The 72089-nt window shown below is 44.9% G+C and overlaps 1 protein-coding gene across 4 annotated transcripts; it reads right to left on the bottom strand.

Moving 5' to 3' along the window:
• Window positions 1-23104: 23104 nt before the first annotated feature.
• On the bottom strand, window positions 23105-69801 carry ccnh (cyclin H). Of its 4 annotated transcripts, XM_070885358.1 has the most exons (11): window positions 69647-69801; window positions 64805-64930; window positions 61221-61363; window positions 54849-54974; window positions 54434-54507; window positions 51509-51719; window positions 44016-44179; window positions 42946-43016; window positions 32822-32933; window positions 25958-26018; window positions 23105-23569 (listed from the first exon to the last, which is right to left on the bottom strand). In XM_070885358.1, exons 3-11 carry the CDS (start codon window positions 61335-61337, stop codon window positions 23531-23533), a joined length of 975 nt encoding a protein of 324 aa, XP_070741459.1. In that variant the 5' UTR covers window positions 61338-61363; window positions 64805-64930; window positions 69647-69801; the 3' UTR covers window positions 23105-23530. The 4 variants fall into 4 exon arrangements, with proteins under 4 accessions (XP_070741459.1, XP_070741439.1, XP_070741449.1 ...); XM_070885338.1 differs by lacking the exon at window positions 64805-64930 and having other exon boundaries at window positions 69647-69767; XM_070885348.1 differs by lacking the exons at window positions 64805-64930; window positions 69647-69801 and adding an exon at window positions 69292-69640.
• Between the last annotated feature and the right edge of the window lie 2288 nt (window positions 69802-72089).

Here is a 72089-nt window from a genome sequence, read left to right as displayed (position 1 = left end):
GGAGCTGGTCCAGTGTCTCAGTGGAAATGCAGGAAGAGATAAAGCCATTCCAACCACGCAAAGATGAAATGTCTATACAGGCAGACTGCCTTCTGTGGGGCAATCGAGTAGTGGTCCCCAAGAAGGGCAGAGACACCTTCATCAATGACCTCCACAGTACTCACCTAGGCATCGTAATAATGAAAGCGATAGCCAGATCCCACGTGTGGTCGCCCGGTATCGATGCGGACTTGGAGTCCTGGATTCACAGATGTAATACATGCTCGCAGTTAAGCAATGTACCCAGGGAGGCGCCACTAAGTTTATGGTCTTGGCCCTCGAAACCGTGGTCTAGGGTACACATCGACTATGCAGGCTCGTTCCTTGGTAAAATGTTCCTTATGGTTGTAGACGCGTACTCCAAATGGATTGACTGTGAGATACTGTCGGCTAACACGTCCGCTGCCACTACTGAAAGCCTGCGGGCCATGTTTGCCACACACGGCTTACCCGATGTCCTGGTGAGCGACAACAGGCCATGTTTTACCAGTGCTGAGTTCAAAGAATTCATGACCCGTAACGGGATTAAACATGTCACATCTGCCCCATTTAAACCAGCGTCCAATGGTCAGGCAGAGAGAGCAGTGCAAACCATCAAGCAAGGCTTGAAGAGGGTAACTGCAGACTCACCTATCCCGAGTCCTGCTTAGCTACCAAGAGATCCCACTCACTCACTGGGATCCCACCTGCTGAACTGCTCATGAAAAGAAAAGAGCACTTAATACAAGGCTCTCGTTAGTTCACCCTAATCTACATGAACAGGTAGAGAGCAGACGGCTTCAACAAAGTGCATACCATGATGGCGCAAATGTGTCACGCGAGATTGAAGTCAATACCCTGTATTTGTATTAACTTATGGACAAGGTCGCAACTGGCTTCCCGCCATTGTCGTGGCTAAAGAGGGAAGCCGGGTGTTTCGGGTCAAACTTTCACATGGACTCATTCACCGGAAACACTTGAACCAAATCAAACTCAGATTCACGGACTATTCTGAGCAACCCACCTTGGACCCTACCTTTTTTGATCCCCCAACATACACACCAGTGGCAACTGGCACCACGGTTGACCACGAAGCAGAACCCATCATCCACAGCAGCCCTGCAGGACCCAACACACCAAGCAACCCAGCAAGGCCAGCTGCACAGCAGCCCAGCGAGGGCCCAACAAATGATTCAACAACACCAGCTTTCACAGAGATGATCAACCAGGGCAAGAAGGGCCCCAGATCAACACGCATTGTAAATCGTTACACTACTGCCTTTGCGGGGGGAGTGTTGTTATATTTGTGGACTTGTATTTACTCTGTACAGCCACCAGAGGGCTCATCCCCTGGAGTCCCAAGGGATCCCATAATCCCTTGGGAGCGCAGGTATTTAAGGGGGCTTCACAGGTTGGAGAGGCACTCTGGAGACCTGCAATAAAAGACTACGGTCACACTTTACTTTGAGCTCACAGTGTTCCGTCTGATTCTTTCTCCATACACAACAGTTAGTATGCAGGTACAGCAACTGATTAGGAAGGCCAATGGAATCTTGGCTTTTATTGCAAAGGGGATGGAGTATAAAAGCAGGGAAGTCTTGCTACAGTTATACAGGGTATTGGTGAGGCCACACCTGGAATACTGCGTGCAGTTTTGGTTTCCATATTTACAAAAGGATATACTTGCTTTGGAGGCAATTCAGAGAAGGTTCACTAGGTTGCTTCCGGAGATGAGGGGGTTGACTTATGAGAAAAGGTTGAGGAGGTTGGGCCTCTACTCATTGGGATTCAGAAGAATGAGAGGTGATCTTATCAAAACGTATAAGATTATGAGGGGGCTTGACAAGGTGGATGCAGAGGATGTTTCCACTGATGGGGGAGACTAGAACTAGGGGGCATAATCTTAGAATAAGGGGCCGCCCATTTAAAACTGAGATGAGGAGGAATTTTTTCTCTGAGGGTTGTAAATCTGTGGAATTCGCTGCCTCAGAGAGCTGTGGAAGCTGGGACATTGAATAAATTTAAGACCGAGATAGACAGTTTCTTAACCGATAAGGGAATAAGGGGTTATGGGGAACGGGCAGGGAAGTGGACCTGAGTCCATGATCGGATCAGCCATGATCGTATTAGATGGCAGAGCAGGCTCGACGGGCCTTGTGGCCTACTCCCGCTCCTATTTCTTATGTTCTTATCTTTCATTTATATCGTGCCTTTAATGTGGTAAAATGTCCCAAGGCACTTTACAGGAGCGCTATCAAACATAATTAGACAAAGAGCCACATAAGGTGATATTAGGCAAGATGAGGTAAAGAGGTGTTTAGGCAGGGAATTCCAGACCTTGGGACCTCGGAAGCTGAAGGGATGACTGCCAATGCTGGAACAATTAAAATAGAGGATCCACAAGAGGGTCGAATTGGAGCAGCGCAGAGATCGGAGGTTTGTAGGGCTGCAGGAGGTTAGAGATAGGGAGAGATTTGAAAAGAGGCATCAGACTAAGCTCAGTAAACAGGACTCGATTTTGACGACCCTGCTTTATGCCTGTGAAACTTATTCATGCCGCATTACAAAATTGAATGACTTTCACCTAAGCTGCCTGTGATAACTAATGATCAGGTGGCAAGACAAGATCCAAGAATAACTGGACCACGTCACATAGCTATAGTTCAATTGCCATTTTAAAGTCATATATTCTACCCATAATTTTATATTGGAAACTGCCTATGTAAACTTGATCAGTAATGAAGCAGGTGCGCACCACTACTGGTGGAGTGTAATTACAACAGGACAAGTTTACATTTACTTTCTATTGTGAACATAAGAAAAAGTTGAGCTGCATGTAGGTGCAAGATTTTTATTAGTGGATCACCTGTGCATTTGCCCAAGAAAAATCAATTCTTAATGCATTGGTGATGCTCTATGTAGAGATATGGGGATTGTTATATATAATTCGGCCCCATTTATGATGCTGCTGACTGCAATGGGGGTGCCAATTCCCTTCCCCTTGGGTACTCACTATTCCTGAATTTCAGACTTGTCTGAATTTTAAGTGCAAGTGTTAAAAAATTTAGACCACAGATCTCTAGCAGCTTGCTGAGGGACTGCTGCACACTCTGAGGTGCTGTATTGCAGATGAGCTACTAAACTGCCCTCAAGTGGATGTAAAAAGTTCCATGGCATTATTGAAAGAGCAGGGAGTTCTCCCAGGTGTCCTGGCCAATATTTATCCTTCATTACAAACAATCTGATTATTACTGTTTGCAAGACCTTGCTGTGTGCAAATAAGTTTCCTACATTAAAATAGTGACTGCACTTAAAGTACTTTATTGGCTGCAAAGCACTTTGGGATTTCCAGCTAAGAATAGGTACTATATAAATGCAAGTTCTTATTCGTATTCACATGGTGTTTACATGTGTACTTTAACCTTTTTGTACATTTGGTAAAATGGAAAAATAAAAAGCAAACAGTGGAAATGTTTTTTGATCGTTGCGAGTGCTTTACTTCAGTACTGAATGGTGGTAGATGTTTGCTGAGTAAATATACAAAAGTACATTTACCTGAATTGTGATTTCTACTAGAAAACACTGGCTTAAAGCTAACTAGAGGATTGGCTAACTAACAGAAAACAGAAAGTTGGAATAAATGGGTCATTTTCTGGTTGGCAGTGACTAGTGGGGGGCCGGTCCTCAACAATTTACAATCTATATTAATGACTTGGATGAAGGGACCAAGTTTGCTGATGATATAAAGATGGGTGGGAAAGCAAATTGTGAGAACACAAAAAATCTGCAAAGGGATTATAGACAGGCTAAGTGAGTGGGCAAAATTTGGCAGATGGAGTATAATGTGAGGTTATCCACTTTGGCAGAAAAAATAGAAAAGCAAATTATAATTTAAATGGAGAAAAATTGCAAAGTGCTGCAGTACAGAGGGACCTGGGGGGGTCTTGAGCACGAAACACAAAGTTAGTATGCAGGTACAGCAAGTAATCAGGAAGGCAAATGGAATGTTGGCCTTTATTGCAAGGGGGATAGAGTATAAAAGCAGAGAAGTCCTGCAACAACCGCACAGGGTATTGGTGAAGCCACTCCTGGAGTACTGCATACAGTTTTGGTCTCCGTATTTAAGGAAGGATATACTTGCATTGGAGGCAGTTCAGAGAAGGTTCACTAGGTTGATTCCGGAGATGAGTTGGTTGACTTATGAAGATAAGTTCAGTAGGTTGGTCCTATACACACTGGGAGTTCAGAAGAATGAGGTGATCTTATCGAAACATAAGATAATCAGGGGTTATTTCCACTCATAGGGGAAACTAAAACTAGGGAACATAGTCTCAGAATAAGGGGGTGCCCATTTAAAACTGAGATGAGGAGGAATTTCTTCTCGGGGTAGTAAATCTATGGAATTCTCTGTCCGAGAGCTGTGGAGGCTGGGTCATTGAATATATTTAAGGTGGAGATACAGATTTTTGAGCGATAAGGGAATAAAAGGTTATGGGGAGTGGGCAGGGGAGTGGAACTGAGTCCATGATCAGATCAGCCATGATCTTATAAAATGGCGGAGCAGGCTCGAGGGGCCAGGTGCTCCTATTTCCTTATGTTCAAGATAAAAATCTGTGGAAAAATAGATGGTAGCTCAGTTGCCATTAGCAGCTCAAAGGTGCTGCACAGTCACCTGAAAATTGAGCAAAGTGTGTGATGTATGCAATTTCCATTATAAATGTGGATGTAGGAATTTACAGGAAAAGTTAAAGGTATGACTAGTCAAGTGATGCAGCCAGAAAATGTACAGACATAAGATTTTTATTATCTATACACACTGTATAACTTGAAGCCAGTCCCTAGCATTTCTAGTTCACTGAAACTGATGCTACTATTTGGAGTATCTTCCGTCCCCGAGGGGTCTGCACAGACAGCCCAGAGTCTGCAAAGAGCGGGAGAGTCAGAGGTCGGGATCCAGAGCGGGAGAATCGGAGGCCCTGCTGGCCGATTCGGGAGGTCGGCGAGGTGGGAGTTCAGAGGTCCTGTGAGGTCGGCGAGGCGGGAGTTCAGAGATTGGGAGTTCGGAGGCCCTGTGAGGTCGGTGAGGTGAGTTGGTAAGCAGCTCCTTTTCTCTTTTTAAGTAAATTTTAAACTAGATAAGGCTAACGAGAGGGATGGCAGCGCAGCTCAGTCCCGTGGAGTGCACATCCTGCGGCATGTGGGAAGTCCTGGACGCTTCGCGCAGCCTAGACAACCATGTTAAGGCCAATTCACTAAATATATTCAAAAAGGAGTTAGATGTAATCCTTACTACTAGGGGGATCAAGGGGTATGGCGAGAAAGCAGGAATGGGGTACTGAAGTTGCATGTTCAGCCATGAACTCATTGAATGGCGGTGCAGGTTCAAAGGGCCGAATGGCCTACTGCACCTATTTTCTATGTTTCTATGTGTGCAGGAGGTGTCTCCAGCTTCAACTGCTCGAGCTCCGCGTTTCAGAGCTGGAGCAGCGGGTGGAGTCAATAAGGTGCATCCGCAAGGCTGAGAGCTACATGGATAGCACGTTTCAGGAGATGGTCACCCTGCAGCTTAAAGGCATGCAGGTAGAGGGGAAGTGGGTGACCAACAGACGTCGTAACCATGCTAGGCAGGTAGCGCAGTAGATTCCCTGTGAGTCCATCTCGCTTTCAAACCAATATTCACTACTGAGTATCGGTAAGGACGATGGTGCCTCTGGGGAGTGCAGCCAGAGCCAATTCCAAGGTACCATGGGTGGCCCAGCTGCACAGGGGGGAGGGACGAAGAACAAAAGAGCCCAAGTGATAGGGGATTCTATAGTTAGGGGAACAGACAGGCATTTCTGCGGCTGCAGACGTGACTCCCGAATGGGTTAGTGCCTCCCTGATGCCAGGGTCAAGGATGTCACAGAGCGGATGCAGGGCATCCTGGGGGGAGGGTAAACAGCTAGAGGTCATGGTCCATATCAGGACCAACAATGTAGGTAAAATGAGGGATGAGGTCCTACAGGAAGAATTCAGGGAGCTAGGAAGAAAATTAAAGGGTAGGACCTCAAAGGTAGTAATCTCCGGGTTATGCAGAAGTTAAGTCTCGAGCATTTTAACGCTTCAAAAGATGGAAATACATGTATCTTTTGCAAGTTCGTGTTTTTCTCTCTTTTTCCTGTTTTTTTTTTCCCCTTTCCTGAAGGTGATGGTTCTTGTTGGGTATGTTTACACAGATGCAGCCAGCCATTCTTCAAATGCTAACCTAGACTAGCCTAGTGAGTACAGAAATAGGAGGATAGAGCAGATGAATGTGTGGTTGGAGAGATGGTGCAGGAGGGAAGGCTTTAGATTCCTGAGGCATTGGGACCGCTTCTGGGGGAGGTGGGACCTGTACAAGCTGGACGGGTTGCACCTCAACCGAGCTGGGACCAATATCCTTGTGGGGGAGGGGGGGGGGGGTTTGCTAGTGCTGTTGGGGAGGGTTTAAACTAGCTTGACATGGGGGATGGGAACCTGAGAATAGATTCAGTAGGGAGGGGAGTAAGACTGGAATTGGAAAGCAAAAATGTAGAAAATGAATTTGAAGAAATGAGGAAACAAGGGCTAGAGAGTAGTCAACAAGGAGGTCTGGCTGTATTAAATGGTATATACTTCAATGCACGGAGTATAGCAAATAAGGCAGATGAGCTGAGAGCACATGTAGCCACTTGCGAGTATGATATAGCTATTACACAGACATGGTTAAAAGAGGGGCAGGTATGGCAGATCAACATTCCTGGTTACAGGATCTTCATACGGGATAAGGGAGGGGGGGGTCGGGGTATTGATTAAAGAAACTATTACATCTGTGAGGAGAGATGATATGTTAGAGGGATCATCAGACGAGACCATATGGGTCGAATTGAAAAACAAGGGGTGATCACACTGCTGGGAGTGTACTATAGATCCCCAAATAGTGAGGGAGATAGAAGAGCAAAGATGCAGGCAAATTTCTGCAGTGCAAAAACTATAGGGCAGTAATAGTACGTGATTTCAACTATCCAAATATTAACTGGGATGACATTAATGTGAAGGGTATAGAGGGTGCAGGATTCCTAAAATGCATTCAAGAGAACTTTTTTAGCCAGTATGTAGCATGCCCAACATGGGAAGAGGCGGTTCTGGATTTTGTTTTAGGGAATGAAGCTGGGCAGGTGGAAGGGGTATCAGTGGGAGTGCATCATCATCATCATAGGCGGTCCCTCAAAATTGAGGAAGACTTGCTTCCACTCTAAAAATGAGTTCTCAGATGACTCTACAGTCCAATACAGGAATTACAGTCTAAGTCACAGGTGGGACAGACAGTCGTTGAAGAAAAGGGTGGGTGGGGAGTCTGGTTTGCCACACGCTCCTTCCGCTGCTTGCATTTGTTTTTTTGCATGCTCTCGACGACGAGACTCAAGGTGCTCAGCGCCCTCCCGGATGCTCTTCCTCCACTTAGGGCGGTCTTTGACCAGGGATTCCCAGGTGTCGGTTGGGATGTTGCATTTTATCGAGGAGCCTTTGAGGGTGTCTTGAAACATTTCCTCTGCCTACCTGGGGATCGCTTGCCGTGTCGAAGTTCTGAGTAGAGTGCTTGCTTTGGGAGTCTTGTCGGGCATGTGGACGATGTGGCCCGCCCAGCTGGTCGAGTGTGGTCAGTGCTTTGATGCTGGGGATGTTGGCCTGATCAAGAATACTGATGTTGGTGCGTCTATCCTCCCAGGGGATTTTCAGGATCTTGTGGAGATATTGTTGGTGGTATTTCTCCAGGGATTTGAGGTGTCTACTGTGCATGGTCCATGTCCCTGAGCCATACAGGAGGGCGGGTATCACTACAGCCCTGTAGACTCTAAGCTTGGTGCCAGATTTGAGGTCCTGGTCTTCGAACATTCTCTTCCTCAGGCAACTGAAGGCTGTGTTGGTGCACTGGAGGCAGTGTTGGACCTTGTTGTCGATGTTTGCCCTTGCTGATAGTAGGCTCCCAAGGTATGGAAAGTGATTCACGTTGTCTAAGGCCGCACCGTGGATTTCGATGGCCAGGGCGGCAGTGCTGTGTGGCGGGGTCAGGTTGGTGGAGGACCTTTGTCTTATGGATGTTTAGTATAAGACCCGTCTTTCGTACGCCTTGGTGAAGATGTTGACGATGGCTTGGAGTTCAGCCTCTGAATGTGAGCAGATGCAAGCATCATCCGCATACTGTAGTTTGATGACAAGAGGATGGGACGGTCTTGGATCTCGTCTGGAGGCGACGAAGGTTGAACAGGTTCCCACGGTTCTATAGCTTAGTTCCACTCCAGTGGGGAGCCTGTTGAGTGTGAGATGGAGCATTGCAGCAAGGAAGATCGAGAAGAGCGATGACGCAGCCCTGCTTGACCCCGGTCCGGATGTGGATTGGGTCTCTGGTGGATCCACTGGTCAGGATCACAGCTTGCATGTCGTATTGGAGCAGGCGGAGGATGGCGACAAACTTTTGGGGGCAGCCGAAATGGTGGAGGACGCTTCATAGTCCCCCTCAGTTAACGGTGTCAAAGGCTTTTGTAAGGTCAAAGAAGGCCATGTACAAGTGTTGGTGCAGTTCCCTGCATTTCTGGTGCAGTTCCCTGCATTTCTCTTGCAGTTGTCGCACCGTAAAGATCATGCTCTCCCCGAACAAACCTTCCTCTGGCCAACTGCTGCCATCCTTCACCTCTCTCTCCTTCAATCTTGCACCCCCCACCCCCCCCCCAACTGCTTAAGCCCCCTCTGGCCCTAACAGTGGGTGCACTTCGACCATCAAAGTATTTTCTTACCTCCTAAAACCCGTGTTGCAAGGGCTCACTGCCCATCTCAGATCCCCCAAACAAGACATACCTTCCAGATCAACCTCCCTGCTGCCAAGGCCCTCCAACTGGACTCTCACTTCTCGCTCCCCACTGGCCGACTCAGCTGCTCCAACTGATCCCCGGCGATCTCGACGGCAATGAGCCTCCAACCACAGGAGTGCATTTAGGTGCTAGTGATCATAATTCAGTTAGATTTAAGGTAGTAATGGGAAATGACAAGGATAAAGCAGGACTAAAAACTCTGAATTGAGGAAAAGCCAATTTTGCTAAGCTGAGAGGTGATTTAGCCACAGTGAACTGGAAACAGCTACTTGAAGGTAAATCAGTGTCCGGGCTGTGGGAAGCATTCAAGGAGGAGATCCATCGGGTTCAGGCCAAATATATGCCCTTAAAGAAAAAGGGTGGGACTAACAAATCTAGAGCCCCCTGGATGTCGAGGGACATGCAGGGTAGGATTAAAAAAAAAAGGGAGGCTTATGACAGATCGACCGAGGGCTAAATACTGCAGAATCTCTAGAGGGGTATAGACAGTCCAGGGGTGAAATTAAAAAGGATATTAGGAAAGCAAAGAGAGTATGAAAAATTCTAGTCAAGTAAAACCAGGGAAAACCTAAAGATGTTTTATAAATGGGGGATAACTAAAGAAAGGTAGGGCCTATTAGAGACCATGAGGGTAATCTGTGTGTGGAAGTGGACGATGTTGGTATGATTCATAATGAACACTTTGCTTCTGTTTTCACAAAAAAGAGAGGTGATGCAACACTACTATCGAGGAGGAGAAGTATGAAATATTAGATGAAATAAACATAGTGAGAGAGGAGGTATTGGGCTAGAACCTCCACTTTTTTTGCATGCTTAACGCCCACTTAACGCCCATTTTACCGCTGAAATGACGTATAACGCCCATATAGTACCCATTCTGGCACAAAATAGAAACTGACGGGCTTTTTCAAGAGACTTATCACTAAGTGTTATTTTCCTAATGAGCTTAACGTTGAGAAAAAATATTACCGCCTGCCCACTTTTTTTGGGCGGAATCAGCAGAATGGGCGAGTTCAACACCCATAATATTGCCCAACATTATTTTCCGCACGGAATTAATGCCGAGATTCAATATTAACGCCTGCCCACTGTTTTTTGTTGTAAAGAACATATTTACTCAAACTAGCGACACTGGAGATCGCCCATCTTCAATTTCACCACCTCGCACACATACCGCTCGCTCAAAAAAACTGCCCACAAAAAGTGGAACTAACTGGAACGAACACCAGCAGTGTGGCTGGTATTTGTTAAATCCCATTCTTACGAGAGGAGCTGATATCGGAAAGATTTGACTAAAAGAGCGCTGATGTGAGTGACAACGCTGACACACTGTTGTGTGTGTGTACAGCTCAGACATCAATGGTGCCCATCACCTTGGTGCCAGTTAAAGTTTACATTGATTGATAAGTTGTATTTAACCCTTTCATGGTAAGCAATCACCAGTGTTGTAATGATCCTGCTATCTGAGACAATGCACAACAAGGTTATGTTCAATAACAAAAGTTTAATACCAACATTGGTTTGAAATCATAAGTATCACAGCCAATAACACACCCCACTTTTTCCACCATTGACGTAAATCACATGTTCAACATGTCCAGCAACACACAATACAAAAGCAAAGCAGGAGCGTGGTCCCCAGCCCCCATACATTGCAACAAATTGCATACAGCCATCACCTGTGTACATGCACCTCACTTTCCTCCCCCCATCTCCTTCTACCCACCTCTACCTCTTCCCCTCTTGCTCCACGGCACCTGGCTGAGGAGCTCCTTAGGCGGGAATGAAGGCAGATGTGTTGGGGGGACGAGTACGGGAGCGGAGGGTGACAAGGGGGCAACATTCTCTGATGCAGAAGCAGGATCTTGGTCCTTCCTCTCGTGTTGTTGGCACCAGTAGTGCAGAACCTAAGGGTGGAGTGCCACGGTCTGGGACCACTGGGAGGCCTGTGGCAGCAGTGTGCCTGGCTATCGCATCCAGGGACTCCGCCATGTGCGGAATATACTCGGTCATGGTGGCCAGGTGTCGGGATATGCCCCCCAAAGCTTCAATGAGCTGGTTACCATTGTCTGCAGTCCTCCTGGCCAACTGTACCATCTCTCCGCTGTCATGTCGCACTCGTGGAACAGACCTGCCGCGTCCACGAGGCCTCCACGAGGTCAGTGCCGTCCTGGGGACAAATGGGGTGCCCTATAGAAAGGTGCTTGGGGCCAGTACCTCTAGAGTGGAGGCGGGAATGACCGGACTAAATTGCCTTGGGGTGGAATGTGTTCTGGAGCATGGCGATGCAGGTTCTTCGAAGTTCACACTCTCATCCGTCGAGAACAGAACCAGCGGATTGACAGGCGACAATCGGAGTTCCTCAGCACCAGATGTAGTAGGATCGTCCGCCAATTCCTGCCCCGCTTCTGGCCTCTGTGGCCTTGCCTGGGGCCGTGCTGCTGGCTGAGCTGCAAGACACAAATGAGTTTGTTCGATGAGAAGGGGGTGCAAGGGTGACAGGTCAGTCCAGCACTACACACAGCATATGCACGACAAAAGCACCATCGCTCTCAAAATCATCGCAGACATCACATTTCATGACCATCAACACATTGTGCATTGCGATGATTTTCATTAGGCCAGCATTATTTCTATGACACTTTTAGAAATCATCTATCATATATGATCGGATATGAGTTGGTGTGGCATCTATTGACTTTACATCATGCAATGGTGTAAGCTTTACTCACATAACATCACTTCAGGGTCTGCAGATGCATCCATGACTGTCCAGGGGTGCTTCTCCACAAGTGCTAGCACTCTCTCCTCCATCTTTCTTTGTAATGTCGCTGGGGACTGGTGGCCCCCCACCCGTTCGCCTCTGCATGGACCTCATTGTCGATAGCTTCTTCTGTAAAAGGTGACAGGATGACATGGCATGAGATCATTGTGTGATATCATTGCTAGGTACTGTCACAGAGACTGATACAACACATAACCGACAGATGTGATCATGATTAATATGATTATTATCATTCTTTACCTAAAGACGTACACCGTGATCGCAGGCTTTGAGTACAACATTCCCAGTAAAAGCGCAAGACCTCACATCTGCTGCTAGTCACTCATGACTGTTACAAATCAAATTATATAAATATATAAATACATGTAAATCAATGTAAGACTTACCCTTGCAGATCCCACAAGGTTGTTCTATCGTTTGCGGCATTGGTTGCCCTCACGCTCGTCATTGGTCGCCGACGAGACCACCTCTGCTATCTCGGTCCATATCCTCTGGTAGGCCTTTGGGGTGGGCTTCCCACGCCCTCCCTGTGTCAAATCACCCCAGCGTGATTCGACCTTCTGCAGGAGGGAGGCATTTGCCTTGTCCGAGAACCTCCTGGCTCTTTTGCAGCCTCCAATGTGCTCCTCTCCCACCTCACTGCTCTCTCCACAGCGTGCTATGATGCCTCATCTTCTCCCTCCATTATAGGGCAAATTCGGTCAAATATGTGGCTGGTAACAGCTACTTTTTGTTTGCCTACTTGCTGTGAAGCTCAAGTCTTCCTCCTTCCTCCCAAAGTAGCAACACCACACCCAACCACGTCTTCAGTCCCTCTGAGCTCCCTCTCTCTCTGTCTCTTCTGCGCATGTCATGGTAACCCTTGACCTCCAGAATCGCGGGAATCGAGCGTTACCATGCTGTTTCTAAGGACGGCCACACTTTATGGCAGAAGGTCAAAAAAATTTAACGCTACTGCACATTTGATATTGCTCACGGTAACGCCTATTTTCAAAAATGTAAACTAGGTGTTTTGAGAATGGGCGAGAAGCCGCCGATCTGAAAACCCTTTTTTAACGCCCATGCCGGAAATAAAGTCCATTTTTGGACGAGGAGCACAAAAGTGGAGGTTTTAGCCCATGAAGAGGCACCTTTGTTTAAGAAGGGAGCAAGGGATAGACCAAGTAATTACATGCCAGTCAGGCTAACCTCAATGGTGGGAAAATTATTGGAGAAAATCCTGAAGGACAGGATAAGTCTTCATTTAGAAAGACATGGATTATTCAAGGACAGTCAGCATAGATTTGTTAAGGGAAGATAGTGTCTGACTAACTTGATTGAATTTTTCAAGGAGGTAACGAGGAGGGTCGAAGAAGCCAAAGCTTATGATGTAGTGTATATGGATTTTAGCAAAGCTTTTGATCAGGTCCCACAAGGCAGACTGGTCACAAAAGTAAAAGCCCATGGGATCCAGGGCAAAGTAGCAAGTTGGCTCAGAGGCAGAAAACAAAGGGTAATGGTTAATGGGTGTTTTTGCGGCTGGAGTGGGGTTCCGTAGGGCTCAGTATTTGGTCCCTTGCTTTTTATGATATACATCAATGATCTAGACTTGACAACTGGACCTCTCCTTCCCCACTGGTGACCTGGCCTCTTCTCCTCCTCCAACACGTGGTGAGTCCCATGGCTGTGACCCCCCCCCCTACCCTCCCACTCTAAACCGCAGTGGGTCACTGACCCTTCCAATACCTACCCCCAACCATTAATGATTTAGATGAGGGGATTAAATGTAGTATCTCCAAATTTGCAGATGACACTAAGTTGGGTGGCAGTGTGAGCTGCGAGGAGGATGCTATGAAGCTGCAGAGTGACTTGGATAGGTTAGGTGAGTGGGCAAATGCATGGCAGATGAAGTATAATGTGGATAATTGTGACGTTATCCACTTTGGTGGTAAAAATAGAGAGACAGACTATTATCTGAATGGTGACAGATTAGGAAAAGGGGAGGTACAACGAGACCTGGGTGTCATGGTACATCAGTCATTGAAGGTTGGCATGCAGGTACAGCAGGCGGTTAAGAAAGCAAATGGCATGTTGGCCTTCATAGCTAGGGGATTTGAGTACAGGGGCAGGGAGGTGTTGCTACAGTTGTACAGGGCCTTGGTGAGGCCACACCTGGAGTATTGTGTACAGTTTTGGTCTCCTAACTTGAGGAAGGACATTCTTGCTATTGAGGGAGTGCAGCGAAGGTTCACCAGACTGATTCCCGGGATGGCGGGACTGACATCAAGAAAGACTGGATCAACTGGGCTTGTATTCACTGGAGTTCAGAAGAATGAGAGGGGATCTCATAGAAACGTTTAAAATTCTGATGGGTTTAGACAGATTAGATGCAGGAAGAATGTTCCCAATGTTGGGGAAGTCCAGAACCAGGGGTCACAGTCTAAGGATAAGGGGTAAGCCATTTAGGACCGAGATGAGGAGAAACTTCTTCACCCAGAGAGTGGTCAACCTGTGGAATTCTCTACCTCAGAAAGTTGTTGAGGCCAATTCACTAAATATATTCAAAAGGGAGTTAGATGAAGTCCTTACTACTCGGGGGATCAAGGGGTATGGCGAGAAACATAGAAAACAGGTGCAGGAGTAGGCCATTCAGCCCCTCCAGCCTGCACCGCCATTCAATGAGTTCATGGCTGAACATGCAACTTCAGTACCCCCTTCCTGCTTTCTCGCCATACCCCTTGATCCCCCGAGTAGTAAGGACTTCATCTAACTCCCTTTTGAATGTATTTAGTGAATTGGCCTCAACTACTTTCTGTGGTAGAGAATTCCACAGGTTCACCACTCTCTGGGTGAAGAAGTCTCTCCTCATCTCGGTCCTAAATGGCTTACCCCTTATCCTTAGACTGTGACCCCTGGTTCTGGACTTCCCCAACATCGGGAACATTCTTCCTGCATCTAACCTGTCTAAACCCGTCAGAATTTTAAACGTTTCTATGAAGTCCCCTCTCATTCTTCTGAACTCCAGTGAATACAAGCCCAGTTGATCCAGTCTTTCTTGATAGGTCAGTCCCACCATCCCGGGAATCAGTCTGGTGAATCTTCGCTGCACTCCCTCAATAGCAAGAATGTCCTTCCTCAAGTTAGGAGACCAAAACTGTACACAATACTCCAGGTGTGGCCTCACCAAGGCCTTGTACAACTGTAGCAACACCTCCCTGCCCCTGTACTCAAATCCCCTTGCTATGAAGGCCAACATGCCATTTGCTTTCTTAACCGCCTGCTGTACCTGCATGCCAACCTTCAATGACTGATGTACCATGACACCCAGGTCTCGTTGCACCTCCCCTTTTCCTAATCTGTCACCATTCAGATAATAGTCTGTCTCTCTGTTTTTACCACCAAAGTGGATAACCTCACATTTATCCACATTATACTTCATCTGCCATGCATTTGCCCACTCACCTAACCTATCCAAGTCACTCTGCAGCCTCATAGCATCCTCCTCGCAGCTCACACTGCCACCCAACTTAGTGTCATCTGCAAATTTGGAGATACTACATTTAATCCCCTCGTCTAAATCATTAATGTAGAATGTAAACAGCTGGGGCCCCAGCACAGAACCTTGCGGTACCCCACTAGTCACTGCCTGCCATTCTGAACAGTACCCATTTACTCCTACTCTTTGCTTCCTGTCTGACAATCAGTTCTCAATCCACGTCAGCACACTACCCCCAATCCCATGTGCTTTAACTTTGCACATTAATCTCTTGTGTGGGACCTTGTCGAAAGCCTTCTGAAAGTCCAAATATACCACATCAACTGGTTCTCCCTTGTCCACTTTACTGGAAACATCCTCAAAAAATTCCAGAAGGTTTGTCAAGCATGATTTCCCCTTCACAAATCCATGCTGACTTGGACCTATCATGTCACCATTTTCCAAATACACTGCTATGACATCCTTAATAATTGTTTCCATCATTTTACCCACTACCGATGTCAGGCTGACCGGTCTATAATTCCCTGTTTTCTCTCTCCCTTTTTTAAAAAGTGGGGTTACATTGGCTACCCTCCACTCGATAGGAACTGATCCAGAGTCAATGGAATGTTGGAAAATGACTGTCAATGCATCTGCTATTTCCAAGGCCACCTTAAGTACTCTGGGATGCAGTTCGTCAGGCCCTGGAGATTTATCAGCCTTTAATCCCATCAATTTCCCCAACACAATTTCCCGACTAATAAAGATTTCCCTCAGTTCCTCCTCCTTACTAGACCCTCTGACCCCTTTTATATCCGGAAGGTTGTTGGTGTCCTCCTTAGTGAATACCGAACCAAAGTACTTGTTCAATTGGTCTGCCATTTCTTTGTTCCCCATTATGACTTCCCCTGATTCTGACTGCAGGGGACCTACGTTTGTCTTTACTAACCTTTTTCTCTTTACATACCTATAGAAACTTTTGCAATCCGCCTTAATGTTCCCTGCAAGCTTCTTCTCACACTCCATTTTCCCTGCCCTAATCAAACCCTTTGTCCTCCTCTGCTGAGTTCTAAATTTCTCCCAGTCCCCGGGTTCGCTGCTATTTCTGGCCAATTTGTATGCCACTTCCTTGGCTTTAATACTATCCCTGATTTCCCTTGATAGCCATGGTTGAGCCACCTTCCCTTTTTTATTTTTACGCCAGACAGGAATGTACAATTGTTGTAGTTCATCCATGCGGTCTCTAAATGTCTGCCATTGCCCATCCACAGTCAACCCCTTAAGTATCATTCGCCAATCTATCCTAGCCAATTCACGCCTCATACCTTCAAAGTTACCCTTCTTTAAGTTCTGGACCATGGTCTCTGAATTAACTGTTTCATTCTCCATCCTAATGCAGAATTCCACCATATTATGGTCACTCTTCCCCAAGGGGCCTCGCACAACGAGATTGCTAATTAATCCTCTCTCATTACACAACACCCAGTCTAAGATGGTCTCCCCCCGAGTTGGTTCCTCGACATATTGGTCGAGAAAACCATCCCTTATGCACTCCAGGAAATCCTCCTCCACCGTATTGCTTCCAGTTTGGCTCGCCCAATCTATGTGCATATTAAAGTCACCCATTATAACCACTGCACCTTTATTGCATGCACCCCTAATTTCCTGTTTGATACCCTCCCCAACATCACTACTACTGTTTGGAGGTCTGTACACAACTCCCACTAACATTTTTTGCCCTTTGGTGTTCTGCAGCTCTACCCATATAGATTCCACATCATCCAAGCTAATGTCTTTCCTAACTATTGCATTAATCTCCTCTTTAACCAGCAATGCTACCCCACCTCCTTTTCCTTTTATTCAATCCTTCCTGAATGTTGAATACCCCTGGATGTTTGAGTTCCCAGCCCTGATCATCCTGGAGCCACGTCTCCGTAATCCCAATCACATCATATTTGTTAACATCTATTTGCACAGTTAATTCATCCACCTTATTGCGGATACTCCTTGCATTAAGACACAAAGCCTTCAGGCTTGTTTTTTTAACACCCTTTGTCCTTTTAGAATTTTGCTGTACAGTGGCCCTTTTTGTTCTTTGCCTTGGGTTTCTCTGCCCTCCACTTTTACTCATCTCCTTTCTGTCTTTTGCTTTTGCCTCCTTTTTGTCTCCCTCTGTCTCCCTGCATTGGTTCCCATCCCCCTACTATATTAGTTTAACTCCTCCCCAACAGCACTAGCAAACACTCCCCCTAGGACATTGGTTCCGGTCCTGCCCTGGTGCAGACCGTCCGGTTTGTACTGGTCCCACCTCCCCCAGAACCAGTTCCAATGCCCCAGGAATTTGAATCCCTCCCTGCTGCACCACTGCTCAAGCCACATATTTATCTGCGCTATCCTGCGATTCCTACTCTGACTAGCATGTGGCACTGGTAGCAATCCCGAGATTACTACTTTTGAAGTCCTACTTTTTAATTTAGCTCCTAGCTCCTTAAATTTGTTTCGTAGGACCTCATCCCTTTTTTTTTAAACCTATGTCGTTGGTACCAATGTGCACCACGACAACTGGCTGTTCTCTCTCCCTTTTCAGAATGTCCTGCACCCGCTCCAAGACATCCTTGACCCTTGCACCAGGGAGGCAACATACCATCCTGGAGTCTCGGTTGCGGCCGCAGAAACGCCTATCTATTCCCCTCACCATTGAATCCCCTATCACTATCGCTCTCCCACTCTTTTTTCTGCCCTTCTGTGCAACAGAGCCAGCCACGGTGCCATGAACTTGGCTGCTGCTGCCCTCCCCTGATGAGTCATCCCCCCCAACAGTACTCAAAGCGGTGTATCTGTTTTGCAGGGGGATGACCACAGGCGACCCCTGCACTATCTTCCTTGCACTGCTCTTCCTGCTGGACTTCCATTCCCTATCTGGCTGTGGACCCTTCTCCTGCGGTAAGACCAACTCACGTCATTCTCAGCATCGTGAATGCTCCAGAGTGAATCCACCCTCAGCTCTAACTCCGCAACGCGGACCGTCAGGAGCTCGAGGCAGATAACTTCCCGCACACGTAGTCGTCAGGAACACCGGAAGTGTCCCTAAGTTCCCACATGGTACAGGAGGAGCATAACATCCGACCGAGCTCTCCTGCCATGACTTAACCCTTAGATACACTTAAATTGGCAACAACAATGTTAAAATTACTGACTAATATAAAAAAGAAAAAGAAAAACTACTCGCCAATCACTTACCCCCTAGGCTGTGACGTCACCTTTCTGTTTCTTTCTACTTCTTTTTTGCCTTCTCATTGTAGCTGCACAAGTACACCTTTTATCGTCCTCTACTGATCCCCGAACTCCCGCTGCCTCTCGCGGCCTTTTATAGGTCTCTGCTGATCCCCGGACTCACGCCTCACGCCAAAGCAGGAATGGGGTACTGAAGTTGCATGTTCAGTTATGAACTCTTTGAATGGCGGTGCAGGCTCGAATGGCCTATTTTCTATGTTTCTATGCCTCGGGCCACCTACCATCAAGGGCGCTACCCAGTAGCGAGCCTGCGGCCAATATCTCGCTGTAGGCAACTAGGTCTATATAGCAATGCCTGATCTCCAGTCGACTTGGACCCCCTTTCCACTGGATCAAGACCTTGCTCAGCTTAGCCGGTGTGCAACGACCACCTCACGTTAAAAGAACTCACGCACAGGCATCTTCCACTCCATAAAGTTCTGGACCTGGAACGTCAGGACCCTCATCGACAACCCCAACAGCGGCAGGCCGGAACGCCGCATCACCATAGTTGAAAGAGCATGCGGCAAACCTGTCCCACCCACCCCTTCCCTCAACGACTATCTGTCCTACCTGTGACAGAGTCTGTGGTTCTCGTATTGGACTGTTCAGCCACATAAGAACTCATTTTAAGAATGGAAGCAAGTCTTGCTCAATTCCGAGGGACTGCCTATGATGATGATGACTACTGGTGCCACGTGCTAATGAGTATAAGAATAGAGAGGATGAACACGTGGCTGGAAAGTTGGTGGAGGGGGGAGGGTTTTAAATTCTTGAGGCATTGGGACCGCTTCTGTACAAATCAGGCGGGTTGCACCTCAACAGCGCCAGGACCAATATCCTCGTGGGGATTTTTGCTGGTGCTGTTGGGGAGAGTTTAAACTAGCTTGGCAAGGGGATGGGAACCGGAGAACTAATTCAATAGGGAAGGAAGTAAAGCAGAAATTGGATAGCAAGAATCTAGAAAGCAAATCTGTAAGACAGAGGAAGCAGGGTTTAGTAAGTAGTAAGTAAGGAGGTCTTCCTGTGCTGAATGGTATATACTTTAATGCAAGAAGTATAGCGAATAAGGCAGATGAGCTAAGAGCACAGATAGACACTTGGGAGTATAACATCATAGCCATTACAGAAACATGGCTGAAAGAGGGGAAGGTTTGGCAGATCACTATTCCTGGCTACAGGATATTTAGACTAGAGAGGGGGGTAAAAAGCAGGGGAGTGGGGGGGCGGGGAGGTGTTGCGGTACTAATTGAAGGAACTATTGCAGCGGTGAGGAGGGATGATGTTAGAGGGATCATCAAATGAGGCCATATAGGTCGAATTGAAAAATAAAAAAAGGGCAATCACACTGCTGGGCGTGTATTATAGACCCCCAAACAGTGGGAGGGAGATAGAGGAGCAAATATGTAGGCAAATTGCTGTGAAGTCCAAAAACGATAGGGTTGTAATAGTAGGGGATTTTAACTATTGATTGGGACAAATATAGTGTGAAGGGTATAGAGGGTGCGGAATTCTTGAGAACTTTTTTAGTCAGTATGTAGCTAGCCCAACACGCGAGGGGGCGGTCTTGGATTTAGTTTTAGGGAATGAAGCTGGGCAGGTTGAAGGGGTATTAGTGGGAGAGGACTTGGGTGCGTGACCATAATTCAGTCAGATTCAAGTTGGTTATAGATAAGGACAAGAATAGGCCTGGAATAAAAGTTCCAAATTGGGGTAAAGCTAATTTTGCTAAGTGAAGGAGTGATTTGGCCATAGTGGACTGGAAACAGCTACTTGTGGGTAAATCAGTGTCGGAACAGTGGGAGGCATTCAAGGAGATCTGGACAGCTCAGGCCAAATATGTGCTCTTAATGAAAAAGGCTGGGAAAAATAATTTTACAGCCCCTTGGATTTTTTGAGGAGGTAACCAAGAGGGTCGATGAGGGTAGTGCGCACGATGTAGTATATATGGACTTTAGCAAGGCTTTTAATATGGTCCCACATGCTAGACTGGTCATGAAGGTTAAAGCCCATGGGATACAGGGCAAAGTGGCAAGCTGGATCCAAAATTGGCTTGGAGGTAGGAAGCAAAGGGTAATGATTGATGGATGTTTTTGTGACTGGAAGGATATTTCCAGTGGGGTTCCGCAGGGCTCAGTACTGGGTCCCTTGCTTTTTGTAGTATATATATCAATGATTTAGATTTGAATATAGGGAGTATAATTAGAAGTTTGAAGAAGACATTAAAATTGGCTGTGTGGTTGATAATGAAGAGGAAAGTCATGGGCTGCAGGAGGATATCAATCTACTGGTCAGGTAGGCAGAGCAGTGGCAAATGGAATTTAATTCAGAGAAGTGTGAGGTGATGCACTTTGGAAGGGCTAATAAGGAAAGGGTATACACATTAAGCAGTTGGCCACTTAATAGTGTAGATGAACAAAGGGACCTTGGAGTGCTTGTCCACAGATCCCTGAAAGTAGCAGGTCGATAAGGTGGTTAAGAAGGCATAGGGAATGCTTGCCTTTATTGGCCGAGGCATAGAATATAAGAGTAGGGAGGTTATGCTTAAATTGTATAATACTTTGGTTAGGCCACAGCTGGATTACTGCGTGCCGTTTTGGTCGCCGTATTATAAGAAAGGACGTGATTGCACTGGAGAGGGTGCAGAGGAGATTTACTCAGATGTTGCCTGGATTGGAGAATCTTAGTTATGAGGACAGATTGGATAGGCTGGATTTGTTCTCATTGGAACAGAGGAGGTTGAGAGGAGACTTCATTGAAGTGTACAAAATATTGAGGGGCCTGGACATAGTGGATAGTAAGGGTCTATAATGAGGGGACATAATTTTAAGGTGGCTGGTGGAAGGTTTAGAGGGGATTTTGGGGGGGGGGGGGCTGCTTTATGCAGAGGATTGTGGGAACATGGAACTCATTGCCTGGAAGAGTGGTGGATGCAGAAACCCTCACCACTTTTAAAAGATGGTTGGATGGGCACTGAAAGAGCAGTAACCTGCAGGTTTACGGACCTAGAGCTGGTAATTGGGATTAGACTGGATGACCTTTTGTTAGACGGTGCAGGTATAATGGTAAGTACTGCAGGGAATAGAATACGGCCAGCATGATCTCCTGGACTAGTTTCGATCGCCTGGATGGTCGGAGAGGAATTTTCCCAGATTTATTCTCCCTAAATTGGCCTGGGTTTTTAATCTAGTTTTTGCCTCTCCCAGGAGATCACATGGCTCCGGTGGGAGTGGAGTGTAGAATGTTTCAGTATAGGAGGTGTCGCAGTTGTGTGAGGTGGACTGGTTGGGCTGGGTGCTCTTTGCCTTTTCATCATTGTTCATAGGTTTATGTGTAACCTTTTAGGGCTGCTGACCAAGGGCTGTGTGGATCTTTGTCGGCCAGCGCGGACACGATGGGCCGAAATGGCCACCTTCTGCGCTGTAAATTTCTATGTTTCTATGATAGATCGGTATTAAAATTTACTGCACTATCCAAAAAGCAGTATGCAATAACTTTAATAAGCTAAACAGAACTTCTTGATATCTGAATCACTAATACTTTCATACCATCTTTGGCAAAAGATGACACTTATACAAAGTTGACTTTCAATTTCAGACCTGGTTTTATTACCAAATACGACCTACACGACTTATCACTAAAAAGTATATTCCTACTCTCTCTCCCACCCACCCCCACGTGTCTGATTTGCACTGCCAGTAAAGTACTCTGCTTCCTTTATATTTTTCAAACTACATATTTTAAAATGCCAGACTCTTACTTTGCAACTTTATATTTCACAAATTTTACTTTCAACTGTGAAAGTAGAAGTTATAACATGCATAAGGTGCCCATATCCTAACTCTCATCAAATCCCATTCTCTCTGACCTACATTGCCTCCCGGTCCAGCAATGCCTAGAATTTAAAATTCTCATATTCTTTCCCCCCCCCCCCCCCCCCCCCCCACAAGGCCTCACCCCTCCCTAGCTGTGTAACCTCCTCAAGCCCTACAATACTGGCTTCCTCCAATTTTGGCCTCGAGCACCCCCAATTTCCTTCACTGCTCAATTGGCGGTTATGCTTTCAGCTGCTGGAGCCCAAAACTATGGAATTCCTTCCCTATACCACTCCTCCTCGCTCATACTTTAAGACACCCCTTAAAACCTACTCTTTGACCAAGCTTTAGGGTCACCTGTCCTAATATCTCATGTGGATAGTGTCAACCGTTGTCTGCTAACAGTCCTGTGCAGTGCTTTGGGACGTTTTGCTACGTTAAAAGAAGCTTATATAATGCAAGTTGTGTTTATGTAAAGTAAAAACTGATAGCAATCATGGACACATTCAAAGTTCATTAATAAAACATGACTATGGATTGGAGCTTTGAGGTTTTAAGGGCCATAAACTGCCCATGCTTTCTTCTGTTTATCAAGACATTAGAACCTCAGTTACATGTGACTAACACACAAAAACATTTATCTTTTACCATGGAACTAACACCTCTAGTAATCTTTTACCTGAAGACTACAAATGTGCAATGCAATAGTACATGAAACTATTAGCCTTAATTTTCTCTAAAATCATAGGCATAGGTTCCACATAACCATAATACTGAAAAGTAACTTTTAAAAAACTATCTCCAGTACCATTTAAAATGTAGGTACATTTACAGGATACACAGTAAACAATTTTATAATGAATAACATTATTCATATCTTATGAGCCATGAATAAAATCAGAATTTTTATTATCCCTTGCATTGAATCACAAACGACAATTTAAGTCATGGAGACATTGCAAATTTTACTTCAAATACTGGAAATGAAAACAGAACACTTTAAACATTCTACCACACATTACATAGACATTGGCAAATCAAACAGCTCAGCAATGCAATCAGTAAAAATTTGCAGAACTTTCTAGTTTTGGTTTAAGTAAAAAATAAAGGCCATCAAATGTCCTTTGCATCAGAAGTGTGGTCTGCTGCCTCACTTGGCTATTCACATCACTAATCTTCTGGCTCTTCTTTCAAAACACACAACTCGTTTAACTCAAACTCGTTTCTGAATGTCATGTCTCAGAATAAACACCGATTCAAAGAACCACACAGCAGCTGCTCCTCCGTGAATAGTTTCCAAATGCAAGTCAAGCAGTGGTTACATTGTATCAACTAGATCATCATCACTCCATTCCTCCTACAAAGACACAAAATAATTTTACAATACCACCTTGGGATACCAGAATATAAATAGAATATAGATAAAATAAAGAACAGATGATCATAGCAGCGATGATCAATGGACTTAGGAAGGGAGATACACAAGACTGGAAAGTGCAGAATACACAGCTAAAGGCAGTTGCAGAGATATGGTGGGGTAGCTCGGGGGAATTTGCAGATGAGGATTTTAAATTCAATCCATTGAGAGACAGAAAGTCAATGAGAATAGGGGTGATTGGTAACAAACACAATGCAGATAGCGGAGTTTATGGGAGGCCAGCAAGGAAACCCTGGGTTAAGGTTAAAAAAAATCATGGATAAAGGATTTCAGCAACAGCAGTAGGAGCAGTGTTTAGGACCACAAATAGCTCAAAATTGCCCAGGAGTTGCTGTTTTTTTTTTAAAACGAGCAACTTGATTTTTCTGGAATATCTTAAAAATCCCCATTTCGCACATTAAATTTGCACCAATGTAAGTGAGTTAGGGTTTTTTTTCAAAAGGGGGCGTTGCCACCCATGTCTGTTTTAGCCATTTAGGCCACTTTGGACAGCTAATAGTTGCTCCAAACTAACATAGGCCAGCTTATGTGGCCACTTGTGGCCGCACAGAAAATGCTTGGAGAGTTAAGAAATCAGCGCAGGTAGGTACATCGCAGGCCAACAGAACTTAATGACTTGACTAAAGAATGTGAATAGGATCAAACCGCTATACAGGACATCATATGACAAACTTTGCAAAGTTAATTTACTATACAACAGAAACATTCATGGAAGATTAAACTAAAAAAATAGTAAAGAGATAAAACATAATTTTTTCAAAATATCCAAATAAAAAATAGAAGTACATCCTGCTCGTAATTCTTATGTTCTCCCAGCCGCCTGAGCTCACCCACCATCAGCCCGCCCCTTACAAACAATCCTACCTCCCGGGGTCGGGGATCAGACCCTCCAGGATCAGAACAGCACCAGGGATCAGATCTTCCCTAGAGGTCGGGAATCGGACCGCCCAAAGGATCGGAACCCCACCTTATCCCCATGGGGTCGGTGATCGAACCCACCTTGCAGTTCGGACGGAATTCTCCCCCCCCGCCCCCCATCTCTTCTCTTCTCCTCGCCCCCCATCTCTTCTCTTCTCCTCGCCCCCCATCTCTTCTCTTCTCCTCGCCCCCCATCTCGCCCCCTCCCGCCGCCCTTTTTTTTCTGCCCTCTCCTGCCGCCCTCTTTTTTTTTTTTCTCCTCCTCTTCCTCTTCCTCTTCCTCTTCCTCCTCTTTATCAGCACCCTTTTCAGCCCACAAAGTCGCCGCATCTCTGTTAAGTGTGCCGAAAAGAGAGGTGGGCCAATATTGGTCCAATAATTCAGTCAAAATAATTTCAATAGCTAAAGGTACTCATGTTTTTCCAAATGATGAGGAGATAAACTAATTTATACTCTTTCAAATGGATTTGGTAAGTTGACACAGGTAGTAGGAGAGCGGAACCATCAAAACTGCTGAATGTTGATAGCCCAGCAGATCTAAAACAGCACTTATTTTACAGTCCTGGCATGGGTGACAGGTTTTTCAGAGTCTTAATAACATGCTTTTATGCCATTACGTGGCTGTGGTCATGCAAGGGCTCAGCATGCCAATGGTCTAAGCACCCAATAACACTGACTGTAACTGATATTATGGAGCCCCTATTATGAGCAGATTAACTATTTCCTTCAGCCAGTGTGCACTTCAATCAGGAGGTGGTCACTTGAAGTGATGCACCATTGCTAATGAGCGATTGAGTAGATCTGTATTTGTCGCTGGGTCAAAATTCTGGAACTCCCTCCCTAACAGCACTGTTCAAGGTGGCGGCTCAAAAGCCACCTACTCGAGGGCAATTGTGGATGGGCAATAACTGCTGGCCTTACTTGTGACACCCACATCCCAGAAATGAATGAAAAAAAATCAGTAAGCCCCACCTCTAGTGCATTATTGGCAGGTACCAAGATACCAATTAACATTTGTGTTGATTGCAGTCAACATTCTTCAACAAAGCACAATCTTACAATACCAGTGCTGTACTGACTTTTCCAGTTAGCTATAGAGACTAATGACTGAAGCTGAAGGATATTTTTCACAATCTACCCTCCCATCATTGCGTGCCTTCTATCCACCTTTTAAGCCAGTCGACAAGCAATGCAGTGTGAATGGGGGTTTTTTACAATCCCAAGAACTAGCCGAGCCTGACTTGACTTGCAGTTGATGCTGTCTGACCTAATTAATACAACCTTATACAAAAATCAGGAAACAAGCTGTTGACATCTCACACTCTTGCATATTCTTTAGTGTCACGTCTATGTCAATGTAAGCCAGTGTTACAAAAGAATCTTACGAACCTCTTCTACTTTTGCTTTTTTGGAAATTGTTCCATCTTCCTCATATCCTTTTCTCTTCTTTCTGTTTCGACACAAGAGTTGGATAAATGAATGCACACGTATTCACTGGCTCAGAATACTGCAATGTGTGGGTGGAGAACAAGTACAGAAATACTCTCCTCCAGTTGCAACCAAAATGTAACATAATTGTAACAATGAAGTCATGCAATAATTATTTTAGCATAACTAAACTGTAATTTCAGAGTCAGCTTACGATCGTAAAAATTGATGGGCAGGTAAAAACCAGCTGGTCCATCAAGCTTGTCCCCACATCTCATGCTGGCTGGAGAATCATGGCTGAGCACTTCCTACCCACCCTCCCGCAGCCATGTAATCACAATCTCCTGGGAGACAAAAAACCCAGAAAATTTGGACCAGTCAAGAACTCTTGAAGGTATGCAAAGATGAGAATCATCACACCAGCCAGCAACATATTCGAGTCTCACTACTCTCTGGGATAAGAACCACCTAAGATCCAGTCTGTTCCTACTCTTATACAATTTAAACTTTTGTCCCTAATATGTTAAACTGGAATAATCTATCAATAGCACGCCATCCAGCCCTTTATTTTATAGATCTCATCGGGTCACCTGCAAATCATTACTCTAAAGTAAATAGTGCAAGGTTCTTAAGCCTATCTAAGTAGCTGAGGTTCTTTAAGCTAGGGATCATTCTCGTAGCACTCATCTGCACCTTTTCCAAGGCTACTATATCACCCACCCACCGTGTGGGAGGACCAAATCTGGGTGCAGTACTCGAGATGCGATCTAATCAGCAACCTGCATAGTGACAAAATGGTGTCCTTTGATTTATACTGAATGGTTCTATTAATACAACCTTGTTAGCTTGACCTAAAGCTTTTCTGCATTGGCCATGGACCTTCAGTGATGTGTGTAAACACCTAGATCGTTTTCTCTTTGAATCTCAAAGTGGAAGTGGAAGTAGACAAACAGATGGTCACCAAAGTGGATACTGAAGTAGTGAATTGATCTGACACATAAAATGGACCAGATTAAAGGGCTTATCTGTATTAGGAGGTTGTGAGGAGTCGGGAGTTCCTCCACCTCACGGTAGGGATTGTGATATCGCCTATTGACAGATTGTATGTAAAACTGGCTTATGTACATAAAGCTCGCTAAAAAAATGGATTTTTGGAGAAAGGCTAAGCAGCAAAGCTTGATGGTAAATGAACCATCAACTGAGTTGAACTTTAATACAGACTGAGAAAATGAAAACTTACATCTTCAGTACAGAACACCTACCAAGGACAGTAGAGAGTAAGCTGTCTGGAAACAGATTGTAGCAACACCTGCACTCATGGGAACGAGAGTTTTGACTGGAGTTCTTGGGAAAGGGATAATATTGGCTGATAAGAAACCAGGTACACCAACACATCATGAGGAACTGAGGCAAAGTTGACACTGTAGGAGAACACATTCCAGAAGGTTGACATGTGATGGGAGATGACAGATTGGGAAACCACTCAGCAGCCAGTCTGATATGGGTCTACAAATCAATGAAGGTCCACTGATAAGCTGTAGGCCAATCGGTGGTCATAGAAGTTTTGTAGGAGGGTCGCACACCTCGAAAAACTGCATAACTGTGCATGTAGAAACCCTTGTATTTCGAAGGGTTCATTGGAACTCTTCCCCTACATATATGCTTGAATAAAGATTGGGTGACCGAAGTTTCATCTAAGTGATTGCGTGGTCACTATACGGGTGGGTGTCGATCCCTTATTTCAGGGAATCCACTTTGAAGAGAAGTCTTCTTTTTACCCCAACACCTGCAAAATGTGGTATTTTGTGCTGATTCTACCCGTGGAGATCTAGAGCACAGAGTACAGTTAAAACAGTATCAATGACTTGGATGAAGGGAGCGAATGTACAGTAGCCAAATTTGCTGATACAAAGATAGGTGGGAAAGCAAGTTCTGAGGAGGACACAAAAGAATCTGCAAAGGGATATATAGATAGGTTGTGCATGGGAAAAAATTAGGCAGATGGAGTATAATGTGGGAAAATTTGAGGTTATCCATTTTGGTAGGAAGAATAAAAATGCAAATTATTTAAATGGAGAGAGACTACAAAATGCTGCAGTACAGAGGGATCTGGGGGTCCTCGTGCATGAAACAAAGTTAGCATGCAGGTACAGCAAGTAATTAGGAAGGCAAATGGAATGTTAGCCTTTCTTGCAAGGGGAATGGAGTATAAAAGTAGGGAACTCTCACTACAACTGTATAGGGCGCTATTGAGACCACACCTGGAGTACTGCGTACAGTTTTGGTATCCTTATTTAAGGAGGGATATACTTGCATTGGAGACAGTTCAGAGAAGGTTCACGAGGTTGATTCCGGAGATGAGGGGGTTGACTTATGAAGAAAGATTGGGCCTATACTCAATGGAGTTTAGAAGAATGAGAGGTGATCTTACTGAAACATACAAGTTTCTAGGGAGGTTGACAAGGCAGATGCAGAGAGGATGTTTCCCCTCATGGGGGAATCTAGAACTAGGGGGCAGTTTCAGAATAAGGGGTTGCCCATTTAAAACAGGGGATGAGGAATTTCTTCTCTGAGGGACGTGAATTTTTGGAATTCTCCACCTCAGACAGCTGTGGAGGCTGGGTAACTGAATATATTTAAGGTGGAGATGGACAAGATTTTTGAACGACAGGGGAGTCAAGGGTTATGGGGAACAACTAGGAAATGGGAGTTGAGGCCAAGATCAGATCAGCCATGATCTTATAGAATGGCGGAGCAGGCTCGAGGGACCAAATAGCCTACTCCTGGTCCTATTTCTTATGTTCTTATGGAACTCGCTAACCTCAAATATGCTGGGATGGCAGAAGTCAAAATGAGTTTATTCTCTAGTGAATGTGATAAGCGCCTTTCCTTCTATTAAATGTTACCTTATCTACCACACTTTACATGACAATCTTAACTTCAAATTACATAGCACCCTTAATGTAAAGAATTTTCCAAGATACTTTACAGCTCAGTGCAAGGAAAATAGATGCAGGTTTGGAAGTGACAATGGTACATAAGGATGGTGTGAGGTCGGAGTGGAGGTGGGAGATGTTATAGATCTGGAAGTAAATGGTCCTTGTGATAGAGAAGATATGGAGTTTGAAGCTTAGATGGTTCCACCAACACGAGACGTAGCAATAAACTCAGGAATCAGGTCCTGATTTGATTCCTGAACAGTCTAAAATCAGGAGGGGAGAGACCACTTGCCGGAAGTCATCAAATACTCTTTTGAGCTCGCACCAGATGCAGTACAATAACAACCTAGTGCAAAGCAACATTTTAAGGAGAGTCTTTGGGGAGCAGGGGTTTGTTGGACCCTGGGGCAGTTGTTTTAAAAAAAAACTAATATATTTAAGTTTAGGAGGAGAGCACAGATGGAACTGTCCACTTTTTGCTGTTATTTAACTCGCTGCCTGAGGAGTGAAGCTTTGCACATGCACCCATGTATGTGCAGTGATCTGTTGTGGCTGACCGGCAGAGAAACGATGCAGCGCCAGTCTCTTGCTTCGGTTTAAAAAAAGTCACTGAGCTGAGCAGTCATGGCTCGACTCAGACTAACGTGCAGCCCAAGCTCCACCTCATGTTCTATTTCTGTCCTGTCCAGCAGGCCAGATAGAATGAACGGCGACCAAAAGGAAAATGTCAAGGCTCCAGAACAGAGTGGGTCAAGAAGGGACAGAAAAAGATGGGAAACTATCAGCCAGTAAACCTGACATTAATAATAGATTCTAGCATTTTGCCTACTCGGGACATGGTAACAGAGCACTTAGATAATTGTAATGATTAGGCAGAGTTAACATGGTTTTATGAAAGGGAAATCATGTTTGACAATTCTGTTCGTTTTTTTTTAAGATGTAACTACAGGTGCAGCGTCGAGAAACTGGAACCCTCGGGACCAAGGCCGTTCCGGATACTGGGCTTTTCTGGACTTTCGATCGTTTGTCTGATGTCACGAATCTGGAAACACCTGAGCCCAGGTTCGAGTATTTCCGGATTTCGGAATGTCGGGGGGGTCCCGTCGAGGTGGTGGTGTTCGGGCGGGGTCCGGCCGAGGAGCTGTTCGGGCCGGCTGGCCCCATCGAGGCACTGGTGTTGTGGTGTTCGCTGCCCCCACCCCGCCCCCCCCCCCTGCCGGGAGAGCTGTAGGTGCCCAATCATTGAGGACATTGAAGACAGAGGTTGATAATTTTTGGGAAACTAAAGTAATTAAGGAATTATGGGGATAGTGCAGGAAGGTAGAGTTGAGGTAGATCAGCCATGACCTTACTGACTGGCGGAGCAGGCTTGAAGGGCCAAATGGCCTACTCCAGCTCCTATTTCTTATGTTCTTAACTTACCCACCACTGGGCTAGAAGCTCCCCCACTCTTTACTGAGGAAACTCCCAGAAACAGCAGTGACCAGACGTAACTGGGTCTGCGCCAGAGTTTTGCCAGGAGACTGACTGTACCCCCATGGAATTCAGACAACACCTTTCACCAAATTGCAACATTAAACAAAAATAGCATTTTATAACTCACTGGAAAGAAATCTAGCCCAGGATTAATTTTGAATTAGTCACAACAATTCCTTCAGAGATAAGTAGAGACTAAAAACTCACTGCAAGTATAAAAAAAAGTTCTAGGTACCTAAATTCTAAGAATCCAATGGAATTGATTGTGTCAATTCCAAGTCAAGTTGCCAATGGCATTATTTTATATATTTAAAGATCGGGGGGGGGGGGAAAAGAGAGATCAGAGGGGTAGGTACAGAGGGAGAGAGGGGGGGAATCGGAGGGAGAGAGGGGGGGAATCGGAGGGAGAGAGGGGGGGAATCGGAGGGAGAGAGGGGGGGAATCGGAGGGAGAGAGGGGGGGAATCGGAGGGAGAGAGGGGGGGAATCGGAGGGAGAGAGGGGGGGAATCGGAGGGAGAGAGGGGGGGAATCGGAGGGAGAGAGGGGGGGAATCGGAGGGAGAGAGGGGGGGAATCGGAGGGAGAGAGGGGGGGAATCGGAGGGAGAGAGGGGGGGAATCGGAGGGAGAGAGGGGGGGAATCGGAGGGAGAGAGGGGGGGAATCGGAGGGAGAGAGGGGGGGAATCGGAGGGAGAGAGGGGGGGAATCGGAGGGAGAGAGGGGGGGAATCGGAGGGAGAGAGGGGGGGAATCGGAGGGAGAGAGGGGGGGAATCGGAGGGAGAGAGGGGGGGAATCGGAGGGAGAGAGGGGGGGAATCGGAGGGAGAGAGGGGGGGAATCGGAGGGAGAGAGGGGGGGAATCGGAGGGAGAGAGGGGGGGAATCGGAGGGAGAGAGGGGGGGAATCGGAGGGAGAGAGGGGGGGAATCGGAGGGAGAGAGGGGGGGAATCGGAGGGAGAGAGGGGGGGAATCGGAGGGAGAGAGGGGGGGAATCGGAGGGAGAGAGGGGGGGAATCGGAGGGAGAGAGGGGGGGAATCGGAGGGAGAGAGGGGGGGAATCGGAGGGAGAGAGGGGGGGAATCGGAGGGAGAGAGGGGGGGAATCGGAGGGAGAGAGGGGGGGAATCGGAGGGAGAGAGGGGGGGAATCGGAGGGAGAGAGGGGGGGAATCGGAGGGAGAGAGGGGGGGAATCGGAGGGAGAGAGGGGGGGAATCGGAGGGAGAGAGGGGGGGAATCGGAGGGAGAGAGGGGGGGAATCGGAGGGAGAGAGGGGGGGAATCGGAGGGAGAGAGGGGGGGAATCGGAGGGAGAGAGGGGGGGAATCGGAGGGAGAGAGGGGGGGAATCGGAGGGAGAGAGGGGGGGAATCGGAGGGAGAGAGGGGGGGAATCGGAGGGAGAGAGGGGGGGAATCGGAGGGAGAGAGGGGGGGAATCGGAGGGAGAGAGGGGGGGAATCGGAGGGAGAGAGGGGGGGAATCGGAGGGAGAGAGGGGGGGAATCGGAGGGAGAGAGGGGGGGAATCGGAGGGAGAGAGGGGGGGAATCGGAGGGAGAGAGGGGGGGAATCGGAGGGAGAGAGGGGGGGAATCGGAGGGAGAGAGGGGGGGAATCGGAGGGAGAGAGGGGGGGAATCGGAGGGAGAGAGGGGGGGAATCGGAGGGAGAGAGGGGGGGAATCGGAGGGAGAGAGGGGGGGGAATCGGAGGGAGAGAGGGGGGGGAATCGGAGGGAGAGAGGGGGGGGAATCGGAGGGAGAGAGGGGGGGGAATCGGAGGGAGAGAGGGGGGGGAATCGGAGGGAGAGAGGGGGGGAATCGGAGGGAGAGAGGGGGGTCAGGAGCACGGTGGGTGGGAGGGATAAAGAGTACGGAGAGCACAGTGGTGAAAGCGGAAAAACGTGATTCAGGTCTAAAGGTGGAAGAGGGGGGGGGGGGGGGGGAGGTTTCAGAGTGAGAATTTGAAACAGATGGTAAGACGACAAAATCCGTAAGTCACAGCACTCACTATTCACTTGTTAGCCCAATAAGCCGGTTAACAATCGTGACCCACACACAATGCTCCATATCTATGCCTGGGGGGGGCGGGGCGGGGGGGTGAAAGTAGGTCAGTGAAGTTGTTGGAGGGGTGTGTGTAGGGGGAGTGAATTAGTTCAGGAACTTGGGCAGGGGTCGAGTAAGTCAGGAACTTGGGCTGGGGGTTGAGGGGGCAGAATTTGTATCTATATTCCTCGACCTGTTTTTACACATGGACAGCTTTATGTAGCTTTTTCCAGAGCGAGAAGTTTTGATTCCGGTAAAGTCTTTGCTGAAAGAATAACTAGAAATCCTGTATTTAAAGGTGTACTGTTGCAATAAAGATACTAATTTGACCGCAAATGTTTTGTGGGTCTCTGCTAGTTGTCAATAATACTTACAAACTTGTACTGACACCAAGGTCCAAGCTGTGAAAATGTTCAAGTTTCTGTTTCAGAAGATTAACTTCCTCGGGTTTGGGAGGATCATATTTCTTCACCAGGGTCTTTATACCTGCTCAGTATTAATCAGCATACCATAGGCTGAGATTAAAAGTAATTCGCAAGTTTCTAAAGCAAACACTAAAATACAAAGTAAACGACATGACTAAGGTTTAAAGAAATGTAATTAAACTATCAGATAAAAATAATAGGACATATAAATGTAGTGCGCGCGCTTTATTTGATATTTGATCAGCCACCATATAAAAAGACTTGTAGCAAAGACAATGGCACATGGAATTAATGGGAATGTGGCCATACTGATAGTGTCAGTTGGAGTGGAGCAAGCAAATGGTCGGGGTAAAAGAAACGTTTCTCAAGAGTTGTTTCCCACAGGAGTTTGTTTTGGGGCTGCACTTATTTACTATATGCATAAATGATTTGGACAGGAACAGAGGGGGACCGGATGGGTGAAAGCAAGATGTTCTGATTCCACCAAATTGTGACAAGGATGCACTTATTTACTATATGCATAAATGATTTGGACAGGAACAGAGGGGGACCGGATGGGTGAAAGCAAGATGTTCTGATTCCACCAAATTGTGACAAGGATGTACAAAGGCTAAGAACATAAGAAATAGGAGCAGGAGTAGGCCATTTGGACCCCTGAGCCTGCTCCGCCATTTAATAAGATCATGGTTGATCTGATCATGGACTCAGCTGATCATGGACTCAGCTCCACTTCCCTCCCTGCTCCCCATAACCCTTTACTCCCTTATTGCTCAAAAAGCTGTCCATCTCCGCCTTAAATATATTCAATGACGCAGCCTCCACAACTCTCTGGGGTAGAGAATTCCATAGAATTACAACCCTCTGAAGAGAAGAAATTCCTCCTCATCTTAGTTTGTCCCTTATTCTGAGACAATGGGCCCAAATTTGGACAGGAGTTGCTCTATTTTTTTTGGAGCAACTTAATTTTTCTGGAGTATCTTAAAAATCCTCATTCTGCACACTTAATTTGCGCCAGTGTAAGTGAGTTAGTTAGGATTTTTATTTGTTTCTTTTTTTTTTCCCCCAAAAGGGGACGTTACCAACCACCTACTCCTGTTTTGGCCATTTAAGCCAGTTTGGACAGCTAATAGTTGCTCCAAACTAACTTAGGCCAGTGTATGTGGCCACTTGTGGCCCGCACAGAAAACCCTTGGAGAGTTAAGAAATCAGCGCAGGTAAGTACATTTAAAGCACCAAGCACTAAACAACGCACAAAAATAAGCATTCAATAACAAATAAAAAATACAAGGAAGCTGAGAGGACCTGCACCTAGCACCAAGACTTACAAAGCACAAAAAGTAATAAGCAATTAATTAATAAAAAATAAAAGAAACCCTTTTAAAGCACCAAGACCAAAGTAATGAGCAATCAATCAATCAATAACAAATAAAAAATAGAAGTCCTACCATCACACGGACCGGGAAGGCCATGGGCCGCCGATGAGGGAGCCCATTCGGCCAGGGATAGGGGCGGCACGCTTCGGCCCCTCTCACACAGCCTGTAGCACACACTCAGATTCTGGGGGCGAGGAGCTACTGTACATGCGCGCACACTCGAGCACGCATGTGCATAGGTCCTGGCACTGTTTTCAGTGCCAGGACCTTGCTCTGCCCCCGAATCCAGTTGCCACGCTGCGCCACCATCGAGGAGGCGCTGGGGAGCGGCCAAACTCGGCCCGAAGATTTTTGGCGTCCTTGGAGTTCTACAAAAGCGGCGCACCTCTGGTGAGTGCGCCAGAAATCTGTACTGGCACAATTTGGGCCCTATGTCCCCTAGTTTTAGTTTCCCCTATGAGTGGAAATATCGTCTCTGCATCCACCTTGTTGGGCCCCCTCATTATCTTATATGTTTCGATAAGATCACCACTCATTCTGAATTCCAATGAGTATAGGCACAACCTACTCAACCTATCTTCATAAGTCAAACCCCCACATCTCTGGAATCAACATAGTGAACCTTCTCTGAACAGCCTCCAATGCAATTATATCCTTCCTTAAATACGGAGACCATAACTTTACGCAGTACTCCAGGTGTGCCCTCATCAATACTCTGCAGTTGTAGCAGGACTTCTCTGCTTTTATACTCTATCCCCCTTGCAATAAAGGCCAACATTCAATTTGCCTTCCTGATTATTTCCTATACCTGCATACTAACTTTTTGTGTTTCATGCACAAGGACCCCCTGCAGCACTTTGCAATTTTTCTCCATTTAAATTATAATTTGCTTTTCTATTTTTTCTGCCAAAGTGGATAACCTCACATTATACTCCATCTACCAAATTTTTGCCCACCCACTTAGCCTGTCTATATCCCATTGCAGATTTTTTGTGTCCTCCTCACAATTTGCATTCTCGCCCATCTTTGTATTATCAGCAAACTGGCTACATTGCACTCGGTCCCTTCATCCAAGTCATTAATATAGATTGTAAATACTTGAGGCCCCAGCACCGATCCCTGCGGCACCCCACTAGTTACTGTTTGCCAACCAGAAAATGACCCATTTTTCCCGACTCTCTGTTTTGTGTTAGTTAGCCAATCCTCGATCCATGCCAATATATTACTCCCAACCCTGTGAAACATAGAAACATAGAAAATAGGTGCAGGAGCAGGCCATTCAGCCCTTCTAGCCTGCACCGCCATTCAATGAGTTCATGGCTGAACATGCAACTTCAGTACCCCCTTCCTGCTTTCTCGCCATAACCCTTGATCCCCCGAGTAGTAAGGACTTCATCTAACTCCCTTTTGAATATATTTAGTGAATTGGCCTCAACTACTTTCTGTGGTAGAGAATTCCACAGGTTCACCACTCTCTGGGTGAAGAAGTTTCTCCTCATCTCGGTCCTAAATGGCTTACCCCTTATCCTTAGACTGTGACCTCTGGTTCTGGACTTCCCCAACATTGGGAACATTCTTCCTGCATCTAACCTGTCTAAACCCGTCAGAATTTTAAACGTTTCTATGAGGTCCCCTCTCATTCTTCTGAACTCCAGTGAATACAAGCCCAGTTGATCCAGTCTTTGATAGGTCAGTCCCGCCATCCCGGGAATCAGTCTGGTGAATCTTCGCTGCACTCCCTCAATAGCAAGAATGTCCTTCCTCAAGTTAGGAGACCAAAACTGTACACAATACTCCAGGTGTGGCCTCACCAAGGCCCTGTATAACTGTAGCAACACCTCCCTGCCCCTGTATTCAAATCCCCTCGCTATGAAGGCCAACATGCCATTTGCTTTCTTAACCGCCTGCTGTACCTGCATGCTAACCTTCAATGACTGATGTACCATGACACCCAGGTCTCGTTGCACCTTCCCTTTTCCTAATCTGTCACCATTCAGATAATAGTCCGTCTCTCTGTTTTTACCACCAAAGTGGATAACCTCACATTTATCCACATTATACTTCATCTGCCATGCATTTGCCCACTCACCTAACCTATCCAAGTCACTCTGCAGCCTAATAGCATCCTCCTCGCAGCTCACACTGCCACCCAACTTAGTGTCATCCGCAAATTTGGAGATACTGCATTTAATCCCCTCGTCTAAATCATTAATGTACAATGTAAACAGCTGGGGCCCCAGCACAGAACCTTGCGGCACCCCACTAGTCACTGCCTGCAATTCTGAAAAGTACCCGTTTACTCCTACTCTTTGCTTCCTGTCTGACAACCAGTTCTCAATCCACGTCAGCACACTACCCCCAATCCCATGTGCTTTAACTTTGCACATTAATCTCTTGTGTGGGACCTTGTCGAAAGCCTTCTGAAAGTCCAAATATACCACATCAACTGGTTCTCCTTCATCCACTTTACTGGAAACATCCTCAAAAGATTACAGAAGATTTGTCAAGCATGATTTCCCTTTCACAAATCCATGCTGACTTGGACCTATCATGTCACCATTTTCCAGATGCACTGCTATGACATCCTTAATAATTGATTCCATCATTTTACCCACTACTGAGGTCAGACTGACCGGTCTATAATTCCCTGTTTTCTCTCTCCCTCCTTTTTTAAAAAGTGGGGTTACATTGGCTACCCTCCACTCCATAGGAACTGATCCAGAGTCAATGGAATGTTGGAAAATGACTGTCAATGCATCCGCTATTTCCAAGGCCACCTCCTTAAGTACTCTGGGATGCAGTCCATCAGGCCCTGGGGATTTATCGGCCTTCAATCCCATCAATTTCCCCAACACAATTTCCCGACTAATAAAGATTTCCCTCAGTTCCCCCTCCTTACTAGACCCTCTGACCCCTTTTATATCCGGAAGGTTGTTTGTATCCTCCTTAGTGAATACCGAACCAAAGTACTTGTTCAATTGGTCTGCCATTTCTTTGTTCCCCATTATGACTTCCCCTGATTCTGACTGCAGGGGACCTACGTTTGTCTTTACTAACCTTTTTCTCTTTACATACCTATAGAAACTTTTGCAATCCACCTTAATGTTCCCTGCAAGCTTCTTCTCTTACTCCATTTTCCCTGCCCTAATCAAACCCTTTGTCCTCCTCTGCTGAGTTCTAAATTTCTCCCAGTCCCCAGGTTCGCTGCTATTTCTGGCCAATTTGTATGCCACTTCCTTGGCTTTAATACTATCCCTGATTTCCCAAGATAGCCACGGTTGAGCCACCTTCCCTTTTTTATTTTTACGCCAGACAGGAATGTACAATTGTTGTAATTCATCCATGCGGTCTCTAAATGTCTGCCATTGCCCATCCACAGTCAACCCCCTAAGTATCATTCGCCAATCTATCCTAGCCAATTCACGCCTCATACCTTCAAAGTTACCCTTCTTTAAGTTCTGGACCATGGTCTCTGAATTTACTGTTTCATTCTCCATCCTAATGCAGAAATCCACCATATTATGGTCACTCTTCCCCAAGGGGCCTCGCACAATGAGATTGCTAATTAATCCTCTCTCATTACACAACACCCAGTCTAAGATGGCCTCCCCCCTAGTTGGTTCCTCAACATATTGGTCTAGAAAACCATCCCTTATGCACTCCAGGAAATCCTCCTCCACTGTATTGCTTCCAGTTTGGCTAGCCCAATCTATGTGCATATTAAAGTCACCCATTATAACTGCTACACCTTTATTGCATGCACCCCTAATTTCCTGTTTGATGCCCTCCCCAACATCCCTATTACTGTTTGGAGGTCTGTACACAACTCCTACTAACGTTTTTTGCCCTTTGGTGTTCTGCAGCTCTACCCATATAGATTCCACATCATCCAAGCTAATGTCTTTCCTAACTATTGCATTAATCTCCTCTTTAACCAACAATGCTACCCCACCTCCTTTTCCTTTTATTCTATCCTTCCTGAATGTTGAATACCCTTGAATGTTGAGTTCCCAGCCCTGATCATCCTGGAGCCACGTCTCCGTAATCCCAATCACATCATATTTATTAACATCTATTTGCACAATTAATTCATCCACCTTATTGCGGATACTCCTTGCATTAAGACACAAAGCCTTCAGGCTTGTTTTTTTTAACACCCTTTGTCCTTTTAGAATTTTGCTGTACAGTGGCCCTTTTTGTTCTTTGCCTTGGGTTTCTCCACCCTCCACTTTTCCTCATCTCCTTTCTGTCTTTTGCTTTTGCCTCCTTTTTGTTTCCCTCTGTCTCCCTGCATTGGTTCCCATCCCCTGCCATATTAGTTTAAATCCTCCCCAACAGCACTAGCAAACACTCCCCCTAGGACATTGGTTCCAGTCCTGCCCAGGTGCAGACCGTCCGGTTTGTACTGGTCCCACCTCCCCCAGACCGGTCCCAATGCCCCAGGAATTTGAATCCCTCCCTGCTGCACCACTGCTCAAGCCACGTATTCATCTGCGCTATCCTGCGATTCCTACTCTGACTATCACGTGGCACTGGTAGCAATCCCTAGATTACTACTTTTGAGGTCCTATTTTTTATCTTGTGCAGTAATCTTTTATGTAGCCTTATCGAATGCCTTCTGGAAATCAAAATACACCACATCCACTGGATCCTCCTTATCCACCCTGCTCGTTACATCTTCAAAGAACTCCAGCAAATTTGTCAAACATGATTTCCCTTTCATAAAACCATGCTGGCTCTGCTTGATTGAATTATGCTTTTCCAAATGTCTTGCTACTGCTTCCTTAATAATGGACTCCAGCATTTTCCCAACGACAGATGTTAGGCGAACTGGTCTATAGTTTCCTGCTTTTTGTCTGCCTCCTTTTTTAAATAGGGGTGTTACATTTGCGGTTTTCCAATCCGCTGGGACCGCCCCAGAATCCAGGGAATTTTGGTAGCTTACAACCAATGCATCCACTATCTCTGCAGCCACTTCTTTTAAGACCCAAGGGTGTAAGGCATCAGGTCCAGGGGACTTGTCTGCCTTTAGTCCCATTATTTTACCGAGTATTACTTCGTTACTGATAGTGATTGTATTAAGTTCCTCCCTGCCTATAGCCCCTTGACTATCCACTATTGGGATGTTTTTAGTGTCATCTACCGTGAAGACCGATACAAAATATTTGTTCAACGTCTCTGCCATTTCCCTGTTGCCCATTATTAATTCCCTAGTCTCATCCTCTAAGGGACCAACATTTACTTTAGCCACTCTTCCATTTTATGCACCTGTAGAAACTCTTGTTTTTGTATTTTGTGTCAGTTTACTTTCATAATCTATCTTCCCTCTATTATTTTTATAAGTCGTTCTTTGCTGGCTTGTAAGTTTCCCAATCCTCTGGCCTCCCACTAGTCTTGGCCACATTGTCTGCCCTCGTTTTCAATTTGACACCATCCCTTATTTCCTTAGTTAGCCACGGATGGTTATCCCTTGTCTTACAGTCCGTCCAACTCTTTTGTTGCGATTTATGAAATAGCTCCATAAATGTCTGCCACCTCCCTTCAACCGGCCCATGCTTTAATCTATTTTCCCAATTCACTTTAGCCACTCTGCCTTCATACCTTTGTAGTCTCCTTTATTTAAGCCTAGGACACTGGTTTGAGATCTAACTTTCTCACCTTCCAACTGAATTTGAAATTCAACCATGCTATGGTCACTCATTCCTAGAGGATCCTTTACAAGATCGTTTATTAATCCTGCCTCATTACACAGTACCAGATCTAAGATAGCCTGCTCCCTGGTTGGTTCCGCAACGTACTGTTCAAGGAATCTATCCTAGATACACTATGAACTCTTCCTCCGAGGCTACCCTGGCCAATTTGCTTTGTCCAATCAATATGAAGGTTAAAATTGCCCATGATTATTGCCGTTCCTTTTTTTACAAGCCTCCATTATTTCTTGATTTGTACTCTGCCTGACAGTGTAGCTCCTGTTAGGGGGGCCTATAGACTACACCCATTCCTTATCTCCACTCAAACTGATTCAACATCTTGATCTTCTAGTGAGATGAGCAGATGTATTCAGTGTAGAAAAATAGAAATAATATATTTTGGAAAGAATAGGAAACAGAGTAGAATATAGGGACATTGATTTGCAGCTACATTGTCATTTTTATGCCTTGTCAATTGCACTAACAGAAGTCTGCTCTTTCTGTCTAGAGACAGAATACAAAAGCAGGACTTAATGTTGAATTTTTATATTAGTTAGCGTTATATATTAGTGTCAGCTATGGCTCAGTGGATAGCACACTCTCATCTGAGTCAGAAGGTTGTGGGTTCAAGTCTAACTCCAGGGACTTGGGTACATAAATCTAGACTGACACTCCAGTGCAGTGCTGAGGGAGTGCTGCACTGTCGGAGGTGCCGTCTTTCCGATGAGATGTTAAACCGAGGTCCTATCTGTTCTCTCCGGTGCATGTGAAAGATCCCATAGCAATATTTCGAAGGAGAGCAGAGGAGTTATCCCTGGTGTCGTGGCCAATAGTTATCCCTCAATCAACATAACAAAAACAGATTATATGGTCAGTATTACATTGCTGTTTGTGGGAGCTTTCTGTGCGCAGATTGGCTGCCACGTTTTCCCACATTACAACAGTGACTACACTTCAAACGTACTTCATTGGCTGTAAAGCACTTCGAGACATCCGGTGATCGTGAAAGGTGCTATATAACTACAAGTCAGTCTTTCTTTAGGCTGCAGTTAGAATTGTTATGACCTGGAATGCACTGCCTGAAAAGATGGTGGAGGCAGATTCAACAGTAACTTTCAAAGGGGAATTGGATATGTACTTTGAAGCATACAACACACGATGCCATTCAGCCCACAGTGCCTGTGCCAGCTCTTTGAAAGAATTATTCAATTCATCCCAGCTGCCCTTCTCTTTCCCCTTATCCCTCTTTTTTTCCTTTCAAGTATATATCTAATTCTCTTCTAAAAGCTATTAATGAATCTACCGCCGCCGCCCTTTCAGGCAGTGCATTCCAGATCATCATAACTCATTGCATAAAAATTCTCCATCTCCCCTCTGGTACTTTTGCCAATTACCTTAAATCTGTCTCCTCTGGTCACTGATCCTCCTGCCAATGGAAATGGTTTCTCCTTATTTACTCTATCAAAAACACTCATATTTTGAACACCTCTACTGAATCTTCCCTTAACTTTCTGTGCTCCAAGGAGAACAATCCCAGCTTTTCTGGTCTCTCCACATAACTGAAGTCCCTCATGCCTGGTATCATCCTGGTAAATCTCTTTCACACCCTCTCCAAGGTCGAGACATCCTTCCTAAAGTGTGGGGCCCAGAACTGGACACTACTCCAGCTGAGGCCTAACCAGAGATTTGTAAAGGTTTAGCATAACTGCCTTGTTTTTGTATTTAATGCCCCATTTACAAAGTCAAGTATCACATAATCTCGGGATTAAACTTCATCTGCCATGTATCTACCCATTTCACCAGTCTGTCTGTATCTTCCTGAAATCTGCTAAAATCCTCCATGCTGTTTATTACATTTCTGAGCTTTGCGTCAACTACAAACTTTAAATTGTGCCTTTTATACCCAAGTCCAGGTCATTAATACACATCAAAAACAGCAGAGATTCCAATAGCAACCTCTAGGGACCACCACTTTACACATCCCTCCAGTCTGAAAAACAACCGTTCACCACTGCATGGATACGAATCGCTTTCTATCCCTTAGACAATTTGTATCCACCAGCCACTGTCACTTTATTCCCATGGGTTTCAATTTTTCTAACAAATCTATTGTGGCACTTTCAAAAGGTGTTTGATAAAATCCATATACACACTACCCTCATCGAATCCCTCCATTACTTAATCAAATAACAAATAACCTCATTGTAAAACATTACTTGAAAAAGAAAAAAAATGTTGGACTATGGGTGAAAAGGGGGGGGGGGGGTGAGGGGGAAGAGGGAGTGGGACTAATTGGATAGCTCTTTCAAAGAGCTAGCACAGACACGATGGGCTGAATAGTCACCTTCTGTATGATTCTCTTGCATTCAGCCTATTTATAGGAAACATATAAAAGCACTGGATTAGGTGCAGTGTAGACTCACAAGCAGACCAGAGATAAGGAATTTTATTTTGAAGACAGACTTGAGAAGTCGGGGCTTATTTCACCACAGAAGAGAAAGATAATGGGTAACTGGAGAGGTTTTAAAGATTATGAACAATTATAAGGTAAATAGTGATAGTCAGTAAGAATAATAGGGCACAAAGTTAAGATAATTACAAAAAGGAATTAAAGAGGTTAGAATAAAATCTTTACACAGAGAGTGGTAAAAATGTGGAATTCTCTGCCATAAATTGTTGTTGAAGCAGTGCCCAGAAATTCTTAAAAATGGAATTAGGCATTTTCTTGAAAAGCAAGATGGAGGTTGCAATTCAGCTAAGTGCAGTGCAGACTTGATGTGCTACGTGGCTAGTTTTTGTGCTGTAACATGCTAATTCTATGATAACACATGGAAGGACTGTATTGTAGCATTCCAAATACTATATTAAGAACTTTAAAATATGACGTAACTGGTTTGAACGGAAGCAAAAGCTGTTACAACACTACATAACTAATTAATCTGGATTTAATTGCAACCATTACATGGAATACAAATTCTATATGCCATAGTAACTGTACAAGATTACTTACATCTGATTGCTTCAGCCAGCTTTGACAGGCACTCTTTGTTGTCTTTTAACATAAGGCATTCCATCAAGTAACTAAAGCACCATACACAAAATCAAAATAAAGATCATACTAATCAGAGGTAGTTAAAATGGTCTTGAATACATGAAAGGGACACAATTTCACCCATGTATGCCAACAGTGGGCCGAAATGTCTCATCAGTAGTAGATAATAACAGATTACCTAAAAGAATTTCAGACCATATCTTACACTTTCTATACTTCTGAGAAGTTATCAACAGTTCCTTATAAAATCCACTCAGGCAATTTCACTACAATTGTCAGACAAATGGCCTATAAATTCCACAAGTCTGACTAAGGAATACAGGAACAATCGTGTATTACTTGGGTACAGTCACCAGTGTTAATAATTCATAAAAATGCCACTCAGAAACTAACCCATTTCCTTTAAGATTCGAGGATACATCTGATCTACTGTAGATGTCCTACACAGCTGTGTTTTAAAGCTTTGCCAACGTCTCAACAGATTATAAATTCTCAAGCCATTTGGAATGAACCTAGAATTTATCTGATCTTCATTCATGACAAAGAATTGAACACATCTGCCATTTCTAATTCCTCCATAATATTTCCACCCTATTTACCTCAACAATCTCCCAGGTCTTAAACACTACACCTTCTTCAAGAACAGATTATGGTTTTTGGATCCCGTGTGTCAGATAATGCAACTTCCTATTTTCCTCTTATTTCTAATACCTGTACTCATTTTAACTTATCCTCAACGGACTTCTGTTTGCAGTTCTCATTGGATTATTTGCAGTTTTTAGTCATTTGTCTTAGCCTAAATATCTCAGATTGCTAGTTTCTAAAACAAAACAAATCATTGAATAGTTATAATTCCATTTTGGTTCTTATTTAACTTGGTTTTAAGTTAGTTTTCAAAAGATAAAATATAGCATGGAATCCACTACAGAGAATGAAAAAAAGATTGCAAAAAATGTATAAACATTGTAGCTAGTAAAACTATTTTGTTAAAGCCATAAAACAGTTGAAATTTTAAAGGGTACCAGTACCTATCCATATTAATGCCTGCTCTGGAGGCACTGAAATGGATGGCTGTTATTGCTATCTGTGATGGTGTAAACAGAAGACCAGCATCAGTCGTGGTTTCTCGACTCAGGAACTCATCTGCTGTTTTTCGTAAAACTTCTGGATTTTCCAATGCTGAGTATCGAGCCTAAAACAGGTAGAAAAGGGCAATAATTGTCCAGAAAAATGCATTTCCACAACTATCATTTCTCGCCAGTACAGTTGTTTTTCATCTTGTATGAAACCAAAAGCTTGCTTTTTTTGATCTGAAACTTAAAAGCTAACCATTCTATTTTGTGAAAATACATTCCTTGGTTCATTAGTTTTTCCAATATACTTTGGCTACATTAGTAACAGGATGCAATGAATAGATGGATCACTGAAACTTTTAGATAGGTTGACAACACAAAATCTAGTACCTGCACAGATTGAATGGTCAAACACTTTCTATTAGAGCATTAAGGTTAATAAAAAGCAGTAGACTTTCATATCTTCTAGCATATTACTATTTTCCATAACGAAGCATTCTTACTAAGTTTTCTGCCCTATTCATGTCAATACTAGCGATAAAAAAAAGGTTCTGATTAGGAATTCCTTCCTGTGCAATATGATAATCATGAAATTAGTGATCTGTGGAATTTACATTCTCAAACAGAACTGCTGTTTCAATGTTCTGTTGGATAGTAATCCACCAACAGCATATTTGTGTCAGGATAGCACATCTCCTCACTATGCTATTTAGTTAAAAGTACATTCAGAATTACTTGGAATTTGAAACTTTGCAATTGCTCAATTAGGACAAAGTTATTTAATTCTGAATTGGGGGTAACAGGATAAAGTTCTTCATTCCTCACAAACCACTCCCCCCACCCCTCCCCATAGAGTTTCTCCACATAAAGCAACAATTTATATTCAATGGCACCTTAGCAACTGAAAAGGTGCTGGTTGGAAATAGTGATCAAGTTTACAAATCTGATTGGTAGACACAACCCAACTATCAAGAGAAAATAAAATGTCAGCTCAGAATATTAAACGGTGAGTAAATCCTAAAAAGTACAGGTTTTGGAGAAGTGTGATTTTTTTTTGTTGGAAACCAAGTTTCACATCCATCATGCTTTCAGCAAAACCTCCAGAATGAAATACTTTGATGCAGTAGCAATAGTATCCAGCAGGTGGAGTAACTTCCGCTAATCACAAAAGGAGCTAGTTATCCTATTGGCGCGGCTTAAAACAGTTGCATTCTTGCTACTGTGTTGGTCAGTTGTACATAAAGATTTTAAAAAATTATTTGAAAGCACTAAAAAAAATTGCAGTTCATAAAAGATAAGTACATAAAGGCAAATGTAAAATATTACTTCACATCAGGAAATAGAACTGACAGCTAAAGGACTTACCCAGTTATATTAAACATAGACATAGAAACATAGAAAATAGGTGCAGGAGTAGGCCATTTGGCTCTTCGAGTCTGCTTCACCATTCAATAAGATCATGGCTGATCATTCCCTCAGTACCCCTTTCCTGCTTTCTCTCCATACCCCTTGATCCCCTTAGCCATAAGGGCCATATCTAACTCCCTCTTGAATATATCCAATGTACTGGCATCAACAACTCTCTGCGTCAGGGAATTCCACAGGTTAACAACTCTCTGAGTGAAGAAGTTTCTCCTCATCTCAGTCCTAAATGGCCTACCCCTTATCCTAAGACTGTGTCCCCTGGTTCTGGACTTCCCCAACTTCGGGAACAATCTACCCAAATCTAACCTGTCCCGTCCCGTCAAAATCTTGTACGTTTCTCTGAGATCCCCTCTCATTCTTCTAAACTCCAATGTATAAAGGTCCAGTTGATCCAGTCTCTCCTCATATGTCAGTCCAGCCATCCCGGGAATCAGTCTCGTAAACCTTCGCTGCACTCCCTCAATAGCAAGAATGTCCTTCCTCAGATTAGGAAACCAAAACTGAACACAATATTCCAGGTGAGGCCTCACCAAGGCCCTGTCCAACTGCAGTAAGACCTCCCTGCTCCTATACTCAAATCCCCTAGCTAAGAAGGCCAACATACCATTTGCCTTCTTTACCGCCTGCTGTACCTGTATGCCAACTTTCAATGACAGATGAACCATGACACCCAGGTCTTGTTGCACCTCCCCTTTTCCTAAAATGCCACCATTCAGATAACATTCTGTCTTTGCGTTTTTGCCACCAAAGTGGATAACATCACATTTATCCACATTATAATGCATCTGCCATGCATTTGCCCACTCACCTAACCTGTCCAAGTCGCCCTGCAGCCTCTTTTTGTCCCTCTCACAGCTCACACCGCCATCCAGTTTAGTGTCATCTGCAAACTTGGAGATATTACACCCAATTCCTTCATCTAAATCATTGATGTATATTGTAAAGAGCTGGGGTCCCAGCACTGAGCCCTGCGGCACTCCACTAGTCACTGCCTGCCATTCTGAAAAGGACCCGTTTATCCCGACTCCCTGCTTCCTGTCTGCCAACCAGTTCTCTATCCACGTCAGTATATTACCCCCAATACCATGTGCTTTGATTTTGCACACCAATCTCTTGTGTGGGACCTTGTCAAAAGCCTTTTGAAAGTCCAAATACACCACATCCACTGGTTCTCCCTTGTCCACTCTACGAGTTACATCCTCAAAAAATTCCAGAAGATTTGTCAAGCATGACTTCCCCTTCATAAATCCATGCTGACTTGGACTGATCCTGTCACTGCTTTCCAAATGCGCTGCTATTTCATCCTTAATAATTGATTCCAACATTTTCCCCACCGCTGATATCAGGCTAACCTGTCTATAATTACCCGTTTACTCTCTCCCTCCCTTTTTAAAAAGTGGTGTTACATTAGCTACCCTCCAGTCCATAGGAACTGATCCAGAGTCGATAGACTGTTGGAAAATGATCACCAATGCATCCACTATTTCTATGGCCACTTCCTTAAGTACTCTGGGATGCAGACTATCAGGCCCTGGGGATTTATCGGCCTTCAATCCCATCAATTTCCCTAACACAATTTCCCGCCTAATAAAGATATCCTTCAGTTCCTCCTTCTCACTAGACCCTTGGTCCCCTAGTATTTTCGGAAGGTTATTTGTGTATTCCTTCGTGAAGACAGAACCAAAGTATTTGTTCAATTGGTCTGCCATTTCTTTGTTCCCCATTATAAATTCACCTGAATCCGACTGCAAGGGACCTACGTTTGTCTTCACTAATCTTTTTCTCTTCACATATCCATAGAAGCTTTTGCAGTCAGTTTTTATATTCCCGGCAAGCTTCTTCTCGTACTCTATTTTCCCCCTTTAAATTAAACCCTTTGACCTCCTCTGCTGAATTCTAAATTTCTCCCAGTCCTCAGGTTTGCTGCTTTTTCTGGTGAATTTATAAGCCTCTTCCTTGGATTTAACACTATCCTTAATTTCCCTTGTTAGCCACGGTTGAGCCACCTTCCCCATTTTATTTTTACTCCAGACAGGGATGTACAATTGCTAAAGTTCATCCACGTGATGTTTAAATGTTTGCCATTGCCTATCTACCGTCAACTCTAAGTATCATTTGCCAGTCTATTCTAGCCAATTCACGCCTCAAATCATCGAAGTTACTTTTCCTTAAGTTCAGGACCCTAGTTTCTGAATTAAAATGTAATGGTAGCATAGTGGTTATGTTACTGGCCTTGTAATCCAGAGACCTGATCTAGAGACAGGAGTTCAAATCCCACCACGGCAGCTAGAGGATTTAAATTCAGGAAAAAATTGGATCTAAGTTTCTACTAAAGTTTTTCTATAAAGGAGTTAGACGAAGTCCTTACTACTAGGGGAATCAAGGGGTATGGTGAGAAAGCAGGAATGGGGTACTGAAGTTGCATGTTCAGCCATGAACTCATTGAATGGCGGTGCAGGCTCGAAGGGCCGAATGGCCTACTCCTGCACCTATTTTCTATGTTTCTATGTTTCTAACTGTGTCACTCTCCATCCTAATAAAGAATTCTACCATGTTATGGTCACTCTTCCCCAAGGGGTCTCGCACAACAAGATTGCTAATTAGTCCTTTCTCATTATACATCACCCAGTCTAGGATGGCCAGCTCCCTGGTTGGTTCCTCGACATATTGGTCTAGAAAACCATCCCTAATACATTCCAGGAAATCCTCCTCCATTGCATTGCTACCATTTGGTTAGCCCAATCAATATGTAGATTAAAGTCACCCATGATAACTGCTGTACCTTTATTGCATGCATCCCTAATTTCTTGTTTGATGCTGTCCCCAACCTTATGACCACTGCTCGGTGGTCTGTAATTACTGTTTGGTGGTCTATTGCAGAGTTGTTTTATTTTTTGCATTGTATCAATGCCAAAACTGCAATGTAAATTGGGGTCCAGAGCTGCTGAACTAACAGCACATTGGATTTGGCAAGTGGCAAGAGACTACCTCAAGGAAGTAGTCTCACCCACATTGACTTTTAAATGTTAATAAAGTGCTAATAATCTTACTCTGCGTCGGTATTAAAGATTTAACTAACTAGCCCAAACAATAACATATTTCCGCTTCCCTGCCATTATACACACTAACCGGAGCAGATGCCAGGGGAAGCATCATAAAAATGAAAATACTCCATACCCACCTTCTCTAGATATTTCAGATGTTACCAGTCAGGATATTGGCCCAGCAATTCCAACACTTTATAAGCTCAAAAACACAAATACAACCAAAATGCCTGCAGCTCCACATACACAAATGAGGGATCAGTCTTCCCAATGGCAGGAAGTACTTAGGGTGGCCCAACTCTGTAGATAAAGAGCTTGGAATCTGGTCTGCCCCCACAACTTACAAGTACACATGGAGGCCTGGCCACCCACCAAAGCAACCTTATTTTACATCCTGCCTTCATAGTGGATGCCAGAAAAGCTCAATAGATTCGAGAACACTCCATAGTAGCAACTCTGAAGGAGACCCACGTCTCCGTAGAAATCCTTCTGGGCGCATTGGTCTTTTAGGCAATCCGATGCAATGGAGAATTCCCAATTGTATTTACCATGGACTAATTCCAAATCTACCACAAGGAGCATAATTAGAATAAATCGATTTCTCGACAAAAGCCAGGTTACACCTTTGACAGTGACTGTTGGCTGGCTATTCATCCACTGGAATGTCAGATAAGCTTAGTTTAGTCCTCACCTAACATACATACACACACTGAATGGGAGTGGAAACCCTGACCAAATTTTCCTCTCTCTAATGCAGGATATTGGGGCCATTTGTAGAGCCCCTACTGATGCCTGGTTTAGTCACCACAAACTGGGGATCAAACTTGGACCTTCCTGCATGGCTCAGCTACTCACTGCATAAGTTTAGAGTTATCATGGGAGCTGTAAATAGAACCTCAATACCATTATTCACTCCTTACCCTTTCACCTATGTTACTTAGGCTATCCATCATCTAAGAACTGAAACCAAATTGTATCTTTTTAATCATAGAATGGTTGCAGCGCAGAAGGAGGCAATTCGGTCCGTCGAGCCCGTGCTGGTTCTCTGCAAGAGCACTTCAGCAAGTCCCACTCCCCCGCAAATTATTTTTACTCCCTTTCAGGTACTTATCCAATTCCCTTTTGAAAGCCATGATTGAGTCTGCCTCCACCACCCTTTCAGGCCGTGCATTTCAGATCCTAACCACTCGCTGGTTTTTCCTCGTGTCGCCTTTGGTTCTTCTGCCAATAACCTTAAATCTGTGTCTTCTGGTTCTTGACCCCTCTGCCAATCGGAACAGTTTATCTATCTACTCTGTCTAGACCCCTCATGATTTTGAACACCTTTATTAAATCTCATCTCAACCTTCTCTGTTCTATGGTGAACAACCCTAGCTTCTCTAGTCTATCAACATAATTGAAGTCCCTCATCCCTGAAACCATTCTTGTAAATCTTTTCTGCACCCTTCCCAACCTTCCTAAAGTGCGGTGCCCAGAACTGGACACAATACTTCAGTTGAGGCTAAACCAGTGTTTTATAAAGGTTCATCATAACTTCCTTACTTTTTAAATCTATGCCTCTACATAAAATGTCCAGGGTACCGTATGCTTTTTTAACCTCTTTCTCAACCTGCCCTGCCACCTTCAACGATTTGTGCAGATCTACCCCCAAGTCTCTGTGTTCATGAACCCCCTTTAGTTTATATTGCTTCTCACCAAAATATATCACTTTGCACTTTTCTGGGTTAAATTTCATCTGCCACGTGTCCACCCATTCCACCAGCCTGTCTATGTCCTTTTGAAGTCTATCACTATCCTCCTCACTAGTCACTATATCAAGAAAAGCAATGGTCCTAGTACCGACCCCTGGGGGATCCCAGTGTGTATCTTCCGACAGTGCGACAAACAACCATTCACCATTACTCTGTTTCCTGTCACAGCCAATTTCGGATCCATGCTGCCATTGTGCCTTTTGTTGCATGAGCTTCAACTTTGCTGGCAAGCCTATTATGTGGCACTTTATCAAACGCCTTTTGGAAGTCCATGTACACATCAACCGTTCTGTTACCTTGTCAAAAAACTCAATCAAGTTAGTTAAACACGATTTGCCTTTAACAAATCCATGCTGGCTTTCCTTAATTAATCTACACTTGTCCAAATGACTTAATTTTGTCCCGGATTATCGTTTCTAAAAGTTTCCCCACTACTGAGGTTAAACAGACTGGCCTGTAGTTGTTGGGTTTATTCTTACACCCTTTTTTGAACAAAGGTATAACATTTGCAATTCTCCAGTTCTCTGGCACCAACCCTATATCCAAGAAGGATTGGATGATTTATGGCCAGTATCTCTGCAATTTCCACCGTTACTTCCCTCAGCATCCTAGGATGCATCCCATCCGGTCCTGGTGACTTATCTACTTTAAATGCAGCCAGTTTTTCTCGTACCTCCTATCAATTTTTATCCCATCCAGTTTCGCCTATTTCATAAGAACCTAAGAAATAGGAGCAGGAGTAGGCCATTTGGCCCCTCGAGCCTGCTCCGCCATTCACTATCATGGCTCAACTTCACTTCCCTGCCCACTCCCCATAACCCTTTACTCCCTTAGAGCTCAAATCTGTCTATCTTCGCCTTAAATATATTCACTATGACTTTGGCAGCATCTTCTTTCTTGGTAAAGACAGATGCAAAGTATTCATTTAGTACCTCAGCCTACATGCGTAGGTCTCCATTTTGGTCTCTAATCATCCCCACCCCTCCTCTTATCACTGTAGTATTGTGAACTTTTCTAGCTTATGGTCACAGTGAGAATTGATGAAACTGGAACACAGTTGAATCTTGCAAACAGAAATAAACTGGAGCACTAGGACGCACATAACGTTGCTGTGCCGCTACTTAAGACTTTTCTATGTACAATGATAAACAGACTGTGTTTCAAACTTCCAACAGACTCAGGACTATTCTGAATTATGAAACAAATCCAGTCACTGTTTGCATGGTACCTTTAGATCAATAAGAATGCCCTCAAAAGGTCGAAATGGGTTGTGGATAATAAGATGAAAGTTCAGCTGCTGAATAAGCAACAGTTCATACTCAAGGATCTGTTCCAGTGCCTTCTCTTGACCCGCAGGGCTCTCCCACAGATTAGCAACAAACTGGGAACTGGAGACATTAAATTCATCCACTTTACACGCTAAGTATACACTTGTCAACCTAAATCAAAATCAAAATGAAAATAAAAAGGCTTTAATGAAGGAAGGTTCCAAAATAGAATTAGATTACAGCACAAAAGACCATTCGACCCATCAGTTCTTGGTGCTTTTCTGCACATGAGCCATTTCCTGCTCCTAAATCCCATTTCCTGCTCATTCCTGATGCACTATTCCTCTTTTTCAAGCAATAATCAGATTTATTTTAAAATAGTTTGTGGACTTTGCTTCAACAACAGTTTATGGTAGAGAATTACACATTATAATCACCTTCTGTCTATAGACACTTTTGTGGTTATCTTCAATTTGTGCCATCTCATTACCATCTCACTGACCAGTGAAACAATCGATTATTTACCTCATCATAATCCTTCATAAACTTGAAGATTTTAATCAATTCATCCTTTAACCCTCTCTGCTCAGTAAAAAAAAATCTAACTTCTCAATTCTCTTTTTATAACTGTAACCCCCTCATCACTGGCAACATCCTAATGAACTGATGTTGCAACTTTTCCATTTCTTTTACATCTTTCCTGTAACGAGATATCCAAAATTGTACACAATACTCCAACCGCAGCCAAAGTCCACTATTTCTTCCCTAGCTTCTCTCAGGTCCTGGTGATTTGTCTAACTTAAGGTTGATTAACTTCTTTAGTAACTTTGTGGTGCATCAGTCATTGGGGGTTGGCATGCAGGTACAGCAGGCGATTAAGAAAGCAAGTGGCATGTTGGCCTTCATGGCGGGGGGACTTGAGTGCAGGGGCAGCGAGGTGTTATTACAGTTATGCGGGGCCTTGGTGAGTATTGTGTACAGTTTTGGTCTCCTAACTTGAGGAAGGACATTCTTGCTGTTGGGGGAGTGCAGCAAGGGTTCACCGGACTGATTCCCGGGATGGCGGGACTGACATATCAAGAAGGACTGGATCGACTGGGCTTGTATTCACTGGAGTTCGGGGGAATGAGAGGGGATCTCGTGGAGACGTTTGGGATTCTGGCGGGTTTGGACGGGTTGGATGCGGGGGGAGTGTTCCCGGTATTGGGGAGGTCCGGAGCCAGGGTCACAGTCTAAGGATAAGGGGTAGGCCGTTTTGGGACCGAGATTGGGGGGGGGGGGAAGACTTCTTCACCCGGAGAGTGGTGGACCTGTGGAGTTCTCTGCCACGGAGGGTTGTTGAGGCCAGTTCTCTGGGTGTGTTCCGGGGGGGGGGGGGAAAGAGTTGGATGTGGTCCTTGCTACTGGGGGGATCGGGGGGGGTGGCGGGGGAGCAGGAATGGGGTGCTGAGGTTGCATGTTCGGCCATGAACTCGTCGAATGGCGGTGCAGGCTCGAAGGGCCGAATGGCCTACTCCTGCACCTATTTTTCTGTTTCTATTCCTCTTCAAATAGTAACTTCCACTAACTGTTTTGCACCCATCTCTGGTGGTTTTACAATTCCAATATCCACCTTGTGTGTGAAAACCATCAACATTTTCTCCTTTATCTCTTTGTAGCCCCACCCCTATCTTTACTGTCTTCTGTCTAATATCCAGAGAAAGCCTTTTTTATTTCCTTTATGTTTCTTGCTAATTTTCTCATAAATCCTCAGTCTCTCTCATGTCCATTGTTGTGTTTTTTCTACATTCTTCACATTTATCCTGGCCTTTTTTTAAAAAATTACTTGTCCTGTAAGCACTAAATTCTTAGTTTCAAATTTTATCTAATTCCTCTTCTCACCCATAGACCTTGAGCCTTGGACAAACTCCCTCCCTCCTTACTGGAATATATTCGATTTGAACACTTTCCATTTCCTGATAAGAGCAAAATACTGCAGATGCTGAAACTTTGAAATAAAAACAGAAAATGCTGGAAGTACTCAGCAGGTCCAGCAGTGACTGTGAAGAGAGAAACATCGAAATTTATATGTCAGAATTGGTAAAATTAGAGATGTAACAGATCTTAAGCAAGTGCTGAGGCAGGAAAAGGGGGGAGGGGAGGAAAGAAAAGAACAAAAGGGAAGGTCTGTGATAGGGTGGAAGGCAGGCATGATTAAATTACAAAAGGGATGATGGTGCAAAGCAAAAGGGGTGTGGTAATGGGACAAGCAAAGAAACAAAAGATGGGTCTAAATTTTTTGTAATACAGATTCTCACCTATTTCCCTTCCTCACTATAGCTCTCTAGCTGCAGAGTTAAGTAACACCTCCAATACATGCTCCAGGAACTACTCTTCCTTCCATAAAGTGAGAGTGTCTCCAATTGTTTCAAAGCTCTGCAACCTTGAGCACCAACAAGTCCACCTAGAAACACTTCCTAACACACTTCTGTTTTTATTCTTAATACACGTACATGTTCTGGACAGTCAATTCCCAGAAACTCCCACATCACGCAAAATTAAAAGGTCAGTTCTGAACAGCAGCAAAAACATTAAATTACAAAGTAGGAGTTAACACAAGGCTAATTTTTTTAAATATTCATTACAATTTATTTTTATAAAAACCAAAAAATGCATATCTATACTGTCAACTACAGTGACCATGACTGGTAACCTGGGAAGAGCTTCAGTAATTTATTAATGTTAGATTTTGATAATGTTAGAATATCTTGCCACAGATGAAATATAGGAATAAGATGGGGCTGCATTAACAGCTCTTAGAAAATTATCACATCATGAAAAATTAGTACAACCCAACTGTGGCAACAGCAATCCAATCGGCCAACAAATAGACAAATAAAACTCACATAATAGTCCTTGGATGATATTCCATTAAGGAGTTATTCAAATAAAATCTCTTGAAATACATACTTGCTGTACCCTAAACAAAAGAAATATAAACAATGTTCTCAAAATCCATTATATACATTTAAACAACCTTGTACAAGTATATTTTTGATAACCTACTTTTGATCTTTCACAGCACCATATAATGTTAGTTTTTTTTTTCAATTGTCGTATGTTGCACCCAGTCACTTTATTTAAAACATTGTTCTAGTACTTTTTGTTAACAGGATCATTTTAAAAAGGTCCCTGAACAAGTGTGTTATTTTGTAATGTAGAAAATATAAACAAAAAAGCTGTATGGACAGTTAAAAACAGTCAAATATTAAATCATAAAACCACTCAATTTCTGTGCCAATGCAATATCTGTATTCTTACCATCACAGATTTGGGCATGGCAGGTTTAAATGCAGAGCAGAAATCCAAGAGTCGCTTTTCATAGTATTTACGTAATACCTCCTCTTCATGAGGTTCCAGCAAAGATAGCGAGTGATTTGGAGAAAGCTGTTCAGGAAAACCAAAGCAAGCATTATCAAAACATACAAATGGCACATACTACACCTATGCATGTTATATTTCCCTCTTTAGTAAAGATGGCAAGAGGTTTTACTATGTTTAGCTTCAATCATTCTGCAATGGGTGGGTGGGGGGGGGGGGGGGAGAAAAAGAGAGAAAGAGAGAAGAAGGAGGAGTGGATAGAGGGAGAGAACTCTAGCCAAATCTATGCTGATGTTTTTCAAAACCCCATCATTTTATATTTATTATTTCTCGATTGTTTAATCATGACACTCATTTTTCAAAGAATTTTCTTCAGGTTCTGACCAATGTAATGCTCAATTCTTGCCACTGAGTGACAATGAGGCAAACTTCTATCCCACAACCAGACACTCTACTTCAATATCTTGAGGTCAATTTCTGTGGCTAGACCACACAGATCTACACTTGTGCAGAACTTTATGAAGTGTTTTACACATATTTATATCTTAAGTGTAACAGCAATCATTTTAGATTAGACCAGAAGCAGACAGCCATCTCATGCCACACCACCATGCAGCTATCCAACAAAGGGGAATCAAGACCACCGGGTCAGTGTTGTCGAATAAGTTAGCCATTGCCATATGTGGCTAATTGGGAATCCAGAGGTGGCCAATTCGATTTTGATTAGTAAATTTTTAAAAATAGTAGTTGTGCATGTTTTCTTAATACTCATCTGCATGGCATATGCATGTGTACTTTAACATCTTTGGGCATTTGTTGGTAAAATGGTAATATGAAAAACAGATTGAGAGAGTGGTTTTTGTCATTGTGTGTGCTTTACTTCCTTGTTTACTACTTATTGATTATCTGCCAAAATGGTGGGCAACACAAATTAAAACGCACGACTTCAGCACCATGGTAACACCAGCAACATTGGATGGAAATGGAGAGGGGAGCTGTCATTGTGCTCAGTTTGACCAATCGGAATAACCGCTCCAGGCGAAAAGAAACCAAGCCCAGCAAATAACAGGCAGCTCTAACAGGAACATCATGACAAAGGGCATGCAGCATCCAACAGAGTTCTGGATGAAGAGCAGAGGCCGGACTAATGTGTCATGTGGTGCAAGTCAAAATTCTCAGCAATCACTCTGATAAAAGTCAAAGTACTGCTCGCAACTACTGGACAAAAACCTAGGAGTTGCACTAAGATGTGTTGTGTCTGATAAATTAATTTCATTTAATGAGAGAAAGACTGCAAAATGTTATGCTGAACAGCGATAGATGTTTTCCAAGTAAATATACACATGAAGTACATTTACCTGTATTGTGTGCACGCCATTTTCTAAAGTTAGTGCATGTGACTAAAGCCCTGTCACTGTACCATGTCAACTACTGCTTTGGGTTATGGAGCAGAAATAGCAGGAGCAGCGTGCACAAGGTGCCAGAATAATGAGGAGAGATGGTTTCTCAGTTAATATACAAGTCTCACGTTTTTGTTCCTTCAACATTATACCAAGGAGGATTGTGAAAGAAAAGAAAGGAAAAGGAGGGAGAAAGGAAAAGGAGAAAGAGAAAGGAAAAGGAGAAAGAGAAAGGAAAAGGAGAAAGAGAAAGGAAAAGGAGAAAGAGAAAGGAAAAGGAGAAAGAGAAAGGAGAGAGAAAGGAGAGGAAAGAAAAAAAGAGAAAAGGAAAAGGAAAATAAAGAAGGAATAAGAGTAAGAAGAGAAAGTAAAAAAGAAGAGAGAAAGAAGAGAAAGGAAAGACAAAAGAGAAAGAAAAGGGACAAAAGAGAAAGAAAAGGAAAAAAGGAAATAAAGGAAAAAAAGAGAAAAGGAAGGAGAAAAAAAGAGAAAGAAGGAAGGAGAAAAGAAAATAAGAGAAAGAAAAGAATGAAAAGAAAAGGAGATGGAGAAGATGAAAAGGAGAGAGGATAGAAAGGAAAAGAGAAGAAAAGGGAAAAAAAGAGAAAAGGAAAAGAAAAGGAGAAAAAAGAAGGAAGGAGAAGAGAGAGAAAGAAGAGAAGTGTCATGTATTCAACTATCATTGTAACCCATGTATAAGCTGACCTTAGTTGTACACCTTGAGAACATTGACCACAAGGGGTGCACTTGTGGGAGACACTCCTAACCTGGACTTTCAGGTATAAAAGGGGAAGCTCCACCCACCTTCATCACTTGAGGTCTTGGTAATAAAGGTAACTGGTCACAGAGTGACCTTCTCTCAATTATGGGCCTCGTATGCATCTATACTGAATAATAAGGACATATCAAGAAGAATGAAAAGAGAAAGGGAAGAGAAGGAAAATAAAGGAAATTAGAAGAGAAAAGAGAAAGTCAAGAAAGTAGAAGGGAAGAAGGAAAGAGAGAAAAGAAGGAGAGAGAAAAGAGGAAAGAGAAGAAAAATAAAGAAGGAAATTAGAAAAGAAAAGAAAGGAAATTAGAAAAGAAAAGAAAGGAAATTAGAAAGGAAATAAGGAAATTAGAAGGAAGGAGAGAGAGGAGCGCGCGAGCGAAGAGAAAGGAGAGCGAAGAGAAAGGAGAGAGAGAGAGAAAGAAGGAAAAGAGAAGAAGGAAATAAAAAAAGAGGGGAGGAAGGAAGGAAGGGGATGGAAGGAAGAGAAAAAAAAAGCAGTGTGCTCAGTGTTAGCAGTGACTGTAACTGGAAACCAAAACAATACATGATATTTGAATACAGAATATTGCTATGGTGCTACCCAGGAAGAAGAAACAGACTGGACTAATCGGCTTCAAAAGCATTTATACTGTTTTCTGACCTGGAACAATTAAGTGAAGTCTTTAAGTAAAAAGCTCACTTTTTCACTCCTTCTCAGTTACCCCACACAAACTTCCATTCGTAAGTCAGAAGGTACAAAATGACTCTCTCCCAGGCTTCCATTGATAATCGTTGAAGGACATTATCAAGAGTAAGACAGGGCAACCTGGACCTGGAATGACTTTTGCATGAAAAAAAGTACCTTGCCTCTGCTCAGCATTAGCTCAGAGGCATGGCTGAGAGCAAGAAATCAAGAGTACTGAGGGGTAGAAAAACATCACAAACCTACATCTCCTTGCTTCAAAAGTTCAATATCCCAACAAAGAATTTCACAATCAAGTGCAAAATGACAATAGTAAGCAAACAGATAATGGTACATACTTTTGTTATTTTATTTACTTTTGATTTAGAAGCTGTAATCATCAAGTTTAATCAAAATTAATCTGATAGCAGTGAAAGACTGTTTTGAAGATGCATTAAGCAAGGCAAAACAAGTATCATTAGCAGTAAAGTAATACAAGAAGCATACAGCAACATTTCTGATGGAGAAGGGAAGAAAACAGTTGCTTTGCCACATTCATGACTGATAACATAGCACATTGGTGGTTATTAGTGTGAAGTGCACATAAATTTCATTTTATTCCACAATTACAAGTGCAAATTGCAATAGGTATGCAATAAATGAATTGTTGACAAATGTTAGCCTTATCACAATGCTAATATGCTTTACTTGTAGCCCAAGAACTTTGATAGTGTTTGTCAACATGAAAATAAAAGCTAAAATAAAGCAAGGGGTTACTCTTTTTGAAATTGTTCATTCCAAGCATTCTACAAAAGATAGTGGTTTCTGTGAATTTGTTCACTTATACTTTTGAACGATAACTACGACAACCCTTCAAAGTATTTCAACAACTTACATTTATATAGCACCATTAATGTATTAATGTATTCCCCAGCATCGAAGCACTGACCACGCTCAATCAGCTCCGTTAGGCGGGCCATATCATCCGTATACCTGACACGAGACTCCCAAAACAAGCGCTCTACTCTGAACTTCGTTATATCGTCATCTCGGTGTGTGCAATTTGTTGCATTGTATGGGGGGGGGGGCGGGCGCAGGAGGGGCCACCTTCCTGTTTTGCATTTGTGTTCTGTGTTGCTGGACATGTTGACCATTTGATTGATGTCAATGGTCGAAAAGGTGGGGGTGGGGCGTTTTTGCCCGTGATATTTATGATTTCAGACCAATAGTTGTACAAAATGTTTTTTTATTCAACATAACCTTGTTGCGCATTGTCTCAGATAGCTAGACCGTTACACACTGGTGATTCCTTAACATGAAAAGAGCTAAATAAAACTCAACTTGAATCAACTTAAACTTTAACTGGCCCCAAGGTGATGGCCACCATTGATGTCTGAGCTGCACACACATAGCAGTGTGTCAGCGTTGTCACTCACAGCAACGTACTGTCAGGTAAATCGTTCAGATATCAGCTCCTGATGCAAGAGTCTTGCAGCTTATGTAGCCACTACAGGCCCTTTCCTGCAGTCTGGAGGGGGGTGTGGGCATGGTTGCATAGTCAGCCTGATTGTCTGGCCCTAGGCCTGCATTCAGCCCCTCGTCCTCCTCTTCCTCTCTCTCCTGAGGTGGACTATCAGTCCCTTCTGATAATTCTTGGCCCCTCCTGATAGCCAGGTTGTGCAGCATGGAGCACATGACCATGAATTCAGCTACTTGCTCAGGGTTGTATTGTAGCTCCCCTCCTGAGTGGTCCAGGCATCTAAAGCGCTGCTTAAGCACACTAATTGTTTTCTGGACCACATTGCGTGTCTCTCTGTCGCTCTGGTTGTATCGCTTCTCTGCCTCGGTGTGTGTGTCACGCATGGGGTCATCAGCCAGGCCATATCGGTTGTAACCAAGCATCCAGCATTGTTCTTGTGGCTGACTCTTAAACATGTCAGAGACAGCGCTCTCACGCAGGATGTGAGCCTCATCGAAGCTGCCCGGACATTTGGCATTCACTGCAATAATTATCCGGTTGTGGTAGACAACGAGCTGGACCTTCAGGGAGAGAAATCCTTTTCTGGTACGAAAAAGCTTTGGGTTCTGAGAAGCTGCCTGCATGGCGATGTGAGTACACTGTATTGCACCCTGTATCCTGGGGAACTTATCAATGCGGTAGAATGCTCCAGCTGTGTCAGTCTGAGCCTCCGTGGTCATGAGGAAGCTGATAAAGTCCATCCTTCGCGCATACAGGGCCTCCGTGACCTGTCTAATGCAGCAATGTGTGGTATGGTGAGACACAGGGGAAATCTCAACCGCAGAGGCCCGAAAGGAACCGGATGCGTAGAAAGACAGTGCTGCAGTGACCTTGATCTCGACGGACAATGATGTCCTGATGGCAGGCTGCATACCTGGCCTGATGAGTTCTCAAATTTCAGTGATCACCACCTTGTGGAAGCGCAGTCTCCGAAGGCAGGTGTGCTCGGACACGTCGAGGTAAGACCTCTTCTCCCTGTAAGTGCGGGGTGTGTATGGTCTGGACCTCCTCCTCAGTCTGGCATGTCTTACATTAGGCACATAATGATGTGCATTAGACGTTGTGCCATTGCACTCTGCAGCATCTGCATATTAATCGATGCAGGCTGAGAAATGGCTGGTCCCATTGCAATGAAAGTACAATAGCGATTGATCAGAAGCAATAATTTCCATACTAAAAGAAACCTACAGTAAAACCCAATCGAGAGTCTGAAACAATGTCTGTTGAGGTGGTCACTTCACCGGAGAAGAACTCGAGAGTCAATCCAAACTCCCCCGAAGTTGAAGCAGCCTTTTCAATAAAGCGACCTGAGATTTGAAAAATGGCACCCACGCCGCTGTGATTAGTTCAGAACAGTTCCCCTTAGGCAAACTATATTGTGGGCAAGATGTGTGTGAGGTGGTGAAAGTGATGCTAGGTGATCTCCTAGGCGTTAATGTCGGCAAATGTGATCTTTACTACAAAATAAAATGGGCGGTCCGCATTATTGAATCTCGGCGTTAATTACTTGCCGAAAGTAATGCTGGGCAACATTATGGACGTTGGTCTCGCCCATTCTGATGATTCCGCCCAAAAAAAAGTGGACAGCGGGATTATTTTTTCCTGCCGTTACGTACATGGCGAAAGTAACGCTTGGCGATAAGTGTCCGAAAAATGCCCATCAGTTTCCATTTTGTGGCTAAATGGGCGATATCTAGGCGTTATACCACATCTCAGCGGTAAAATGGACATTAAGTGGGCATTGTGCATGCAAAAATAATGAAAAATCTAGCCCCAAGACTATTAATAAAATATTGCCTATCCCACCTAAAGTCACCCTAAACTTTAGAAGTGCTCAATTTCCAATAGGGAACACAAGGCTGACAAAATTGAAGAAGTGGAATGCATTTTTTTTTTTTAAAACAGAGTCTCAATTGCCCATTTTGATTATTTCTGAGAGTACACCAAAACAATATTTTACCTTTCCACATGCCAAAACCTTGGACTGAAATTTCTGATTGGCTTCAGTTCTCATATTTTCCAATTTTTCCTCAGTGTGAAAAATCCAGCATTTCTTCTGTGTACTGTTGTTAAACATGTTTGAACATCACTCGCTATTCACTCCTGTTATCCAAAATAAAACACAGTACAATGTTTTGGGCTGCTTTAAAAACTGAAAACATTTTCACACAGTATAAAGCACATCATTTGCATCTCTGGGAAGGAATTTGCCAGTGAGAGAAGCAGACAAACCCCTACTGGCATTTCCAACAACATCTAATTCAACACTTCATGTGATATGCCTGCCATTACTTTCAAGGTTAACATTTTTTTATAAAAGCTTGTGTAATATTTTATGGAGAGCTGCCACTTTTCCTTGCTACTCTTTCACCATTATCTCCAGCGTTAATCTTTATACAATGCTTGATTTTCCATCTGACCACACAGTACTCATCCCAATCTATTCTTAGCAGTGCACTACTATACAATTACTGCATCATCATCATCATAGGCAGTCCCTCGTATCGAGGACGACTTTCTTCCACGCAAAAAAGGGATGTGTTCAGAAGTGTTTAATGAAGGACCAAATATGCAGGTCCCAAACTACATCCTGAAGGGTGGAAGATGCCTGTGCGTGGATTTTTTAAACATGTGGTGGCCAGGGCTTGACACAGCAAGGTCTTGGTCCAGTAGCACGGATTAACCAAGACTGGAGACCAGCTCTGCTGCACGGACCTCGTGCGCACACAATTGCAGTGTGGGCTGGCCCGTGCTGCCCCTGGGCCCACGCCTCTTTTGGCCCCAAATTCACGCCTCTCCTGGGCCCTGATCACATCGCTCCACGATCTCTCGCCACTACTTCACCGCTCCTGCTGTACCTGTTCTTGCTCCAATCACCAACCTGGACTTTGATGACGTCCAATCCAGTCGCCCTCTTCGCTGCTGTAGCCCTGCTGCACCAGCTCACATTGTACCTTGTAATTGTATGCCGCTATGCTGCTCCAGGGTCTGCCACGTTGTTCCAAGCTGCTGCTCGCCTCTCCTTTTATGGCCCCGACCTGCTGCTGATGGTCTCTCACAGGTCAGGGCCTCCACGCTACTATAGGCCGCCACTCACTGCTCCTTTTATGGCCCCGACCTGCCGCTGCCAACAAAGACTCCCGGGGCAGGTACAGCATGGGTTAGATACAGAGTAAAACTCAATTCTACACTGTCCCACCAAACAACCCTAGGTCAAGTACAGCATGGGTTATATACCGAGTAAAGCTCCCTTTACACTGTCCCATCCATCATTCCACTGGCAGAACAGCACAGGTTAGATATAGAGTAAAGTTCCCTCTACACTGTCAATTCAAACACACCCAGGATACCTCATAGGCAGTCCCTTGGAATCGAGGAAGACTTGCTTCCACTCTTAGCATGAGTTCTTAGGTGGCTGTACAGTCCAATACGAGAACCACAGTCCCTGCTACAGGTGGGACAGATAGTCATTGAGGGAAAGGGTAGGTGGGACTGGTTTGCCGCATGCTCCTTTCCACTGCCTGAGCTTGATTTCTGCATGCTCTTGGCGATGAGACTCGAGGTGCTCAGCGCCCTCCCGGATGCACTTCCCTCACTTAGGGTGGTTTTTGGCCAGGGACGGTACAGCACGGGTTAGATACAGAGTAAAGCTCCCTCTACAATGTGCATCAAACACCCCAGGACACCTACAGCACGGGTTAGATACAGAGTAAAGCTCCCTCTACATTTTCCCATCAATCACTTCCAGGGCAGGTACAGCACGGGTTAGATACAGAGTGAAGCTCCGTCTACACAGTACTATAGAACAGTCCCCCAGCAGGTATTTCATTTTTCACATTTCTTTTACTCGACTGCCAAATCCATTCTTTGATTTTTATGGTTGCAAAACATGTTTCATACAAACAAATATATACTCAAGTTAAATAATGGATACAGTAGTGTAGTGATATGGTGTTGGACTAGCAACTCAGAAGTTGTGAGTTCAGATCCTACCGTGGCAAGTTATGAAATTGAAGCAGCACCAGATATTAAATTATCATATAAACTCAACTGGTTCACTAATATTCTTCAAGGAAGGGCACCTGCCACCCCAACCCAGTTTGACCTTCATGTGACTCCAGTCACACACTGTGTGGACACTAAATGCCCTCAGGGAAACATGGGGTGGACAATAAATGCTGACTTACCAGTGTCACAAATCTCAAGAATAAAAAAAATTAACTTCAAGAATATAAGTAATGGATAATAATTAATAAAAAAAACAGCATGTTAAGAATGCAGGGAAGCACAGGAGTAAAAATGTGACTTCATAATCCATTGGGATAGTCCCAATCTTCAACCTCAAAGTTTGATCAAAATATCCCTTAAATGTTTCCATTCTACTTCTACTGCCTCCAAGGTCTATACATTTCACATATCCACCACCCTCTACATAAAGTAGTTAAATCTAAACTGTCTCTTTTAAGCTTCAGTCTGTATCTGCTGTGTTTAGAGTTTGTGGAAATCTCAAACACATTATTGGGGTCCAATTTATCTATTCTCCCGACAGTTTTGATTAATATCTCCTAAGTCTTCTCTTCTCCAGAGTAAATAATCCCAGGTTCACCAACCACACCGAACTAATCAGATACCAAGCAAAGGATCAGTTTGGTTGTCCCTTTCTGCATAGCTTTCAATACCTGGAAATGTTTGCTGCAGTATGGCAACTAGAATTGTACATAGCCACCTTTACTTTCCCGAAGTAGTCAATTTTAAGCCCAACCCAGACTTGATTTCTTTCCCCAGACAGGATAGGCTGGGAGTTAGATGGTCAAGGCTCAAGCCATCCTCTAGACACTTGAACATGTAGACCCCAATTTTAACTCCGGGCCAGTTTACAGCAGGCAAGCAGTAGTCAAGTTAGAAACTCACCCACTGCTCCAGAAATGAGGCCTGGGATATTTTAACTCTCAGGCCTCCTCTTTACAACTATTTTGAGCATAACGTTCAATCAAGTGCCCCCTTTTTGTAAGGACACTAGAACCCACAAATTTCAGAATAAACTTAGTTCAAATTAAAATTTGGTTGCCGGGGGTGATGATGCACTCCAGTCCCTCCGGTGCCCACCTCTCGCGGAAGGCCCTGAGCATACCGATGGACACCGCGTGCTCCATTTCCAGAAAAACCCTGGCGTGAACGTAGCTGCGGAAGAGGCAGGCAGTCGGGCCTGGACCGGTTAACGGAGACATCCTTTATAACTCTTTTAGAGTAAACAAATAAACATGAGGTCAAGTGCCCCCCGATCTGGGGGACACTCCAGACACTTATAACAGCCCTCTTTTTTTTTTGTTTTTTTGTAGGGATTTTTTGTGTTTTTTTTTAGGGCATTAAAATTCCATATTTTACAAGTGCCCCCTATAAAAGGGGAGGGTGACACTAAAAACCCCGGCAATTAAAACAAATTAAATTTTAAAACATAAAATCAAATTAAAATTTGGTTGCCGGGGGTGATGATGCACTCCAGTCCCTCCGGTGCCCACCTCTCGCGGAAGGCCCTGAGCTTACCGATGGACACCGCGTGCTCCATTTCCAGAGAAACCCTGGCATGAACGTAGCTGCGGAAGAGGCAGGCAGTCGGGCCTGGACCGGTTAACGGAGACATCCTTTACATCCAACCGACCGACTGCGCACCTGTAATTGGCAGGAAGTAGCAGAAAATCACACGGCCCAGAGGCCACCCAGCACGACCAGACAAGTGGTGGGATTGGCTGCCAGGGCATTACATGGGGGGGTCTCACAATTGGGAAGGGAGCAAGTCCACAGCAGGGGAGGCCTAAGCTTTTCTTCTTATCCTGCTCCTCCTGGCCCCACAAAGAAAGTATTTTTAAAAATTAAAATTCTGGCCCCTATCTGCTGTCCTGCTGTTTTTACCTGCCAGAAAACACAACGTGCCTTCTTGCTCAGGCATCCATGTTAAAATTGTTGTAGGGTCTCGATTACCTCATTTGGATCAGATATACATCTGTAAAAAAAGGACTCCACCAGCTTTGGGCTGATGCCCTTGGTCCTTGCCACTTACTCAGTTGAGCAGAATAAAATCAGGAACCGTCAGCAGGGCAGGTGAGTAACCTGGATAATTTTAAATGCCCAACATGCCGTATTTCCACTAGTGGGTAGAGTTGAAATCACCCCCAAATCTCAAGATATTTCAGTGCAATACTGAGGCAGTGCTGCACCATTTCAAGTGCAGTTATGGATGAGACAATAGTTCCCATCTACTCTCAGGTGAACATAAAAGATCCCATGGCACTATTTAAAGTAGAGGAGAGTAGTTTTTCCAGTGTATTAACTAACAGTTGTCTCTCAAACAATATGATCAAAATGTATTGATCTTGGGTTTTTTAGGCTCATTTTTATCTCAGTCTGCCACATTTGCCTATGTTACAAGAGTAGCTGCATTTCTAAATACAGTGATGGCAGTGAATTGCTATATAAATGCAAAATCTTTCTTTTTTAGAAAGTTTAAGTAGCAATCTAAAATTAGTAGTGTTTCTGGCTGGTCTCTTTTCTAGATTGAAAACATAATGCACAAAAAAATGGTTGCATAAGAACATAAGAAATAGGTGCAGGAGTAGGCCATATGGCCCCTTGAGCCTGCTCCACAATTTAATACGATCATGACTGATCCGATCATGGACTCAGGTCCACTCCCCCTGCCTGCTCCCCATAACTCCTTATCCCCTTATCGGTTAAGAAACTGTCTATCTCCGTCTTAAATTTATTCAATGCCCCAGCTTCCACAGCTCTCTGAGGCAGCGAATTCCACAGATTTATAACCCTCAGAGAATAAATTTCTCATCTCAGTTTTAAATGCGCGACCCTTTATTTTGAGATTATGCCCCCTAGTTCTAGTCTCCCCTATCAGTGGAAACATCCTCTCTGCATTCACCTTGTCAAGGCCCCTCATAATCTTATACGTTTCGATAAGATCACCTCTCATTCTTCTGAATTCCAATGAGTAGAGGCCCAACCTACTCAACCTTTCCTCATGAGTCAATTCCCTCTTCTCCGGAATCAACCGAGTGAACCTTCTCTGAACTGCCTCCAAAGCAAGTATATCCTTTCTTAAATATGTAAACCAAGACTACGCAGTATTCCAGGTGTGGTCTCACCAGTACCCTGTATAACTGTAGCAAGACTTCCCTGCTTTTATACTCCATCCCCTTTGCAATAAAGGCCAAGATTCCATTGGCCTTCCTGATCACTTGCTGTACCCTGCATACTAACCTTTTGTGTTTCATGCACCAGGACCCCCAGGTTCCGCTGTACTGCAGCACTTTGCAATTTTTCTCCATTTAAATAACTTGCCCTTCAATTTTTTTTCTGCCAAAGTGCATAACCACACACTTTCCAACATTATACTCCATCTGCCAAATTTTTGCCAACTCACTTAGCCTGTCTATGTCCTTTTGCAGATTTTTTGTGTCCTCCTCACACATTGCTTTTCCTCCCATCTTTGTATCGTCAGCAAACTTGGCTAAGTTACACTCAGTCCCTTCTTCCAAGTCGTTAATATAGATTGTAAATAGTTGGGGTCCCAGCACTGATCCCTGCGGCACCCCACTAGTTACTGATTGCCAACCAGAGAATGAACCATTTATCCTGACTCTCTGTTTTCTGTTAGTTAGCCAATCCTCTATCCATGCTAATATATTACCCCCAACCTCGTGAACTTTTATCTTGTGCAGTAACCTTTTATGTGGCACCTTGTCAAATGCCCTCTGGAAGTCCAAATGCACCACATCCACTGGTTCCCCTTTATCCACCCTGTTCATTACATTCTCAAAGAATTCCAGAAAATTAGTCAAACCTGACTTCCCCTTCATAAATCCATGCTGACTCTGTCTGACTGAATTATGTTTTTCCCAAATGTCCTGCTACTGTTTCTTTAATAATGGACTCCAACATTTTCCCAACCACAGATGTTAAGCTAACTGGTCTATAGTTTCCTGTATTTTGTCTGCCTCCTTTTTTAAATAGGGGCGTAACATTTGCAGTTTTCCAATCTGCTGGGACCTCCCCAGAATCCAGAGAATTTTGGTAAATTACAACCAATACATCCACTATCCCTGCCGCTACTTCTCTCAAGACCCAGGATGCAAGCCATCAGGTTCTGGGGATTTATCCATCTTTAATCCCACTATCTTACTGAGTACCACCTCCTTAGTTCCTCCCCCTCTATAGCCCCTTGACTATCCACTGTTGGGATATTTTTAGTGTCTTCTACAATAAGGCTGATACAAAATATTTGTTCAGAGTTTCTGCCATCTTCATGTTCCCCATCACTAATTCCCCGGTCTCGTCCGCTAAGGGACGAACATTTACTTTAGTCACTCATTTCCTTTTTATATACCTATAGAAACTCTATCTTCCCTTTCTTAAATCATTTTTTTAGTCATTCTTTGCTGGCTTTTAAAAGCTTCCCAATCTTCTGTCCTCCCTCTAGTTTTGGCCACTTTGTATGCCCTTGTTTTTAATTGGATACCGTCCTTTATTTCTTTAGTGAGCCACAGATGGCTATCTTTTCTCTTACACCCTTTCCTCCTCACTGGAATATATTTTTCTTGAGAGTTGTTAAATGTCTCCTTAAATGTACACCAGTGTTCATCAACCGTCCTACACTTTAATCTATTTTCCCAGTCCACTTTAGCCAACTCTGCCCACATACCTTTGTAGTCTCTTTTATTTAAGCTTAGTACGCTGGTTTGAGGTCCAATTTTCTCACCCTCCATCTGAATTTGAAATTCAACCATGCTATGATCACTCATTCCAAGGGGATCCTTTACTAGGAGATTGCTTATTAATCCTGTCTCATTACACAGGACCAGATCTAAGATAGCCTGCCCCCTGGTTGGTTTCGTTATATACTGCTCAAGGAACCTGTCCCTTATGCACTATGAACTCTTCCTCAAGGCTCCCTGACCAATTTGATTTTTCCAATCAATATGGAGGTTAAAATCACCCATGATTATTGCTATTCCCTTTTTACAAGCCCCCACTATTTCTTGGTTAATACTCTGACCAACAGAGTTGCTACTGTTAGGGGGCCTATAGACTACACCCACCAGTGACTTTTCCCCCTTATTATTGCTTATCTCCACCCAAACTGTTTCAACATCCTGATCATTTGAGCCAATATAATTTCTCACTATTGCAGTGATTCCATCCTTTATCAATCGAGCTAACCCATCTCCTTTTCCTTTCTGTCTGTCCTTCCGGATTGTCAAATACCCCTGAATATTTAGTTTCCAGTCCTGGTCACCTTACAACCACGTCGCTGTAATGGCTATCAGATCATACTCATTTGTATCTATTTGTGCAGAGCAATTTAAGTCTGCAGACCGACCAGGGTAACAGCTGTTATTTACAAATTATAAACACCAGAAGCAATGGTAGCACTCAATCGCCTGATCATGGACTCTACATGGGATTAGGGTCTGACAGGCAGTTATTCCACAAGGCCAAAACCAAAGTGAGAGAATGAAAAAAGACATGCATTTATATAGTGCCTTTCATGACTACTAGACATCCCAGCACTTTACAGCCAATTAAGTACTTTTTGAAGTGTAGTCGCTGTTGCAATGTAGGAAATGAGGCAGCCAATTTGCACACAACAAGCTCCCACAAACAGCAATCTGATATTGGCCAGATAATCTGCTTTTATGTTATGTTGATTGATATGTAAAAATATTGCCCGGAGCACTGGGGATAACTCCCCCGCTCTTCTCCGAAATAGTGCCATGGGATCTTTTACGTTCATCTGAGCGAGCAGACGGGCCTCGGTTTAATGGCTCATCCAAAAGACAGCACTCCTTCAGTATTGCACTGGAGTGCAGCCTAGATTTTTGCGCTAAAGTCTCTTGTGACTCCAGAGCTGAGGGTACGACCAACTGAGCAACCGCTGACACCTGCCCGTCTTCTTCATCGGGTCCATCAATAAAACCCAATGGTGGGGCACACTGCAAGGGGAACTCCTGTTTATCATCGCTTACCTTTATTGGGCGGGGTAAGGGAAGAGGAAACATCACGTCTACGGCCGGAGCAGCAGAGTGAACAGAAGCACACATAGTTTGAAATGGCCTGCAGAATAGTGCTGCCAAGCTGAGCGGCTGAGGTGGACGGGACCCAGAGCTGGAGCCGGTGAGGCCGGAGCTGCTCAGACCCTTCACACGCCTATAGCCAAGGGTTTGAGTGGGACGCACGGAGCGACTCGCACACTTAAACCCGAGGCAGCGAATGCCATTTGGCCGCTAGATTACACGACCATCCGCTCCTCTCGCCCACTGTAGCAGCGCTCATTTACACCGATTGTGTGGGTCTCTCTGAGCCCCGGGAGCAGAGACCCACCTGGCCGGCGATAGCTCCTCTTTCCGGCAGCTTTCCGATCACACTCTTCGCCAACGACCCGCTGCCGAGGTCAGGCCTATCGCTCAGCCAATCGACGGCCGACTCTGGGGCGCGGGCGAGCGGAAATCTCGCGGGAGGAATAGCGACTGGGATTTCTAACGGCTTAGAACGCGAAGCAGTTTAAAACTCGCTCAAACCAACCGTGGGAGGAGGGAGCGCTCCCCGAGAACGGGGGCGTTATCTCTTTTTGTGTCCTTCTGCGTATGCGCAGTGCGACACAGTAGCAAGCCGGAAGTGCGGCGGAATCATGATCTTGGTGGAGTTCAGTGGTGTTGGAGCTTCTTCTCCAGCTTTTGGATTATCCCCATGAGTTTTGCCTAAAATATTGCTGTAATTAACGACAAAAACATTTTCGCGGCCTTCGGTGGGAGAGACTGGGGGAAGAGAGATACTGGGTGGTGGGGAGGACAGCGAGAGACGGAGTGGGGGAGGGAGAGAGAGGGAGTGGTGGGGAGTGAGTGAGAGGGAGGGAGAGCAAGAGAGGGAGTGAGTGGGGTGGAGGAGGGAGGGTGAGTGAGCGGGGTGGGAGGGGGTGAAGGAGAGGGGTTGGGGGAGTGAGTGAGTGGGGTTGGGGGAGAGAGTGAGTGAGGGGTTGGGGAGAGAGTGAGGGAGGGGTTGTGGGTGAGTGAGGGAGGAGTTGTGGGTGAGGGAGGGAGGGGTTGTGGGAGAGAGTGAGTGAGGGAGGGGTTGTGGGAGTGAGGGAGGGGTTGGGGGGAGTGAGGGAGGGGTTGGGGGGAGTGAGTGAGGGAGGGGTTGGGGGAGAGTGAGTGAGGGAGGGAGGGGTTGGGGTGAGTGAGTGAGGGAGGGGTTGGGGGTGAGTGAGTGAGGGAGGGGTTGGGGGAGTGAGTGAGGGAGGGGTTGGGGGAGAGAGTGAGTGAGGGAGGGGTTGGGGGAGAGAGTGAGTGAGGGAGGGGTTGGGGGAGAGAGTGAGTGAGGGAGGGGTTGGGGGAGAGAGTGAGTGAGGGAGGGGTTGGGGGAGAGAGTGAGTGAGGGAGGGGTTGGGGGAGAGAGAGAGTGAGGGAGGGAGGGGTTGGGGGAGAGAGTGAGGGAGGGGGTGAGGGAGGGGTTGGGGGGGGGAGTGAGGGAGGGGTTGGGGGGGGAGTGAGGGAGGGGTTGGGGGGGGAGTGAGGGAGGGGTTGGGGGAGTGAGTGAGGGAGGGGTTGGGGGAGTGAGTGAGGGAGGGGTTGGGGGAGAGAGTGAGGGAGGGGTTGGGGGAGAGAGTGAGTGAGGGGTTGGGGGAGACAGTGAGTGAGTGAGGGAGGGGTTGGGGGAGAGAGTGAGTGAGGGAGGGGTTGGGGAGAGAGTAAGTGAGGGAGGGGTTGGGGGAGAGAGTGAGTGAGGGAGGGTTGGGGGAGAGAGTGAGTGAGGGAGGGGTTGGGGGAGAGAGTGAGTGAGGGAGGGGTTGGGGGAGGGAGGGAAAGATGAAAGACTCGGAGAGGGAAGGAGAGAGAGGCTGGGGGGAGAGGGAGAGTGGGCGAGAGGGTGAGGGAGAGAGAGGGTGGGGAGGAGGGAGAGAGAGGGTGGGGAGGAGGGAGAGAGAGGGTGGGGAGGAGGGAGAGAGAGGGTGGGGAGGAGGGAGAGAGAGGGTGGGGAGGAGGGAGAGAGAGGGTGGGGAGGAGGGAGAGAGAGGGTGGGGAGGAGGGAGAGAGAGGGTGGGGAGGAGGGAGAGAGAGGGTGGGGAGGAGGGAGAGAGGTTGGGGGAGGGGGAGAGGTTGGGGGAGGGGGAGAGGTTGGGGGAGGGGGAGAGAGTGGGTGGGTGGTGGGGAGAGGGGGGGAAGAGGTGGGTGGTGGGGAGAGGGGGTGGGAGAGAGTGGGTGGTGGGGAGAGGGGGTGGGAGAGAGTGGGTGGTGGGGAGAGGGGGTGGGAGAGAGTGGGTGGTGGGGAGAGGGGGTGGGAGAGAGTGGGTGGTGGGGAGAGGGGGTGGGAGAGAGTGGGTGGTGGGGAGAGGGGGGAGAGAGTGGGTGGTGGGGAGAGTGGTGGTGGGGAGAGAGTGGGTGGTGGGGAGAGTGGGTGGTGGGGAGAGGGGGGGGGAGAGTGGGTGGTGGGGAGGGGGGGGAGAGTGGGTGGTGGGGAGAGGGGGGGGAGAGTGGGTGGTGGGGAGAGAGTGGGTGGTGGGGGGGGAGAGAGGGGGGGAGAGAGTGGGTGGTGGGGAGAGGGGGGGGAGAGAGTGGGTGGTGGGGAGAGGGGGGAGAGTGTGGGTGGTGGGGAGAGGGGGGGGAAGAGTGTGGGTGGTGGGGAGAGGGGGGGGGAGAGTGTGGGTGGTGGGGAGAGGGGGGGGAGAGTGTGGGGTGGTGGGGAGAGGGGGGGGAGAGTGTGGGTGGTGGGGAGGGGGGGGAGAGTGTGGGTGGTGGGGAGAGGGGGGGGGAGAGAGTGTGAGGGGGGG

The sequence above is a fragment of the Pristiophorus japonicus genome, chromosome 1 (genome assembly GCF_044704955.1).
Source record: "Pristiophorus japonicus isolate sPriJap1 chromosome 1, sPriJap1.hap1, whole genome shotgun sequence".
Lineage (NCBI taxonomy): Eukaryota > Metazoa > Chordata > Chondrichthyes > Pristiophoridae > Pristiophorus > Pristiophorus japonicus.
The sequence above is the reverse complement of the archived record's forward strand: the minus strand, read 5'-3'. Positions and strand labels throughout refer to the sequence as shown.

Coding starts and splice junctions, on each gene's coding strand:
- ccnh (XM_070885358.1), bottom strand. CDS start 61,337: ATGTTTAACAACAGTACACAGAAGAAATGCTGGATTTTTCACACTGAG. Junction 54,508..54,848: donor CCATGCCCAAATCTGTGATG/GTAAGAATACAG, acceptor TCTTTTGTTTAG/GGTACAGCAAGTATGTATTT. Junction 43,017..44,015: donor GCAGGCATTAATATGGATAG/GTACTGGTACCC, acceptor ATGGTGCTTTAG/TTACTTGATGGAATGCCTTA.